This window comes from Budorcas taxicolor, chromosome 11 (assembly GCF_023091745.1).
Source record: "Budorcas taxicolor isolate Tak-1 chromosome 11, Takin1.1, whole genome shotgun sequence".
Classification (NCBI taxonomy): domain Eukaryota; kingdom Metazoa; phylum Chordata; class Mammalia; order Artiodactyla; family Bovidae; genus Budorcas; species Budorcas taxicolor.
In genome coordinates this window covers 139,593,408-139,665,496 of record NC_068920.1, presented here as the reverse complement: position 1 = coordinate 139,665,496, position 72,089 = coordinate 139,593,408, and the positions used below count along the sequence as shown (strand labels likewise).

The 72,089-nt window shown below is 41.1% G+C and overlaps 2 protein-coding genes across 2 annotated transcripts; both read right to left on the bottom strand.

The window, feature by feature from the left end:
* Window positions 1-28,422: 28,422 nt before the first annotated feature.
* RDH14 (retinol dehydrogenase 14) lies at window positions 28,423-33,314 on the bottom strand. Its single transcript, XM_052648410.1, has 2 exons — window positions 32,850-33,314; window positions 28,423-29,473 (listed from the first exon to the last, which is right to left on the bottom strand). The coding sequence occupies exons 1-2, from the start codon at window positions 33,240-33,242 to the stop codon at window positions 28,856-28,858; spliced, it is 1,011 nt and encodes a 336-aa protein (XP_052504370.1). The 5' UTR covers window positions 33,243-33,314; the 3' UTR covers window positions 28,423-28,855.
* Window positions 29,449-50,979, bottom strand: NT5C1B (5'-nucleotidase, cytosolic IB). Its single transcript, XM_052648409.1, has 11 exons — window positions 50,947-50,979; window positions 48,826-48,915; window positions 48,316-48,498; window positions 47,554-47,691; window positions 45,367-45,843; window positions 44,909-45,076; window positions 43,696-43,825; window positions 42,139-42,261; window positions 41,548-41,732; window positions 36,250-36,521; window positions 29,449-29,476 (listed from the first exon to the last, which is right to left on the bottom strand). The coding sequence occupies exons 1-11, from the start codon at window positions 50,977-50,979 to the stop codon at window positions 29,449-29,451; spliced, it is 1,827 nt and encodes a 608-aa protein (XP_052504369.1).
* Window positions 50,980-72,089: the final 21,110 nt, after the last annotated feature.

The following is a 72,089-nucleotide window of genomic DNA, read 5'->3' as shown; positions in this document are numbered from 1 at the left end:
AGCTGTAGCTCAAAGACAAAGCCAACAACAGTGCCCGAGACAACAGTAAGGAAACAAACCATGCTCTGCTGAAGTAATCCGTAGTTGGTAGACCCGGAGCAGAGACCCGAGATCCTTGACCTTGAATGCTCTGCTCCTAGGTCTCATCACATGTTTCCTCTGTGCTTCTTGCAATCCCTTTGTAGCCACAGAGTAACCTATAAAAAGTATCTGTAGCGACACAAGGCCATCAATGATAAATGCCAAAATAAATGCTTCACGCTGCAAGTATGCTAAAGACTCCACACAGGACTTATCCCCCGTGGCCTTATATACTCATGGCAGGGTTAACAGAAGGAGCAGGATTGACTGAAGCCCTGGAAGGAGAATTCTCAAGAAGGGAGAAAGGATCTGGGATGTGGGGGTGTGCGGGGGGGGAAGGGACCTTCTAAGCAGAGGGTCCCACAGAAACGCAGGAGTAGAAGCCAGACAGATTGAGGGAAATTCAGAACACAGTGAATTGACCAGCCTCGCCTGACCCAAGTTGGATATCAGGAAGAGATGTGAAGTAGAGCTAGCTAGGCGAGACAACTGGGACAATCTTTGCATGATGGAACAGTGGCTTTCATCTTGGGATGAACCATGGTATCACCATCTGAAAACGCATATCCCCGGTTGCAAAGAATTGAACACGACTTAGTGACTGAGCACGCACACATGCATCCCCAGTCCCTGGACCTGCAGAATCAGAATCTCCAGGGATGGGCTGGGATTAGTACTATTACTATCTTTTTAATCTTTCACAGATAACTCCGATACTGAGTAAGGCCTGAAAAACACTGAGAGAGGAAGGCCATGATGCAGACACAGAGCCTTGGCTTTGGATTCATGAGTCTGGGATCTGAGTTCTGGTCTTGGCATCAATACTGCTCTGAGTTAGGGCAAACCACTGTTTGGACCTCAATTTTATAATTTTCAAGGTTGGAGTGATCATAGGGGTGTCTATCTTGCTCGAAAGGTCATTATGATGGAAAAGCAGAATGTTGCATTTGAAAGCCTCGGTGCAGCAAAAGCGAGAGGAAAACAGAAGGAGAGCTGACTCTCTGAATTGAGGGGTAAATGGCAACCCACTCCAGTGTTCTTGCCTGGAGAATCCCAGGGATGGAGGTAACCCCAGTGGGCTGCCGTCTATGGGGTCGCACAGAGTTGGACACGACTGAAGCGACTTAGCAGCACAGGGTGCTTGGTGTTGGGAGCTGGCAGGGCACACAGGGAAGAATGAGTATTGAGGATCAGAGGCTCCTGAGAGGGGTTAATGCAATGATTCAGGTGTGAGTGGATATAGTACAGAGATGGTGAGGCCCTAAGGACATCTGTGTGGCCACAAGCCAAAAGGATTCCAGTTCTCCATGGGTGAAAGGCAAGGCAGTATCCGCATCTAAAAATAAAACAAACTTCTCCCAACATTGGTCTGGGTGCCCCGAAATGACTGGAGGGCAGTGAGATGCAATTCTGGCTTACAAAAGTTGGCTCTTTTAATGCAAACTCACCAGCAGCTTTACTGGGGGGAAATATCCACATATTGCGTCTTCCAAACTATCGCCATTGAGAAGACTGTCCAGGCAGGAGGCCCTGGGGGTCTCTGATTCTAGCATCTTCCATCAGGTGTGGGGAAAGACCGGGGACCAACCCCCTGGAGGTTTAACAAAAACTGAGCTGCCATTCCACACTTTTGATGCTCCCAACTTGATCCCCAGAGCAGTTCACTCTGACCCTGAAAGAGTTACTATACCTCAGGGTGGGGGTGCCTGCTCCCCTTCCACCTCTCCTGGCAGCTTCAGGACCCATTATCTCATGAACTTTCCCCATATCCCTTGGAGATAAGTATTTCCTTATGGTAATGATTGTTATTCTCATTTTACATCTGAGCACGTGGAGACAGAGAGATGGTCCTGAAAAGAGGGAGACATTTTCTTCCTTTTCTCTGGACTCTGTCAAGTTCAAATCATAAAATGGGAAGCACGGGGAAGATCTCTGAGTGTTTCCAAGCTTGAGGTAGCAGGGAGCAGTGCTAGAAGGAATGCTTATTGTGGATTTTGGTGTGCTGTAAAATTTATGTTCAATTTTTTGGGGGCGGTGGATAGCTCCTTTTTATTTTCCTGTGACCGTAAAGGAAAGTGGGGTTTCAGAAATAATCCCACGGGGCCTGCATTTTGCATGTGAGGAAATCAAGGCCAAAAGAGGGAAATTGTTCTGCAGGCTCTGAGGGGAAGGGCCGAGCCCCCAGCTCCTAGTTGCATTTGTGTCTCCCTGCCTCTCAGCCTGAACCATTTCACATGAGCTGTGGGCTGACTCTCCAAGCAAAGTCACGTCCAAGGGTAATGCTGCCTTTTCTCAAGGTCATCGTGAGCGCCTGGCTAGAGGCGGAATTCTCTGCAAAGTTTGAGAAACATATTGGAATTATCAGGGTTTGGAACACTGCCGTCCTTTGCACTGAGCTTTCACCGCCTCACAGAGCAAATCCTAGACTTGAACTGCTCAAGGTTTCTCCAGTTTTATTTGCCTCATCAGGAGCCCTGCAATCTTAGGTCCCCCAGGCTTGGGAGGTATGGGAATCATGCTGGCCTCACAGTCCCCCATGGACTGACCAGACTTGGAAGGATTTTGGAAATCTACCCAGCCTGAGAACAGGCTGGGCCTTGGACCTGGGTGCAGGGAAGGGCACAAATAGGGAAGCCGGGATGACTGCTTTCCAGGTGTCTTCCCAGGTGGAAGACAGGCCATCAACATAGAGCTGTGGGCCTGAGTTATAAAACCAACATGGCAGTCAGTAGATGGCACCCCTTTCTATGCAAATGATCTGTTACTGGAAAGTGAAAGTCCCTCAGTTGTGTCCCGAAGCTTTGCGACCCCATGGACTATAGAGTCCACAAAATTCTCTAGGCCAGAATACTGGAGTGGATAGCCTATCCCTTCTCCAGTGGATCTTCCCAACCCAGGAATCAAACTGGGGTCCCTTGCAGGTGGATTCTTAACCAGCTGAACTATCAGGGAGACTTCCCACAATTGCAAATGTGAATCACCCAAACTGATTCTCGTATAGCGCTTTCCAGGTGGTGCAGTGGTAAAGAATCTGTCTGCAGTGTAGGAGACCCAGGTTCGATCCCTGGATTGGGAAGATCCCCTGGAGAAGGAAATGGCAGCCTGCACCAGTATTCTTGCCTGGAGACTTCCATGGACAGAGGAGCCTCACGGGCTACAGTCCATGGGGCCGCAGAGTCAGATATGACTAAGCAACTGGCACACACAGTTTTCTTATGGGCATAAAAGGAGAAAAGTTGCACTTTTGAGACTTACAAATCTATCAGTACTGTAAAAAAAAAAAGAAAAACTAATTTTTTTTTGCTTTTGTATTTACTTTAAAACATTAAATTCATAATAAATATTTTTAGAAAACTAAAAGAAGTTTGTTAACTTTTTTTTCTTCAGGTCATCTCTGGTCTTTTCCTAAGTCAGGTCTCAATCAGCTGCTTGAGTTATCCTCGCAGATATTTGATCATCTTCATAGTTTTTTATCACACCTACATCTATTTCAAACATTTCTTCTCAGGAATGTTTGTCAGCCAAAGTGCCATCCTTACCACTTAATGTACATTTGGACAGAGCTGACAAAAGGTATAGAAGAAAATACTTACATTATAAAAACACTGAGTAATGAATGAAATGGCAGGAAGGGTGTTCCACCCCATGTGCTTGGATAAACAGCAGAATGGACAGGTGAGGAATTTGCGCATGCTGACGAACATAGCATTGACGTGGAACAACAGTGAAACAGTGTTTACAAGTAGTTCAGCACTATTGATCATTACAGTATTCTCAACTTTTATAAATTTTAGAGAGTGGAGTAATTTTGAATTTGTATCTTTTTGTGTACTATCAGTTCATTTAACTTTCTACTGTATTGTAAAATATACAAAATAACGGGGAAGTTTAGAGAAAGGAATAGAAGAAAAAGACTAGAATCAGGATTAAAACTCACAACTTTCACTTCTGGACGATTTTATATGTGATTTACTCAGCCATGTATCTTCTAAAGATTCACCATTCTTACATTCTTAGCACATTTGATATACCCCATTGTCTCTTTAGGGGAAAATCATTTCCAAAAAGTCATCACGTTAGGCACATTTATTTTATTCAGTTCCCATGACAATCCTGTAATGTCAGTTTCCTTATGGTCAAGTTCCCATTGAGTGCTGTGTCATTTCCCTATGTCTCTAGCCTCTCTAGAAACATGGCCCTTTGTATCCTGGCTGCTTTAGGAGTTCTGAACTTCAATGTTTATCTCCCCAGACTCTTAGCAACTACTCTCTGCCAGGCTTTGCAGACTGTCTTCTTGCCGCCACCCCCCCACCCCCGCAAATTGGCAATTGCATCAGATCAAAGCAGAGTCAAAAACTGTGCACACAACTTAGCCCCTTAAGTCTTGGCTTCTATAGTAGTTTTCTACTGCCTTTTATTTTATCTACTTGTCTTATTGTTCTCAGCTAGAACAATGGTTTGCTAGTGCTACTGTATATAACCAGAAGTGGAAGATAACATATGTTTTTGAGATTTGTATATATAGATGTGGGCCATTCTTTTTAGCAGATGAATGTAACTTACATATACAGCGCACTGTATTTATTTATAGATGGATATTTGAGTGTTTTCCAATTTTCACTGTTGAAAGCAATGCTGCAATGAATATTCTTGGATGTGTTTTCCTGTGTGTATCTTTCAAAATTCCTCTAGAATATACATCTGGGTGTGGAATTGCAGAGCCAGAAAGGATGCTCACTTGTAATTTCATTCCTTAATGCCAACTTTCTTTCCTCAGTAGAAGATCCCCCTTTACATTTCCCCCAGCGACGCATAACTGTTTCTGTTTCCCACTACTTTCAATAATTGTGAGACCATTTAATTTCCACTCATCAAATAGAAATGGATTTGTATCTTCTTATTTTATTGGTAGGGCTCTCAAGTTCATTCTGTTTCAGGGTTCTACTTCTGGAAATTCCTGTTCACATTCCTAGTCAGTTTTTCAAATGAGTTTTCTCTTCCTTATAAATCTATTTTTTCCCCTCCAGTTTTATAGACATATAGCATTGTATAAGTTTAAAGTGTACAGCATATTTATTTGACTTGCAATGGCAACCCACTCCAGTACTATTGCCTGGAAAATCCCATGGATGGAGGAGCCTGGTAGTCTATAGTCCACGGGGTCGCAAAGAGTGGGACACGACTGAGTGACTTCACTCACATCATAAAACAGTTGCCATGATAACTTTAGTGAACATCTACCAACTTATATAAACATGCAACTCAAGAAATATAACAAAATACTTTTCCTTGTGATGACAGCTCTTAGGATTTACTGTCTTCACAACTTTCGTATATAACATACAGCAGTGCTAATGATATTTGTCGTGCTGTATACCGCACCCTTAATCCTTACTTATAACTGACACTGTATCATCTGACTGCATTCATCTACTCCCCACCCAGCATACCCTCTCCCTCTGGTAACCATAAATCTGATCTCTTTTTGAGTTTGTCTGTTCATTTGTTTTTGAAGTCAAAGAGACAACCAAATAACAAAGGCTGACAAGGACATGGAGAAAAGACAACTTTCATGTTCTGTTGGTGTAAATTAAAACGGGTTTAATCACTATGTGAAACTGGATGAGAGTTCCTCAAAAAACCAGAAATAGAACTACCATACAATCTCTCTCACAATCCCTCTCCTTGATTTTTATCCAGTGCAACTTAAAATACTAATTAGAAAGGATATATGCCCTCCTATGGGTTTCTCTGGTGGCTCAGTGATAAAGAATCTGCCTGCAATGCAAGCGAACCAGGTTCGATCTCTGTGTCAGGAAGATCCCCTGGAGAAGGGAGTGGCTACCCACTCCAGTATTCTTGCCTGGAGAATCCCATGAACAGAGGAGCGTGGTGGGCTACTGTCCACGTGGTCGCAGAGTCGGGACATGACTGAGTGACTAATCACACAAACCACATGCTCTCCTATATTCATTGCAGCATTATTTACAATAGCTAAGATATGGAAGTAATCTAAGTGCCCGTCAAATGATGAATAGACAAGGAAGTGATATACATGCAAATATATATATATACACACATATTGACTTCCCTGGTGGCTCAGTCGGTAAAGCGTCTGTCTACAATGCAGGAGACCTGGGTTCGATCCCTGGGTTGGGAACTTCCCTGGAGAAGGAAAAGGCAACCCACTCCAGTATTCTTGCCTAGTAAATCCCATGGACAGAGGAGCCTAGTGTCCATGGGGTCGCAAAGAGTCGGACACGACTGAGCGACTTCACTTTCACTTTCATATATACATAAACACATACATATATGTATATACACAATGAAATATTACTCAGCCACAAAAATAATGAAATCTTAACATTTGCAACATCATGAAAGGATCTAGAGGGTATTATGCTAACTGAAGTATGACAGACAGAGAAAGACAAAGCTGTATGATTTTACTCATATGTGAAACCTAAAAAACAAAACAAATAAAGATACATAAGCAGAAACAGAGTCATAGATACAAAGAACAAATAGGTGTTAACAGTGGGGAGGAAAGAAACAGAAAGAGGTACAAACTTCCAGCTGCGAAATAAATGAGTCATGGGTTGAAATGTGGCGGGAATAGAGTCAATAATATCCTCGTATGGTGACAGAGCATAACTAGACTTATGCTGGTGATCATTTTGAAACGTATAGATATATCAAATCACTATGCTTTGTAGCATGAATGTATTTTTTATACAACCTGGGTACCAATTAATCCTCAGCTTGCTATATATGTGGCAAATTAATCTGAAAGCATTTTTAAGTTCCCTCTACATGAAGTGCTTTGAGACATTGCTTTGCCAACAAAGGTCTGTACAGTAAAAGCTATGGCTTTTCCAGTAGTTATGGAAGATGTGAAAACTGGGCCATAAAGAACGCTGAGCGCTGAAGAATTGATGCTTTTGAACTGTTGTGTTGGAGAAGACTCTTGAGAGTCCCTTGGACTGCAAGGAGATCAAACCGGTCAATCATAAAGGAAATCAACCCTGAATATTCACTGGCAGGACTGATGCTGAAGCTGAAGCTTCAGTACTTTGGCCACCTGATTCGAAGAGACGACTCACTGGAAAAGACCCCGCTGCTGGGAAAGATTTAAGGCAAGAGGAGGAGGGGAGGACAGAGGATGAGATAGTTAGATGGCATCATGCCATCACCAACTCGATGGACATGAGTTTGAGCAAGATCTGGGAGATGGTGAAGGACAGGGAAGCCTGGCGTGCTGCAGTCCATGGGGTCGCAAAAAGGCAGACACAACTGAGCAACTGAACAACAACATGAAATTCTAGGGACATGGGGGTGAATAAGACAGACTGTATTTCCTTTTCATGGGTCATATGTTCTGGAAGGGGGATCAGATTATCAACAAAATTAATCAATATTTATCTATTAAGCTAATAAAATAATTTTCAATCAGAAGAAATATTATAAAAATAAAACCTGAAAACGAGATGGAGAGTGATGGTGTGGAAAGTTTACTTCAGAATGGACAGGTCACAGAAAGCCTCAGACTAAGGCAGGTTGAAATGAAAGCACTCTGTAAAGCTGAGGGGAGAATGCTCACCCATAGGGTGAAAAATAATCCCAGGCCCTGAGACAGCCTCAACTGGGCATTTAGTGTTTTCTTTGCTATGCACCCATCCTCCAAAGGCCATCACCCTCTGCTCCAACAGGGCCACAAGTATTGCTCATCTGAGTCAGGTTGCAGCAAGCTCAGTTCAATTTAGTCACTTGGTCATGTCTGGCTCTTTGTGACCCCATGGACTGCAGCACGCCAGGCTTCCTTGTCCATCACCAACTCCTGGAGCTTGCTCAAACTCATGTCCATCGAGTTGGTGATGCCATCCAACTATCTCATCCTCTGTTGTCCCCTTCTTCTCCTGCCTTTGATCTTTCCCAGCATCAGGGTCTTTTCCAGTGAGTCAGTTCTTTGGATGAGGTGGCCAAAGTATTGGGGCTTCAGCTTCATTATCAGTCCTTCCAATGAATATTCAGGACTGATTTCCTTTAGGATGGACTGGTTGGATCTCCTTGCAGTCCAAGGGACTCTCAAGAGTCTTCTCCAACACCACAGTTCAAAAGCAGCAATTCTTTGGTGCTCAGTTTTCTTTATAGTCCAACTCTCACATCCATATACAACTACTGGAAAAGCTGTAACTTTGACTAGACAGACCGTTGTCAGCAAAGTAATGTCTCTGCTTTTTAATATGCTGTCTAGGTTGGTCATAGCAAACTAGAAGTTCAGATTACTCTCTGTTACAGTAAGATGAGTTTGGCTCAAGCCCCCTGGCAGTGATAATAACTGAAGAAGAAGGAAGTTTGTCTTTCCTGAAGCACAGGTTGTCACATCTGGACACTATCCTGACCAGCACAACGAGCATCCTGGCTTCAGATTGCCCAGGTTCATATCTTCCTTCCATCATCTTAATTGAGACCTTAAAGGGGGTTCTCTAAACACTGTGCTTCACTTTCCCCTCATACGGAATGAGGGTCATTAGTATTAGACAGGCCTCTCAGATGTCCCCTGTGATCTTCGTCTCTTGGGATCCATGTCCTTGTGTAATTCCTTCTGAAGAATGAAGGCTGGATCTAGTGACTCACTTCTAATGACGATGATAAAGTAATAGGTTTCCTGTTCTGAGATTAGGGTTTTTTGTTTTGTTTTAAAGATTAGACTTCCATTGAATTAAACTGTGATGTAAATTCTTGACTGATTTATATCCTGAAAAATAAGGATGGCTAAGTTGCATTAGAAGGACTGATAACAAACGACACACTGAAATGTTATATAAATCAAAAATTTTGCATTATCCAGAGCTGAGTATAACTATTTTTCCCAATATCCAATAGAATATAAGCCATCATTATAGAAACAACTTATATATTTTTATAGATTCCACATATAAGCTGTAGCATATGATATATATATTTTTCTGGTTTACTTCATTCAGTATGACAGTCCTTAGGTCCATCCATTTTGCTGCAGATAGGTTTATTTCAGTCTTTCTTATGGCTGAGTAAGATTCCATTGCATATCTGTACCACGTCTTCCTTATTCATTCATCTGTCAATGGACATTTAGGTTGCTCCCATGCCCTGGATATTATAAAGAGTGCTGCACTGAACACTGAGGTGTATGTGTCTTTTCAAATTGTGGTTTTCTCTGGATATGTGACCAAGAATGGGATTGTAGGTTATATGTACCACCATTTTTAGTTTTCTAAGGAACCTCCTTACTGTTCTCCACAATGGCTGCACCAATTTACAATCCCACCAAAAAAGTGGGAGGGTCCCTTTTTCTCTACACCCTCTCCAGAATCTATTATGTGTGGACTTTTTGATGATGTCCATCTGACCAGTGGGCAGTGATACCTCATTGTAATTTTGAGCCATATTTCTCTAATAATTAGTGAGGTTGAGGATCTTTTCATGTGCCTTTTGGCCATCGGTATGAGAAATTAGGTTTTCAAGGGCTGTGACTTCCATTTTGCTGACTCTCTCACTCTCTCTTGCTTCCTCTCTTTAGAAGCCAGATGCATGTCAAAGGGCCTAGAGGACAGGGAGTTAAGGATGCCTTCCAGCCAGGAGTCACCGAGGGATGGAATCTTACTAACACCCCCTGAGCAAGCCTGCACTGAGCCCTGCTCAACTGAATGACATGATGTGCCCATGCCTGAGAACTGGTGCTGTCCTGTGAGAAACTTTGAGCTGCAGGACCCAGCTGAGCTGGGCCTTGATTTTTAACCCCCAGACACTGAGATAATAAACTCTTATTATTTTAAGGCATGAAGATTTGGGGTAATTTGTTACACAGCAACAGATAACATGTAACAAATGGCCTTATCAGGTGGTACCTGTGAGGATGACATTATTTAACACAAGTAAAAGGCTTAAAGCTCAACATTCAGAAAACGAAGATCATGGCATCTGGTCCCATCACTTCATGGGAAATAGATGGGGAAACAGTGGAAACAGTGTCAGACTTTATTTTGGGGGGGCTCCAAAATCACTGCAGATGGTGATTGCAGCCGTGAAATTAAAAGACGCTTACTCCTTGGAAGAAAAGTTATGATCAACCTAGACAGCATATTCAAAAGCAGAGACATTACTTTGCCAACTAAGGTCCATCTAGTCAAGGCTATGGTTTTTCCAGTGGCCATGTGTGGATGTGAGAGTGGGACTGTGAAAAAGGCTGAGCGCTGAAGTGTTGATGCTTTTGAACTGTGGTGTTGGAGAAGACTCCTGAGAGTCCCTTGGACTGCAAGGAGATCCAACCAGTCCATTCTGAAGGAGATCAGCCCTGGGATTTCTTTGGAAGTAATGATGCTAATGCTGAAACTCCAGTACTTTGGCACAACCTCATGTGAAGAGTTGACTCATTGGAAAAGACTCTGATACTGGGAGGGATTAGGGGCAGGAGGAGAAGGGGATGACAGAGGATGAGATGGCTGGATGGCATCACTGACTCAATGGACGTGAATCTGAGTGAACTCCGGGAGTTGGTGATGGACAGGGAGGTCTGGCGTGCTGCGATTCATGGGGTCGCAAAGAGTCAGACATGACTGAGTGGCTGAACTGAACTGAACTGAACTGAACTGAAAGAGCTGTGAACACAGCATAATACTTAATAAGGACTCCTTAAATGTTGGGAGTGTAAGTCCTACTTATTGTCAAGGTTAAGCAACTTCTGCAATATGCAATATTAAGGCTGACAAAGAGTCTTGTCTCACATAAATCCCCCTTAAGCCCATTGGACCACAGTTCAGACCCAAGGAACAGCCTTGCAGTTATAATCTCAAGGCTCACATTTTTTTTTTCAAACTTTAGACTCTTTATTTTATATCTGGATATAACTGATTAACAATGTTGAGATAGTTTCAGTTGATCAGTGAAGGAACTCAGCCATACATATACATGTATCCATTCCCCTCCAAAACCCCCTCCCATCCAGAATGGCACATAACATTGAGTAGAGTTCCATGTGCTATATAGTAGGTCTTGTTGGTTATCCATTTTGAATACAGCAGTGTGTACATCTTATAACAGGTCAACTCTCCAGCCAACTCAGTTCTGACTTTCTCCAGGAAGGCTTTAGACACAAACCCCACTCACAAAGCCCTCGCCTTCCTCTGGAAAACTTCCCGCATTATTTTCAGTGTCCAACATACAGTATGGTCTGGAACTGTATTCTGTTTTCTCTTGGCCCTTCCTCCACCCCCAGATCAACTTGCAGCCCATTGAAGCCAAGTTGTGGAACATTACAGAAACAGATCGCATGTGTGTGATCTTGGACGAGCCACACAACCTCTCTGTGCCCATTTCTTCATTTGTAAAGTGAGAACAGAAATACAAGCCTCAGAGGTTAAGACCTTCACAGCTTTAGCAGAATGCCTGACCTAAAATTCACTGAAACATCTCAGCCATTTTCATTATTATCATGCCTTTGTATTTCCCTCCAACCCTGTGCAGCATGAGGTACTTGAAGGGGATTCCACTTATGCTGTTTTTTTTCCTATCACCATCTTAATATGCAACTGATTTCTTAATGTTACTGCACTGATGTCCTTGCTTAGTGGGATTCAAGCTTCAGTAGAGTGGAGTCTTTTCTTGTATTCTTCATGACTTGTTTCCAAGGACCTAGCACAGTGCTTAACATACAGTAAGAGTTCAGGAAGTGATGATTGAATTGACGAATGAATGATGATGCTTGCAAGGCACTTAACCTCTTTGAGTTGGCTTTCTCTGAATAGGAATAATACCACTACTTCAAAGAGCAGCTGCTGCTTTCAAATCCTTGCTGTTTCTTCTATTGCACTGGCCAAAAATTTAGTTCAGGTTTTCTGTTAATCAGTGGTCCCCGATCTTTATAGCACCAGAAACCAACTTCATGGAAGACAATTTTTCCAGGGACCAGGGTCAGGGGGCATGGTTTCAGGATGATTCAAGCACGTGACTCTTTTGGGGCACTTTCTTTCTAATATAATGCTGCGGCTGATCTGACAGGAGGCACCTGTCTGCAGCCCAGAGGTTGGAGACCTCTACAAGATGATATGGAAAAACCTGACCTATCTTTTTGGCCAACCCAGTATCTCTAATAGTACAGCTCACCCTTCCTGTGTGGAAGCTGTTTCATGTGGTTCTGCTGATACTTACCAGAGGGGTGGTACTGTCACCAAGCTGGCCTGACCAATAGAGAAATACCACTTCTCTGGCTATGGGGATGCACAGATGAGTATATGCTCTAAGCAGTTTCAATCCATAAGATTAGATCAGTGTGTTTTGCCTGAGGGGTAGCTAGGAAGGGCCAGGGATGTCTGGGTGAGCAGCCCCAAGAAGGAGTGGGCCTCATGCTCTTTTGTTCATAAGGATTGGCTGAGAATCAGCTGAGACAAATGAGATTTCAGGAGTGGACTGCTGAACTGGTTTGGACAGATGGATGAAAGAGCCAGAAAGAAGCAGTTCTCTGTCTGAGACGTCATCCTTCAATTTTTGTTTGTCAAACTCCTGCTCATCCTTCAAAATCTCATTTGAGGATGTTTTCCCTCCTCTAACTTGCCTAGACTGAACCGATCATGAAGGAAAAATAGAATGAGTGAGGGAATGGAAGACATGGTCTTGCCCTAGGTCAAGCCAGACATCTCACTTGTCCACAATGGCCATGTCTGTTTTTCTCCTCTGCTGGGTCTAGGAGAACTTCCTGAGCTGACCTAAGTCTACCAGAGGTTACTGCAGTTCCTTCAGTCACATTTCAGGGAAGACGGTGTACCAAGGGTATGCCTGTATTGAAGTGGGTATTACAATAATTATTTATCCACTATTAATTATTGTAATTTCTTAGGGTTTTCCTTTTGCTCCCTTCCCACATTTAATAAATCTCCCAGAGCTGTCAATTCTTCCAATGTAGCTGTCCCTCAATGAGGTCTTGCTTGGACTGGAAAACCAACTTCCCAAATGGCTTGCTTGCCACCACTGTCCCCGCTTTAATGTTAAAGTATTCACTGAAACACTGGCCTTACGATTGCAATCTATCAGGAATTCAGGGCTAATCTTGCCATTCATCTTCTAAAACCTCTGAAGAAATCTCACTAAAAGAGTAGGTCACTGCTACCCTGCCCTTCACACCCTTCTTGGCTGGCATGTCATCCATCCATCTGTCCTGTATGTTCTATCCTCTCCACTCTTCCGCCATACCAGGATCACATCACTGAGCCTTAACCTGTGCTCTTCCCATTGCAGAACCTATAGCACTCCCTTCTCCTCCAAGGAACTCAAGGCCAACTCAAGCCACATGCTCGGTTGAAGCCTTCCCACACATCACCACGAGTTGTCCTTTGAGCTCTTCATCATAGACTCATCATGTAGTATTATGGCTATTTGTATGCATGTATGATCTTCATCTGCTAGACTGGGAGCAACTTGATGGTCTTATTAATCAGGGTATCCCCAGCTCCTAATACAGTAACCAGAATATAAGTGAAAGTGAAAGTCACTGTGTCATGTCCAACTCTTTGTGACCCCATGGACTGTAGCCCACCAGGCTCTTCTGTTCAAGTAATTCTCCAGGCAAGAATACTAGAGTGGGTTGCCATTCCCTTCTTCAGGGAATCTTCCTGACCCAGGGATTGAACCCTGGTGTCCTGCATTGTAGGCAGATTCTTAACCATCTGAGCCACCAAGGAATCCCAACTAGAATATAATAGATATGCAAAAAAAGTTAGTAGAGTTTCTATGGATGCCAAGTATGTCCCAGGTATAAGGCACAATATGTATCTGACCTAGATCCAGACACGACTCATGGTAGTGTCTGAAAGTCTTGAATAGAGGTGGGGGTGGGAAAGGATTCCTGTAGACTGTGATCTGGAGCTCATCATATGGGTAGTGACTTCAGGAATGGAGTGCGAAACAATTTTTTGCCCACAGGGTAAAAACAAGGGGGAGAATTCCCAGTAGAAGTAAGTGGCCCAATTTGAGGAAAATTAGAAGCAGCCAAAAAACCTTCAAGAATATTGAGTGGCTGAAATTAGTGGAGAAGTAAGACTCATTTGCTGAAAGTCTTCATGCTGAAGTGATGGTCCTTGGCTTGCAACACCGGTCACCTGCTTTCATGAACTTCCAGAGAGCAGAAGAAAAGGCGAGAGCCCACATATGGGATGACTTAAATTGGTGCAAGGGAATGCGTGTGTCACTCGGATCGGGGGGTGGTACGTGCTGCCTTATTAGGTCCAGGCTGAGGCCACGGTACAGTCATAAATCAAGAAGCGGGTGTTTAAAAAACAGTGGAAGTGCTAAGGAAACGTAAAGTGGCTGACCTGTGGGGCTGGGCTGTTACTCCCGACAAGAATTTCGATGACTAATGATGTGGATACAGAAGTACTTAACTTTCTTATAACCGCACGTGTAATTTATTTAATTCCGGGGGTATCATGCGGTTCTGGAAACCCTTTAAGATGTTGGTGATCTGTTGAAAAAGGTTTCCCATGATTTAGAAGAGGCTGGAAACCTATGCTTCCAAAATCCACCCCCTGCCCCCCGCCGCCCCCCTGGTAACTGGGATTCAAGGGCAGAAAGGTGGGATTGACGAGAGGCCACCCACCTTTCTAGTTTAATGTATAGTTTGTGAAGTTTTACCAGTAGATGATCATCTACCTGGGTCTATGAGAGCTTTAAAAAGATAAAAATAACTGGGAAGGAGGTAGAGCTGACTTCAGATTTAGTGCAGTGATCCCCAACCTTTTGGGCACCAGGGACCAGTTTCATGGAAGACAGTTTTTCCTCAGACCAGGGGCAGGGGGATGGTTTCAGGATGTTTCAAGGGCATTACATTTATTGTGCACTTTGTTTCTAATCTAATGCTGCCCCTGATCTGACAGGAGGTACTGTCTGAGGCCCAGAGGTTGGGACCCCTGATTTAGTAGATCAGGTTCACAGAGATCCATGGCAATCTGCTGAGAGAAAGGCCTAGATGCTTAGGGGCTTTGAAGGATGATGAACCATGGAAGCCTGAGACATTCCCCTGCCTGCCTGCCTGCCTGTTGTCCTGTGTTCATATAAAATATGCTTCTTAGATGTATGTGAAAGACATATTTAAATTGAACAAGCATTATTAATTTATAGATGTATAATAAGAAAAGGCTGGTCTCAGCTAATTATCAACTACCACATAATCCTTAAATGGACCTTACTGGTTTGGTGCAATCTTAGAAATAATATTTTTAGTATGTTGTTTGTTTAAAATAGTTTCTTTTTCTTTTCTTTTTTACTTTATAGCTGAACATAGGTAATGAGCTTAAACCAAGTGACTGATACTGTTTATTTGTTTATTTTATGTCTTTTCTACAAGCAGGCCAGTTTTATAAATCTTCTCAAATAGTTAATATCATTGATCCTTTCTATTATATGTGTGCTTTCTATTTCATTAAAATTTGCTGTTATAGATTCCTTGTTTGTTTAAATTTTTTAACTTTCTTTGAATTAATGTTTCCTGTACTCTTTTTAACTTCTGAAGTGAATGTGTAGCTGATTGATTTCCAGTTATTCTCTATTTCTAACATGTTCATTCAAGGATATTATTTTATTATCATTTTCTAACAATATTTTAAAATTTCTATTTTGATTTCTTATTTGATCTATCATTAACCTAGAAGTATATTTCTTGATTTCTAAGCATAGGAGTTCCCCAATTATGTTTAGTTACTGACATTATTTCTCTAGTCTGTCAGGTTCAATCTGCAGCCAGATTTACACTCGGAGCTTTTAATTTCAGTTATAACATCCCTGGTGGCTCAGACGGTAAAGAAGCTGCCTGCAGTTGAGGAGACGGGTTTGATCCATGAGTCTGGAAGATCCTCTGGAGAAGGGAATAACTACCCACTCCAGTATTCTTGCCTGAAAAATTCCATGGATAGAGGAACCTGTTGTGTTACAGTCCATGGAGTCACAGAGTTGGACACAACTGACAGACTAACACTTCCACTTTTCACATAGTAACTTTCATTTCCAGAAGGCAAAGTTCCATATCAATCTAGAAAATATTGCTTCTATATTTTTGTGTTTCCTGCTGAAATTTTCAAACCCATCTTTATTTCTTTAATAGGCAGGAAGTATAGTGGTTTTTACCATCGAAGTCTGATAATTCCCATATCTATTTCCATAACTTGGGGTCGGTGCTGCTGACTCCAGTTCATGGTATCTGCACTAACAAGCTTAGTGCTAATCATTGTCCTTACAAAAATTATTTACGGAGGTTGTCCAAGCCCTTTCATGAAGGTACTTTCTTCTAAAGAGGATTTGAAGTTCTATTTTCTTGCTGGTCATCTAAGGCATTGTGTGTGTGTGTGTGTGTATGTTGTATTTACTAGTCCCTAAGTCCATGAGGTCGCTAAGTGTTAGACACAACTGAGCGACTTCACTTTCACTTTTCACTTTCATGCATTGGAGAAGGAAATGGCAACCCACTCCAGTGTTCTTGCCTGGAGAATCCCAGGGATGGGGGAGCCTGGTGGGCTGCCGTCTATGGGGTTGCACAGAGTCGGACACTACTGAAGCAACTTACCAGCAACTTAGGATGAATGCATAACAACTTTAGACCAAACCAATGGTTTGAGCTTTTTTTTGTATTGTCCTGGTGAAATCAGTTTTAACTTATTCATGGGGACCAGGCATTTGTTTAAAGCCTTGAAGGGTAGGTTTTCTCTTGTTTGATATGTTCCTTCTTCTCAGTGTTAAGACAACTCCCCTGTTCCATCAGACAGTTGGAAGTATAATATAAGATAAACTCTCGCTCACCCTTACTTTGAGTGTGTAGTAGATCATAATCTCAGATTATTGTGAATTTGTGTGTATGACCATCAATCCCAGATTTTGTTCAGGGTTTCACATCTATCCATCTTCAGGTTCTTGGTTTCTAGGTAGTCAAAAAACCTTCACACTCATTATTTCTTCCAGGGAGACAAATGTTCTTTGTGTCAAAGTAATTTTGCCTTCCTGCTTAACTTATAAGATTCTTACCTTCAGGTTTGATGATGTGGATCACTGATAGTCTTTATTGAATTTTTTTACAGTATTGCTTTTAATTTGTGTTTTGTTCTTTTGGCCATGAGGCAGGTGGGATCTTCGCTCCCTGATCTGACCAGGGATTGAACCTATGCCTCCTGCATTGGAAGGCGAAGTCTCAACCACTGGACCATCAAAGAAGTCCTAAGTCTGCACAATTTTGATCAAGAATTTCCACTAACTTGTCAGCATTTTGATGCTTTTAAGAAAATTTATTTTTTTTCCTATTTTCATCAGGATTATTAGATGTCATTAAATAAGAATTGGTCCAAATAGCTTAGCCTGCTGTTTCTGGGAGCCAATATTTGCTTTTATTTGGAAAAAGAAGCACACAAAAGATCTTTTCTCCATCACTTGTTATTTTATTTAGAAAATTTTACAGAAAATAATATTGTTGTATTAATGGTTACATACTGGAAAAACTATCCTAAGTATTGGGAATCTTTAATTAGTGGCTTTTTACAAATACGATATGAATAATCTCTCTGAATTCTCAACAGATGTTGGAGAGTGAAAACTGTTGTATTTCAAAAGAAATGGATGCATTTACATAAAGTACAGTAATATGGTTCTTTTGATCACTGTATTATGATTTAAGTCAGACATCGTCATTGTTTGTGCAATTTCTCCAAACCCATGAAAGATGATATATTTCCCTCTGGCAGAAAACCAACACTCTGGATTGGACACTGGGTTATTTAACCATCTCAATAAATAATTTACACTTGAGGATATTATGCAGAAACCTTTTCAATTAACTGGTGTTGACAGGGAAACTAAATATAGTAGTCAATGAAAATTTTTTCAACACATTCTTGACCTAACAGGCAGAAAAAATCTTATTTAAAAAATTATCTACTCTAGAAAACCAAGGCACTAAATGGAAAAATTGTGAATAATAATGGTTATAAATATGAGAATTAAATATCCACATTTTTATTTTAGAGAACAATTTTAAGTTTAAATGTGTACTTTATTTTAGTTCACTAAAAGAAGTGTCCACTGGAATAGTGGAAGGAGGCTCTAAAATCTGAAAAGTTTTGGTTCAAATTCTGAACCCATCAGGCTTCAGGCAAGTCACTAGGCTTAGGAATAGAAATACCTTCCAGTGTTGTTACAAGGATCGAGGATAATATATGTAAAATATCTCATATAAATAGCAGTTTTTATTATTCTAGAAAAGAACTGTCTCTTAATTTTCCTATGAATTGATGATGCAAATCTTAGGGATTTGCAAAAATGTGACATTATTTTAAAAAGAAAATAGGCTCTTTAATTTTTTTTTGTTTGTTTTTGTTTAGTCATATCTGACTCTTTTCAGTCCCATTGACTGTAGCCCACCAGGCTCCTCTGTCCATGGGATTTCCCAGGCAAGAATACCGGAGTAGCTTGTCATTTCCTTCTCCAGGGGATCTTCCCAACCCAGGAATCAAACCCATGTCTCCTGCTTGGCAGGCAGATTCTTTACTGCTGAGCCATCACGGAAGCACTTTTTTTTTTTTTTTTAAATACAGATGCACTTATTTGAAAATTAGTTACAGGGCAGAGTAAATACCTACTGGTTATGGCAAAATTAATTGTGTTGGCTTTGGAAAATCATATCTAATCAACTGAAGGCAGGCTACTTACTAGAATACACAGGACTCTGCAGAAAAAGACTGGACAGCAGTACTAGATAGAAGCGGTAAACTATAGAAGCTTCAGGGGAATTTGTGGCGATTCTTTTTAGCCTATGAGCCTTCTTTGTTGACAGTCTAGCTCCCCTCCTATTAATTTCAAATTACTACTGACTACAGTTGTCATAAAGGTGACACACTTACTAGAGTTTTCATGCTTGTCATGAGTTTTGCATAAGGTTATGTAGGAAAATCCAGCATTACTTTCGCAACTCAGAAAGGCCTTCTTTTCCTTGTGAAGGTTGAAGTCACTCTCTAAGGAAAACAAAGACACCATCTTCCAAACCAGTTAAGTCAGCTCCATCTACCCTGGCTATCAGCAGGGTAGTAGACCGCTTAGTTTTAGGTCATTAATTAATGAATTAAATAATCATCCTCATATCTTGTGAACAATACATATATTATAGCTCTGTACCAGATGTTAACAGGAAATAAGAATGTTCAAACATGTCCCTACTTTCTGCTTCTTGAAAACTGACATCTAGACTTCAAATCTTCTCTCACCTTTACTTCTCTGATTTGATTTGCAACAGATAAATAGAAATATTTAGTTCTAGGGTAGCCCAAGTTTCAGTTATGAATGTCTTTTCAATCTGTTCACACTACCCCAAACACTTATGTAGGATTATCCATTACAAGTCTTTCTACAATCTTAATCAAATTGCCTGCTAAAGGAAGCCTGGTATTTATTACATTTTTTCTTAAATGGAAAACAGCTGTGATAAATTAATTCACTCACCAGAAATCTCATATTAGAAATGATTCTCAGATATTTTCTTAACTGCCAGTCTTTCCAACTATGAATAATATATTCCTCCACCCCTGTGTCTTTGAGCATGGTTAATTCACTTGGCCCCTTTTCTACCTCTCTGTGAGGTATACTAGAGGCAAAATGTCTCCTGAGCCAGACTAACAATATTTAGATGATAAACAGATATTTCAAAGAAGAAGAAAAAAAGAATCACTCAGAAGGCAGCATAGTCAGCCACAACAGAATGCAGGATTACAAGGTCCACCTTAAGATCCAGATCCATCCAGAGCATCAACTCCCCTCCCCTACTTATGCAGGTATCACTGCTAATGTCATCAAACATGCCACCTCAGAATTAACTTCCTCTCTTCTGGTTCTATAATAACAAATCAAGATTCTGATTTCATTCCCCAAGTGAATTTCTTTATTTGAGTATAAAATGCTACCCAAAGGAAAGAGACTTCCCTCTCCTTTTGTGGGTTTTTTGTTATCAATGGATATTTGGACAAATTCAAATATCTGAAGCTGCTAAGCTAAGACCCAAACATTGTATACTGATATTCCCAAAGATTTGCCATGTTGGCTGCCTCTCATCATCAGCCCCCTCTCTTTCAAGCTGTAATATTAAATTTCTTCGTGTTTTCACTTGCTCCTTTGCAACGTGATTTTTATTTACAAATTTATGTTTCTTCCCTCTAGTCAGTAACTCCAGTGGTCTGTTTTCTCTATAGAAAACAAAATCTATCCCAGATATTTTAAGGAGGAAGAGATAGATTATAGTACAGTAGGTGCCTAGAGAATAATGGGAAGGGCTGGAAAAGTGGGATAGGTTATAGTCCCAGGAATGACTCCAGAAACACAACAGAACTGACCTGCAAGGGGGATTCTGGAGGGTGCCCATGGAAATACTGAGTCACAACTGGCAGCACCACAGCTAATAGTTGGGATCAAGAATCTGGGATCAGGAGCCCATCACAACTGCAGTCCCCTCTCAATAACCATTAAGAAGTGAATGGACAGAATTATTAAGTCTCTCCCAATTGCCTCTTGCTATCAAAGAATAAAATAAAATTTAGAAAAACAACCAAAACCCCCTACCAAACTAGACATAAAGAAATTACTCTGTACCCACAGCCTTTCTTGCCAGCAGAAAATAGCCAAAAACACCAGGAAGAAATATTTCTTTTAAATTATCTCTTCAAAATGTCACTCTAGGGGTATCTTCTTGCTGGAAACAGATTTTCATCCAGAACATAGACAATGTATGGTTTTTTGCTTCCAGTGTTACAACTCTCCAATCTATGCAAGCTAAGAAGCATGCTCCAGATGTGGGTGGCAAAGTAAACTGAATTGCAATTGGCCACATCCAGAATATTTTTGGTTCTATTCATCTTATGTTTCTATGAATTTAATATGTTATATTGGAGTTAACCTATCTTTCACATAACCTACTGCTTGCAGGTGATCACTTGATGCGTGTATATGCATTTGTGGGTAAGATTGAAGTCATCCACTGGAGTTCAGTTCAGTTCAGTTGCTCAGTCGTGCCTGACTCTTTGCGACCCCATGAACCGCAGCACGCCAGGCCTCCCTGTCCATCACCAACTCCTGGAGTCCACCCAAACCCATGTCCATCAAGTTGATGCCATCCAACCACCTCATCCTCTGTCGTCCCCTTCTCCTCCTGCCCCCAATCTTTCCAAGCCTCAGGGTCTTTTCCAATGAGTCAGCTCTTTGCATCAGGTGGCCAAGTATCGGAGTTTCAGCCTCAACGTCAGTCCTTTCAATGAACACCCACTGCTGATCTCCTTTAGGATGGACTGGTTGGATTTCCTTGCAGTCCAAGGGACTCTCAAGAGTCTTCTCCAACACCACAGTTCAAAAGCATCAATTCTTTGGCACTCAGCTTTCTTTATAGTCCCATCCATACATGACCAATGAAAAACCATAGCCTTGACTACATGGACCTTTGTTGGCAAAATAATGTCTCTGCTTTTTAATATGCTGTCTAGGTTGGTCATAACTTTCCTTCCAAGGAGTAAGCGTCTTTTAATTTCATGGCTGCAATCACCATCTGCAGTGATTTTGGAGCCCCCCAAAATAAAGTTTGACACTGTTTCCACTGTTTCCCCATCTATTTCCCATGAAGTGATGGGACCGGATGCCATGATCTTCATTTCCTGAATGTTGAGCTTTAAGCCAACGTTTTCATTCTCCTCTTTCACTTTCATCAAGAGGCTCTTTAGTTCTTCTTCACTTTCTGCTATAAGGGTGGTGTCATCTGCATATCTGAGGTTATTGAGATTTCTCCTGGCAATCTTGATTCCAGCTTGTGCTTCCTCCAGGCCAGTGTTTCTCATGATGTACTCTGTATACAAGTTAAATAAGCAGGGTGACAATATACAGCCTTGATGTACTCCTTTTCCTATTTGGAACCAGTCTGTTGTTCCATGTCCAGTTCTAACTGTTGCTTCCTGACCTGCATTCAGGTTTCTCAAGAGGAAGGTCAGGTGGTCTGGTATGCCCATTTCTTTCAGAATTTTCCACTGTTTGTTTTGATCCACACAGTCAAAGGCTTTGGCATAGTCAATAAAGCAGAAATAGATGTTAGGAGTTAGTTGCAAGTTATACTTAGTATGATGTCCTATGTGAGATCCTATATAGTTTCATTCCAATGGAGGCTATAACTAATGATTAACTATGTAACGTGTGTATCATTGAATGTCCCCATAGCACACATAAAGAGGAAAAGTAGAGAAATTCTCATTGGAAAGAATACTCTCATTTGATTTTTTACAACATTTACTTTAATGAGATGTTGTTGTTGTTCAGTTGCCAAGTCATGTCCAAGTCTTTGTGACCCCATGGACTGCGGCATGCCAGGCTTCCGTGTCCCTCACTATCTCCCGGAGTTTGCCCAAGTTCATGTCCGTTGAATTAGTGATGCCATCCAACCATCTCATCCTCTGTTGCCCTCTTCTCCTTCTGCCTTCAATCATTCCCTTCAATATAATGAGATACAGATCCCAACTCTGCTGTTCCTTTCCTTTCTACTTGGCCATAATTTTCTAATTTAAGTATATTTGCTTTTTTATAGCTTCCATTATTTTTTCAAAATATAGTTATCTTCTTTTCCAGTTCACAGGAAATTATAGAGCAAAAAACGTGTGCTCAGAGAAAAATGGAAAATACACAGTGACTTTTGCAACACCCTCAGCTTCATTTATCTATAGGATGGCTCGTGATAGCTTTGTGTGAGCTTTTCAAAGTTCAGCCAAGCCAGCTGCAGTGATCAGCACGGAGACAATAGCTCCCACACACGGGGCTACATGGATTAAAGAACCCGATCCATCAGTAAATCTGCCAGATGGCAGTGGAAGAAAGCTTGTAACTCTCTCACTTTCATTTCAACAGCAGCAAACAATGTTCCATGTTTAAAATAAACTCTTCCAGATGAGCTAAAGATAAACTCTGAGGTGGGTGGACTTGAGCTTGCTAGGCTGCAGCTCTGAAGTGTTTGATTACATTAACACAAAATCCCTGGGTAGAACCTGTTTCTGTCAACAGAATGCTTAGACTCGAACACCTACTACACAAAGCCATTTCCTGTGCTTTCATGGGTTGATGGCAGAAACTCACTTGGCTTTTTTCACTGAACTAATAATGATTGTGTGTGTGTGTGTATATATATATGTGTGTGTGTGTGTGTGTATACACATATATCCCTGTTGAACATTTCCTCAAAGCATGTATACAACTCCTGCTGCTGCTGCTGCTGCTAAGTCGCTTCAGTCGTGTCCGACTCTGTGCAACCCCATAGACGGCAGCCCACCAGCTCCGCCGTCCCTGGGATTCTCCAGGCAAGAACACTGGAGTGGGTTGCCATTTCCTTTTCCAATGCATGAAAGGGAAAAGTGAAAGGGAAGTCGCTCAGTCGTGTCTGACTCTTCGCAACCCCATGGACTGCAGCCCACCAGGCTCCTCCGTCCACGGGATTTTCCAGGCAAAAGTACTGGAGTGGGGTGCCATTGCCTTCTCCTAGATATACCTAAAATGGCAACACTGTGTGTAGGTCTGCACAGATAAAAGTGTTTTGAATATATTTACAACTGAAACTTCTATTTACTCACTCATTACTGCTCCCTTAGTAGCAAAAAAGATGGCATTAGGATTTAGTCTTTCTGCTAATGACTGGATAACTATTCAATCTATGGGCTATACAAAAAACAAAAACAGGAAGAAAAACAAAAATACAAGTATTTTCTTAAGTTAGAATTTACAAGGGAAGCTTGAAAACAGATTTTGAGACCTGCAACTTAAGACAAATCAAGCTGTGATGCATCATGTGTGACATGGCAACTTCTGAAGATACAATGACATAGTGAAAAATAATTCTATTAAAAGTGTTCAAGAATTTATTGGTTTAATGCAATCTGTAGGAGCTTTAAATGAGAGAGAGCAGCAAACAGTTGATGATGAAAATACGTATTCAATTGCTCAGTCATGTCCGACTCTTTGCGATCCCATGAACCGCAGCATGCCAGGCCTCCCTGTCCATCACCAACTCCTGGAGTCCACCCAAACCCATGTCTATTGAGTCGGTGATGCCATCCAATCATCTCATCCTCTGTCATCTCCTGCCCTCAATCTTTCCCAGCATCAGGGTCTTTTCAAATGAGTCAACTCTTCGCATCAGGTGGCCAAAGTATTGTAGTTTCAGCTTCAAAATCAGTCCTACCAATAAACACCCAGGACTGAGGCTACAAAAAATATTTAGGACCAAATATATCAAATAAATATATTGGGACATTAAAAAATAAAAAATATTCCCAAATTTAGATTAGAAGGCTTTGGGAAAATATGATACAGATACATTCATAACCAGTTCCTCCAAACTGAAATTTTTCTTATATGTCAGTGATAGCTCTATTTTATACAACAGAAGCCTTCTTATTTGAACTTGGTGGGTCACATGAAAAGTCAATTAAAGAAGGAAATTGTAAAAATGAATAATATGCACTGCAACATTATTATTTGAAGTAAAAACATTTAACATAGTCATTAATTTCCCAACTTCTGATATAAAGCTAAGGGTTTGTCTTCACTATTTTTCTGAGTATGAGCTCACTTAGAATTCTATCTTCTAATATTCACATAAATAGGGTAGTCTATGATTTCCAGCTTTTGTGTCTCTAGAATGGAGTGAAAGTTTAAAGCCACTTGCAAAGACTGAATATGGACAACTTTTAGATTTTTGTAATATTTATTTTTAAGTATTTGACATTTGTTTTGAGACTTTATCTGACAATAAGTTTCTATTGATTCACCTTCATTTAGCTTTTACAAAGCATTCAGCTTTGTTTTCATAAAATTTCATTATCTCTTTGTATTTATGTTTCATCAGTTTGCTTTATGATTAATAACTTCTTGTGTGATTAATAAGAGGAATAGTTAACATACACGTGTAGGTTTGGTTTGGTTTGGTTTCCTTTGCTGCCTCCTAGGTACCCCGAACCTTAGAATAATGCCTGACACATTCTAGGTATTCAATAAATATTTATTAAACAAGTAAATGAATGGTACAGAACTTACTCTTCCTAAATGTATCACAGAACAGGTTGGGGCAGAAGTTCCAGTGATATGCTAGAGGGAGGCTGCCAACCTAGTGCATCCCCAGCTGTGGGCATCAGTCACCGTGTTCTACAAAAAGAACAGAGAACTGGTTATTATAGCCAGTCTGTTAGACATGATCGCTGGCTAAGAGTGCTTCTACTGTACTTTGATTAAACATCTACCGTAGCAAAAACTCTTTGTATAACACTGAGTGCTCCCTCTAACTTTCCTTTAGGAATATTCTCTATTCCTCCATGTTAACCTGTAACTAACTTAACTCCCTGCTGTCCAGAGAAGGTTTGGGAAACATGTGAAGCTCCTTCTGTGGGGCCAAGCTCCTGAAGAGTGACTAGGAACATGTATTCACTGCAGTGTTCCTTAGCACATTTGGAATCAATTAAATATTTAAATACAGGTTCTCTCAGATCTCAGGCCAGGCCCAGCAGGTTTGTGAGAGAGGGAGCTGAAAGCAGATAACTGCTATTCCTCACTCCAGAATCTGGAGCTGCAGAGAGATTTGAAAAATACACTCTCTCCACTTCCTGGGTCTGCAAGCAAACAGTCAAATGAGATGAGAATGATTAAGAGAAACAACACGAGCCTTATTAAGAAAACGGGAGTAACAGTGTACTTGAGAGCTGCTGGCTTACACCGTGTCTTAAAAACAAATAGAATATATTTGGATGTTGCATAAGTACAACAGTATGGCCTGAGTGATCCAAGAATGTTTTTATATTTTTTAAGGATTGTCAAAAAAAGAATATGTAGCAGAAAAATAATATATACCTGTGGCTTAATAACCTTAAGTATTTACAATCTAGCCTTTTATAAAAATTGTTTTAAATTATGTTTTAAAATTATTTATGTTGACTGTGCTTAGTCTTTGTTGCAGCTTGGTCTTCTCTAGTTGCTGTGTGTGGGCTGAGTTGCTGTATGTGGGCTCTTAATTCCCCAAACGAGGATCAAACCCAGGACCCCTGCATTAGGAGTGTGGAATCTTATCCATTGGACCACCAGGGATGTACCCAATCTAGCATTTAAAAAAAAAAAGTTTGCTGAATCTTGATTTAGACCTTTTTTTTCCCATTACGTGTACTCAACTAATTACTATTAACAGTATGGGGACGACAGAGGATGAAATGGTTGGATGGTATCACCGACTTGATGGACATGAATTTGAACAAGCTTCAGGAGTTGGTGAACAGGGAAGCCTGGAGAGCTGCAGTCCATGGGGTCGCAAAGAGTCAGACCCAACTGAGCGACTGAACTGAACTGATTAACAGTACAGTGATAAGGTACGTTGGGAAGAGTAAATGAACATGTGGCAGGCATTTTGTTAAACTCTTTACTCTGTTGGTTTCTTCACTGAACAATCCTCCAAAATAGGCATTCATTGTCTCAATGACAGAGCCAAGAAAACAAAAGCTCAGAGAGGTTAAATAACTTGGCAAGGTCACAGAGTTGTTCATTAAACCCAGTATGGTGGTATATTTAAGTAGTGGGGTCACTGTCCTAATTAAATACTTAGAATCCCACTATATAAAATAGTTACTCTGAGCAAAGTTGAGGCAGAAGACCCAGAAGTCTCACCTTTTCAGAATAACCTGTTTGAAATAGACATCAGCATTTCAAAAGATTAAGTCAATAACCAATGGGTTTCCAAATCAATTATTCCATTGTATGGCATGTTACATGCTTATCTCAACAATAGTTTGCTAAGGGTAAGAGTAACACAGTAACAAAACTGCCTTTTTCTTATTTTCTTGTCCAGTGAAATAGAAGTAAGTCAACAGAAAGGGGAAAGGAAAGCAAAAGGTTTAAATACTCTTCAAAATCTAACTAGTTCTACTATAGTGATTAGGGTTCGAGTCCACTGAACACCATGTGGGAAGGACATCTTCCAAATGGCAGCTTATTTGACCTGAAGAGTTGGTGTTTCCAGATAAGTTTCTAGTTTTCCATGATAAGTTAATATATCCAATTTTATTATAGTGCCACAAATAAGAACTCTGAAAGGCTCAACTCTTACAAAAAAGTCCCAAATCCCCTGAAAAGCATCAGGTATCAAAATACAGCCAGAAAAGATGGTATTAAATGAAAAAAAAAAAAAGTTTCCTTTTTAATGAAGTCAAGGTGTAGGACAGATTTATTAGCTTCCATTTTTCCAGGTTGCATTCTGATGTATTTCCTGCCCGTATTTCTAAATTCAGCAGGTCTTCTTTAGGATTATTTTTTTTTAATACATTTCAAAGAACATGATACAGCTATAATGACTACACCTGCACAGACACACCTGTGATGATACAAACACTCAGTGCTTCTCATATTCACAGCCCAGTGCCCTAAGAGGAAACAGACCTTTTATACCCTCTGCCAAGATGCTGCCTTTCTTAAAAAGAACTGATACTGGTAACCAGATATTACAGTCAGGACTGCTTCTGGTCAAAATGGTCATTAAATTCTGTGTAGTTCAGTCTATTCTTAACTGTCATAATTCACTTTTCCAATATTGTGAGATGGTTGAAACAGATAGTTAAAATTATTTTGGATGCCTATAATATTCCTACTTAATTTTAATACTTATTTATTCATACATAATTCATTATTCAATATGTACTGTGTATCAGGTATGATACTTGGTTCTTGAGGAAATAAATCTAGTAAGAACATATTTCCTTGGATAATTCCTATCCCAACTGCCTAATTGGAGTTATGAACAAATAATTAGTGTACTAAATTGCTCGTTAAATTTCAAGTACTCAATAAGCTCATGTGTCTAGAGTCTGTCATATTGGACAGTGCAGACAGAATTATTTCTGTCACTACAGAAAATCCTACTGGACAGCACTGAGTGAAGAGTACAAGGTAAGCCTGTGGCCAGTTCAGGGAGAGTCTCAAAAGTATATTAAAAAGTTTAACTGGAAATCGCTTCTAAACTACTAAATTCCACAAATTTCTTTCAGGAAAAGCCTTTGAGAACTCCATTCTCAAAGCATTGCTATAATCTGGCTTACCCATGCAGCTTCTATATTTGAATAATACTTCAAATTTTAGAAATAATACTTCAAATTTTAATATCTTAGAAATATTACTTCTTAAAGCAGTGTGAAAATGTGTGGGAAGAAAATACACTGGGCACACCTTTGGTAGAGGCTAGTGATATGATAAAGGACTAAATTCAGTGAAGCGTCTAAAGAAACACACGATTAAGAATCTGTATCAGTAAATTTATTCCAAGTAAGAATTGTGCTTTCACACCAGGCATATTATTTCGCCACAAAAGCCAGTATCATCATTAAGATATTTAGCACTAAATATACCATAAAACTCACAGGTATGTGAAAAACTTCTCAAGGTATCTATTTCAAGTCATTAAATTCTTTAATATTTGTAATCCATGCATAAACATATCACTGATACTTGTTGATATGCTTATTATATAGATTTAAAACATCTTTTGGGAAATTTTATGCTCTCCAAATAATAACCTCTTAGTAACTTAAAAATACCTCTATGAATCTCTTAGCAGTACTATTGTAAAACCAAAACTGTATTTTCAAGCAGCAAGGATCCAAGACACACCATTCCTGATTAAAGAGAGGGCTGACATCCGGTTTTCCAAATAGCTCTCATCCATTCCTTGTCCCTATTTTAATATGCCAACCATTACTTCACTGATATCCCAAAGTTTTCTTGCCACAGACTCATCCATAGCTTTGGGCAACAGTTCTTCCTCTTTACAGTCCCCAAAGTACTTGCCTGAAACACCTTCCACCTCAGGTGAAGAGGCCAAATACACTGCAGTCTGGGCCCCCTCTTCTGGAGTTTTGAAGAAAGCCCATGACACCAAATTGAAAAGTGGTCTGACTAACAGTGGGATGTGTATGTGCCTCCCGAGGTTAGTCCGCACTATGCCAGGGTGTAACACATTCACAGTGACGCTGGTGCCTTCCAAGCGGCGGGCGAGTTCTCTGGTAAAAAGAATGTTCGCCAGTTTGCTCCGACTGTAACAGAAGCTTTTATTATAGCTCTGTTCACTGTTCAAGTCTTCAAAGTTGATGTCTCCGTATTTGTAAAGTGTAGAGGAAACGACCACAATTCTGCTGGGAGCTGAACTTTTCAGGAGTCCCAGGAGAAGGTTGGTGAGTAGGAAGTGTCCCAGATGGTTCACGCCAAACTGCATCTCAAATCCATCTTCAGTCTTCATATAAGGGCAATGGAAGACTCCAGCGTTATTGATCAAAACATCCAGTCTAGGCTCTTCCTTCAAATGGCAAAAAGAGAAGGGCAGAATTAGGAAGACAGGCCTTAAACGTGCCTATAACGAAATTAAAAAAAAAAAATTCCCACTAACTACTAAAATTCTAAAAAATGCCTCTATGAATTTTTAACAACCGAGAGAAAAAAAAGACGATGACAACTTGAACGTGTACGAGGCGCCTGACTTGTGCTTTTCATGTTATCACCATCTACTCTTAACAACTCTATAAGCAAACTGAAGCACTAAAGTTAGGTGATCTATCCAGTATCACAGGGCTCCTCAGTGGCAAACAAAAATCTGAAGGTGAGATTGACACCAATGGCCCTATTCTTAATTGGTAAGCTAGACTGATTTTCTAATTGAGATTTTTAAACCAAAGCAAGACAACCAATGTGAGCTCGAAAGTGGACCTACAGCAGAAGACAGGTCAGCACTGTTCACTCCCAGGGGTAAGTCAGGATTGCTTTACTCTGGTTTTCTAAAAGTAAAAGGCACCCTGCAGATAGAGCAACTTCAAGTTGTTTCCTTGCAACTGGGCCAAGCAATAGAGAGCATCAGGGATACAAATTAAGACTGGAGAGAACATCATGAATAAATCAAAGAAACATTAAGACAAAAATTATATTTATACAAGTATACAAATATCAGAAACACCACCATGAATCAGATATACCAAGTCTCACAAAAACAGCAAAGGAGACTAACAGGAGGTAGGCCCCAAAAGCACCTTTGACCTCTATTACGATTTTAGAATTCACAGTTCTTTTTTCCTATATGAAAGGCTTTCAAGCTTCAAAGGGCCCCCAGCTTCGGAGATCTATATAGTTAAGAGTTCTTCAGTTTGATCATATCCTTCTGCATCCCTCCAGATTAAAGTCCTAAAATTTAGACTGTCCTAAAAGGGAAGTCTTTTAATTCTTTACTTAATGTAAGGTGGCTTTCCCTCATCCTTTCCTGGTTCCTCTGTCTCTTTTGATAGGCAGAGGAAAAAAAAAAGAAACATACAACGTGTTCCAGGTGTAAAGAAACAGTGATGACCCACAATTATATAAATCTGAGGTCAAATTTCAAATATTACTGGTCCTTTGCCAAACATAAGTGAAAAGAAAAATGTGTTAAATTTCACAACTGTTATCAGAGCCTACCTGTCAGAGGATTAACTATTTCTCATTCTGTCTGTCTCAGCACCTTTTGCTTTTCCAATAGTCGACTTCAAAAAGAAGGCAAAAGTTCACCCGTGGGGGAAAGAAAGGAGTGTTCTTTTCAGTAATCCTTTGGAAGAGTTTCCTGTATTAATCATTTCTGAGCCATCATTCTTTGCTGGGCTTGTGTATTTTAAGACTTTATCATTTACTGTTTTTTAAGTTCTAGAAGATAAATGAGATAAATACCAAGAATACCAACTTGTGGGAAATTTACACTTCCTTTTTTTGAATTCTGATTATAGTCACTGAACTACTGAACTTCAGAGCCAGAAAGGAACTTAATACATACTTAGCAGGAAGGACAACAACTTTGTTATCTGTTTATCTCCTTAACTTTTAATTGGTTCTGTCAAGTGCCTTTACTTTTCAAAGTAATAAAAAACCACAGTATCAAGGAATAAGTATATACTGCTGCCCCATCTACACCTTTAATGAATAGGAAGGTCCACTTTTGATCTTTCCAACATCTCTTATAAACTATTACTTCTTATTTTCTAAACCTGTTTTACTTGATAATGAAATACTAGTCCTAAAAACAAAATGAAACAAACCTCTTTAGATCTGTAACAGCTTCCCAACTGTGCATTAAGGAACCCTGAGTCACAAGGAACTCTCAGGATGATCTGGAGTGTTTTAAATTTCAAGGCAAACAAAACAATATATTGCTCAACATCTCAAAAACTACAGTCTCCAAGTGGCGCACAGCTTCAACATTTTATACTGAATATATTCAACATAATATATTCTATATTCCTTCTGATGATGTCCTATCTTTGCAAAGGGGAGTGTTTAGCAGTTGTTGTAAGAAATCCAAGTATGATGTTAAAAATCAGCAGAGAACAGAAATGAGGGTGGCAAAGTCCAATCTGATTCCAACAAGCTGGTACAGTGAACAGATGCACATTTCCCAATAGTATACTGATGGTTATGATAATCATGGTTATTAAAAAATGAAATATCTTTTATTTCAGCTATGTGTATTTTTTTTTTCCCAACAGCTATTGTTATAGAAATAATTAATAGGTTGTTTGGACCTAGTTACTTAATGAATAAACTAGGTATTTGTTTTGACCCAAAGGCATCATGAAAAAATTAGAACTGTATGGAGCTTCTGTTTTAGACCCAGGAGACTTCTTTCCATATGGGCTCCTTTATTTTTATGCCAGCTAATTCTAGACATCACTCTTCTTAAGACCTCTGGCAAGTCATCTCTGCAGGAAACCCTTCTATCACAAATTCAGCAGAGGACATCCATTTCAGTATATTATTTACTATCTAAGTAAATCCTCTACCTCACTGGCACACAGCAGAAGTACAGGGGTTAAAAGCAAGGGCTTTAGAGAGATCCTGGGCCAATTACTTAGCCTACCTATGCCTTAGTAGCCTTATGATGCAAAATGGGGATAGTAATGCCTTCACAGGGTTACAGTGAGGACCAGATGACAATAGCAGCCAAAGTCACTTTAATTTCATTAAAAATTAGAAGCATATATATATATATATATATATATATATATCTGAAATGCTTAGAACAGCCCCTGGCACACAGGCATTTTCAATAAATACTAGGTATGATATTTTTATTTCGGTCCCTATTTAGAGCACATGACCACTGGCATTCCAAGCTCCAGTCTATTTGAAAATTAGGCCAAAGTCCCCGCTAAGGATACTACTCAAGAATTCACTGGTGGCAGAGAGCAACTTCCTACTCCAGCAGGGAAAAATTAAAAAAAAAAAGACTTGCTTCAGGGTCTCTGGCGAGCAACCTCCCCTATCTGCTCTCAGGCTCTTTGAGAGATGGCTTAGTGCAGAAGAGTCACTTGGGACACAGGAAAAAACAGAGAACTGGCGTGTCTCCTCCTGGGCTGTCCTCACATGGCAAGAGGAAACGTTCAGAAATTCGCTTATTTTCCTCTTGGGTCCACTTTTTTTCCCCCAACATTTTTGGAAGACAGAAGACTGCCCTACCAACTTTTCCAGCTTTCAATTCCCCAGCCGCCTCCATCACTCGATCATTTCTACTCCTGGCCTCGGTCATTCCCAAGGTCACACCCCCTCGACTGTGGGCGGTCCTTTCCTCGTTCAACCCATGGCCCTCCAGGGCCCGCCCTGTCCGCCGAGACCCCCCACAATGGCCGCTCGCGGATCTCCAGCAGGTGCCCCGAGCCCCACACCTGGAGCATCTCCTGACAGAAGGAGCGCACGGAGCTCAGCGAGGAAAGGTCCAACTCCTTGACGACGAGCTCGCCGGCACCGCCAGAGGTGGGCCCCGAGTCGGGGCCTCCCGTAGGGCAGACCTCGCGGCGGAGCTGACCCGCCGCCTCCTCGGCGCGCTCGCGGTCCCGGCAGCCCATGATCACTCGAGCCCCCAGGCGCAGCAGCTCGGCCGCTGTGGCGCGGCCCAGGCCGCTGTTCGCCCCTGTGATCAGCACGGTCTTCCCGCGCATGAGGCCGGAGTCCCCGCCTTGGTGCAGCCGCTGGACGCTGGACCCCACAAACCGCCGGGCGGCTAGCCACAGGATCCCACCTAGTGCAGCCAGTAACGCTGCCGCGGTACCCACTGCCATAGCCGCCGGGGCCGAGGGCCCACCGGCCCTTGCACGGGACTTCCGGCGTCGCGGCTTGCCAGGTCCAAACCCGGCCACCTGTACGCAAAGGACACTGGGCACGCGGCTCGTCGTCTCCTGAAGGCGGCGTGGGGCATGCTGGGACTTGTAGTCTCCTTTCCGAGGACACCTGATTGGCTAAGAATGTCCGCGTTTGCGGTGCCTCGGTGGAATGGGCTCGCATCGCTAGAGGAGGGTGACCACAGGTCCTTAGATTTTCAGGCTCCTGAGATCACTGCCCACGGAAATCCCAGAATGGTGGTGGCCTTGCCTGTGGGAATGCCTAATGACTACTTTGAATTTACGAATCTCTTTATAGGCTGCTTTACAAATCCCACAATTCAGAGCTAGTTTACTGTGTTTTCCGTTTAGATCACCTGGGACTTGTTAACCCTCAGTTCAGTTTACCTTCATTCTCTGAAGGATGGTCCCTGTGGAACTGAAGTCTGAGGAAACGCTCCCCCCCACACACACACCCCCACCCCCATAGCTGATGCTAAGAACTTAAGCAGCATGAATCAGTTAGAATAGATCTGCCCGCAGGACACGTAAAAACAGAAATTTCAGGGTCCAGGCACTAGCGTTTCGAATTCATTAGAAGTCAAGATGGAACCTGAGACTTTGCATTTCTAACAGGTTCCCAGGTGATTCTGATGCGGCTGATCTGGGGACCACGATCTGGGAACGGAAGACTATTGTAGCACTGATCACTGTATAAAAAGTCATCCTCAGATGGTATAATGGGACACTGTGAGAGATACACTGTCGAAAGCTTGGACTTACTGTACATATAGACTTACAAACAGGCTCATCCACAAGTGTCTTCTTTCCTGTTTGCAAAGGATATTAAATGTAACAAGGAAGTGAAAGTGTTTTTTACATTGTAAAATCCTTCAGAAATGAGGGAGGTGGGGGTGGCTATTGCCATAGAGATACATCTTTAAGCTGCAAACTTCAAACTTTAGGCCAAGTTACTCTTAAGCTGGAATACATTTATCTACTCACCCTTCTAGTGTGTGCCAGGCCCAGTGCCCTGTGAGAGTCACAAGGAAATAGGGTACTATTTCTGCCCTCAGGGTGCCTACTGTCTGGTACAGAGACCTCCCTGCTTGCTTCCATTCTAAAATCTTCAGGACAAAAGAAGAGACACACAACTTTTATAATTTGAACTACACTCCACAGATGATTTTGATAATCCCTCCTCCATTTCCTTATATTTGGGAAGGATCTAAAATGCAACCCAAGGCATTATATTAATACAAAGAGCAAACGGGTAGGATGCCAGAAGGTAGTTTCTTATGAGTGCTGAGAATGGAGCTCAGAGATGGGACGAGCACCGGGAACAACAGTCTTGAAAGGGAAGCCTTTATTCCACCATACCTGTAACTTGAAGCTGCCTCTCCAACTCACTGAGACAGGAGCACATGTTTCCTCTCTCTCTTCCTTTCTCTCCTTCCACATCTTCCCATCCTTCAAAGCCCACCTTCATTTCCTGACAACTTCCAGCCCATATAGATCTCTGCTTCAACCTCATGTGTGATCCTCAGTTGGCACTGAAGACTTAACCCTCTGGTGTTGGGTATTTGAACTTGTACATTTGATTTCTTCTAAGGGATTGTTAAATAGGATGGGATGGGATAATATCTGAGTCTGTCTTGTGGCCTTATTATTGGGGAATGCATAGAAAAGAGTAGGTACTCAGAAAGCATAATGACTGATATTATTTTAGACTGGCTTACATCCAGTTAGGAAGCAGATCAAAAAGTCTGTGTCAGCAGCGGTCTGGTTTACTAGAACTAGGGATGGAATATGTGGGTGGGGTAGAGAAGAAATGGAGTAGAAGGAGCAAGAGAGGGTATGAGGAAGAGAAATAGCATATAGCTTTTGAAGTGAGATCTGAATTTGAATCTTAGTCCTACCATTTATTACCTGCACATCGCTGGTCAAACTATTTAATCCTTTTGAGTGTTAGGTTCTTCATTGATTAAAAAAAAAAAAGGGAAGGTAATAATGTCATGAAGTTTGCTTTGATGAAAAATAAAGTAACCATTGAAAATAACTAGCTCATTGTTTCTAACATTGTAGTAGATTACGATTACTAACCAATCAATGCTGCTGCTTCTTTTTTTTTTTTTTGTAAACGAAAATCACAATAGAATGACAACAATGAACCTAGGAAACTACACTTACTGTCACATTTTGAAGTGGTAGCCAAGACTTCTTTCCTCATACAAACATTGGACCTACCTGCCAGAACCAAAGCCAGAGACTTCAGATATGAAGCCGTGTAGTCCAGAGGCAATGAACCCACCGAATAAGCTTCAAAGAATTCTAGGATGCTCTGTCTGGAACTTATCTTGGATGAAAGTAACTTGTATGAATAACTAGCTTCTTTATTTCTGAATGAGCAATATCAAAATTGGTATACTCAGGCAGGTAGAGTGGTATTTTCATTTTTGCATTGATAGAAAGGCAGGGACCACAGACTAAAAAGCTCCAGTTTTCAAGAATGTACTTAACCCCTCTCTTTCCATTTGTGAAGACCCACTCTTCTGTAACAATGATGGGTAATGATTCATTCTAGCTACCAACACCCAAAAATGAGAAATGCTATGTAAAACTAAGTAGGCTTCTGACATAGCCCTTTTGCAAGTTCTAAACTTACTCTAGAGTCATCACTATGACTTATACACGGAGGTAGTTGCAATGTTATCAATAGCATTGACAGCTCGAACGGAAGTAGCTTAAAGGTAACTTGAGAGTTCAAAATGTTTTTAAAAACTCAAGAGAAAACCTTTCCAAATGAACAAAGTTGTGAGGTCTAGTCTACTGAAATACCTAATTACCCTCGGGATCCAAGGGTGTTTCCATAATACCAGATTCGATGCTTTATTTCTCCTCCCCAGCCCTGATTGTTCACTTTTGACTAATTCCATAAGGTACATGAGCTGTGGTGGTGCCATATTTCTGTGCCCCTTCAATGTGGAACATATGATCGTCAAAGAAGAGATGGGGCCTTATCTTTGCCAAAATGGGACCTTTGGGGGCTCCAGCAAGGAAAAGAGCTTCGTCTATCTCCAGACCCCAGCGGCGAAGGGTTTTCAACACGCGGGCGCCTGAACTGGCTGCACTCCTGGCTGTAACCAGGTAGGTCCGGATAGGGCAACATAACCGTTCGTCTTTGGCATAAAACTTCTTTTGCAGTCTGCCTAAATCTTCCATAAAGCCTTTCAAGGGACCCTGCAAAAGGAACATATATCACAGCTGTCATCCAGGGAGCAAAAGGAAGTGAATGCTAAAAAAGCAGATATTTATAAGAAACTTGTAATACTGCATGAAGCATGCAGTATAGACCAGTAATACAGTGCTGAAACTCCTTCGTTTATTGTGATTATATTTCCTTGTATGGAACCATCCTTGCATTCTTAGAATACAAAATAGGATGGCCATATAATTTATCATTTGAACACACATATTTTAAGAGTGAAAGAAGCTTCTGTAAAAAGTTGAACCAGGGCAACAGACATAAACCATCCATGGGAAAATGGGGTTACTCTAAAGTTTAGCTTAGAACTGAACCAAAAGCACTACTTTTAAAATTTATTTATTTTTGTAGAATTGTACATTTTAATATTTATATAAAGTGTACTTTTCTATCTTGTTCAATTTCTTCAGGGTTTGAATCCAATCTTGTCTATATTTACTGTACTTTATATATATCCTACTTCACACTTACTTTTATCTTCAACCTTTCTGAACACTTACTTTTAGCTGTACCTCTGGCACAGGACAGAGAATTGGATTTTGCTATGTGATACAATCATAAAGTCTTAATTTTAAAAAACAAAACTTGAGTTTATAGTATAGGTGAAATTAAACTGTATGACAGTATCACAAAACATGGGAGGGAGGAATTAAGCGTATACTATTGTAAGATTCTTCCATTATACATGATGTGGCATAATATTATTTGAAAGTAGACTGTTATTAATTAAGGTTGTATATTATATATCTGATGCTAACTACTATAAAATCTAACATAGGTAATAAATCATTAATCGTTATGCAACTTTAGGAATCCAAAAACATACAATATATACAACAAGTGCTAAGTCACTTCAGTCGTGTCTGACCCTTTGTGACCCCATGGACCATAGCCCTCCAGGCTACCCTGTCCGTGGGATTCTCCAGGCAAGAATACTGGCATGGGTTGCCATTTCCTCCTCCAGGGGATTGTCCCAACCCAGGGATTGAACCTGTGTCTCTTATATATCCTGCATTGGCAGGCAGATTCTTTACCACTGGTGTCACCTGGGAAGCCCCCATGTACGATAAGTTAAAAAGCAAAAATAATAAAAGGAAAAACAAATTAAAGTTACTAAAGATGAAACAAATCAAAAAAATAGGAAGATGGTAGATTTTAATCCGAGGCTTCCCTGGTGGCTCAGATGGTAAAGAATTTGCCTACAGTGCAGGAGACCCAGGTTTGACCCCTGAATCAGGAAGATCCTCTGAAGAAGGAAATGGCAACCCACTCCAGTATTCTCGCTTGGGAAATCTCATGAACAGACAGACGGGCAGGCTACAGTCCATGGGGTCTCAAAGAGTTGGACACCACTGAGTGACTTAACAACAGCAACAAATAAGTTTCTGCTAATTGAAGGACACTGAATAATATTTAAAGAATTAAAAACAAGCACAGACTGAGAGAAAATATGTGCAAAGAAATATATGATAAAGGACTTGTACCCAGAATATATAAAGAACTCTCAGATCTCAATAATAAAATGAAAAACAACCCAATTCACATGAGCAAGAGATCTGAACAGAAATTTTTGCCAAAGAATACATATAATGGCAAATAACCACTTAATAAAATGTTCAATATCATTTGTCATTCAGTTCAGTTCAGTTCAGTCACTCAGTCATGTCCGAGTCTTTGCGACCCCATGAATCACAGCATGCCAGGCCTTGCTGTCCATCACCAACCCCCAGAGTTCACTCAGACTCACGTCCATCGAGTCGGTGATGCCATCCAGCCATCTCATCCTCTGTTGCCCCCTTCTCCTCCTGCCCCCAATCCCTCCCAGCATCAGAGTCTTTTCCAATGAGTCAACTCTTCACATGAGGTGGCCAAAGTACTGGAGTTTCAGCTTTAGCATCATTCCTTCCAAAGAACACCCAGGGCTGATCTCCTTCAGAATGGACTGGTTGGATCTCCTTGCAGTCCAAGGGATTCTCAAGAGTCTTCTCGAACACCACAGTTCAAAAGCATCAACTCTTCAGTGCTCAGCTTTCTTCACAGTCCAACTCTCACATGTATACATGACCACAGGAAAAACCATAGCCTTGACTAGATGGACCTTTGTTGGCAAAGTAATGTCTCTGCTTTTCAACATGCTGTCTAGGTTGGTCATAACTTTTCTTCCAAGGAGTTAGTGTCTTTTAATTTCATGGCTGCAGTCACCATCAGCAGTGATTTTGGAGCCCCCCAAATATAAAGTCTGACACTGTTTCCCCATCTATTTCCCATGAAGTGATGGGACCAGATGCCATGGTCTTTGTTTTTTGAATGTTCAGCTTTAAGCCAACTTTTTCACTCTCCACTTTCTGATCAAGTGTAGTATCATTTGTCATTAGAATAATGCAAATTAAAATCACAATGAGGTACTATTATGTAACCACCAAACAGCTTAAAACAAATAGATGAAAAACAACTGACATCACCAAATACTGGCAAGGATGCAGAAAAAAAGATCTCTCATGGAAATGCAAAGTGGTATGACCACTTTGGAAAATAGTTTCCTTAAAGTTAAACATAGATTTATCCTGTGACCTAGAAATCTTACTCCAAGGCATTTACCTATGAGAAATGAGATTTTATGTTACACAGAATCCTGTGTGAAAATGCTTAAAGTAGCTTTATTTATAAATGTCCCAAAGTGGAAATGACCTAAATATTCTCCAGTAGGTAAACTGCTAAAAACATATGGTCCATCCATAGAACAGGCTGCCTCTGCTGCTGCTAAGTCACTTTAGTCGTGTCTGACTCTGTGAGACCCCATAAACAGCAGCCCACTGGGCTCCCCAGTCCCTGGGATTCTCCAGGCAAGAAAACTGGAGTGGGTTGCCATTTCCTTCCCCAATGCAGGAAAGTGAAAAGTGAAAGCAAAGTCGCACAGTCATGTCCGATTCTTAGTGACACCATGAACTACAGCCTACCAGGCTTCTCCGTCCCTGGGATTTTCCAGGCAAGAGTACTGGAGTGGGTTGCCATTGCTTTCTCCGTAGAACAGGCTAGTACTCAGCCCAAAAAGGAATGCGCTACTGATACATGAATGACATAAATGAATCTTAAATGCACGATTTGAAGTAAAATAAGTCAAATTCAAAAGACTGCATCCTTTGGGGGCTCCATTTGTATGATACCTGAAGAGGCAAAACATTAGGGACAGAAATCAGATTAGTGGTTGACAGATCCTAAAGAGAGGGAGTACAATGACTTACAAAGAAACACAAGTGAATTTTGTTAGTATTTTGAGTTTGATCATGGTTTTGTGTCTGTACACGTATGTTTGCCAAAACTCTCAGAGCCATGCACTAAAAATGATGAATTATACTATATATGAAGTACACCTCAACAACTCTGATTAAAACACACATAGACACATACACACCCATGTGCGCATGCACACACATACACGGAGATCACAATTCTAGAATGGCGAAATGAGACATATCAAATCGGGAGACAATGAGAGTGGATAAATTAATCCTGTCCAGCTGTCCCATTTGCTGGTGACTCTCAGATCTCCATTTGAGACAATTGGATGTTGTTATGACCAAACCACAAGCCCCATGGCCAACATCATTGAAAGTCATGGCTAGGAATCATACCTCAAAACTTCTTTCCCATCAGTGGAAACATCTGGCAAAGTCTGGTCTTCACAGAAGAGCTACCCTTTCTTTATGAAAAGTAGCATATTTTTCCACCATCAGAAGGACCATATTATGGAAACAAGTATGCTTAATAAAATTAATTGGGTATTTCTCCAATAACTAGTGTTGAGCTTCACAATTGTTTAATGGGAAAAATGATTTAAAATATGGAAAAAAGGAACTGATAAGTACAGAATCTAAAAGAAAGTTTGATTATTTCCCTGAGATGAGAAAAATGGTGTTTTAAGATTATCTTGAAATAATTATTTTCAGAATTTTTAAATGCTATCTTTTAGAGATCTTGTACATTTTAATAATATTTAAAGGCTAATATACAATTGGCTCTAAATTTCAGCAAAGCAGGCATATCAATTATAACAAAGGGTATTCCTCTTATTAGTAAACTTTGTTAACACTGAACAACTTCTTGACATGAGCTCAAGACTTCTAAACAAGCTATTTAGGAAGAGACTATGAAGTTAAACACACACATGAACACATAGAATTTAAATAGCACTTGAGCTGTAATGTGCGGTAAATTAGTAAAACATTCAGCTTTCAACTAGTCTCTTGATAGTTTTATAAATGTAAGAAAACTAACAATATTTAAGTATATCTTAAGTTCAAGAAGAGCTGAGAAAAAAATGCCAATAAAAAAAAGGTCTTGGTAAGATTCACAGCTTAAACCTGAATGATCTATTGTTTCCTATTCAGTTTGGAGAAAATTCTGATATTCAGATCTCCTTTGGTTCCAAAGTTGTAGGTTTTGTTTATTTTGGACCACAACTTTAACACTTCAATTCATGGATTGATTTCCGCAAATCTAACATTTTAATTTCAGTTTGATTCATTGTTCATAGTTTGCACTTGTTTGAGGCTCATTATTTGACTGGATTCAAACTCTCAGTTTTGCAGATTTTTCCCAATCATGTTATGCCTTCATGGAGTTTGAGGTCATGGATGAGAGGTTCAACAAGTTTACCGACTGGCTGGAAATGATCTTACTCTTTTGAGAACTTATTATGTAGAATTGGCTAATTGGTAAGCTGTATTACCTCTCTTTACTTATAATTTGGAGGAGATGAACTCTTTATCATGAGAAGAGGATAGAAATATTTCCAAAAGGATAAAAGAACACTAAAATCAAAAAAAAGTTGGCAGCAGATACTTTAAAATGAGGAGTTCATGAAGGAAAGAGAGAAGGCTACAAAGGATAAGAAGTGAAAAGTGCCTAAAAAAATTTATAAATCATCACAGTGAATAAATAATTATATCTATATGTTGGAAAATAAGTAGATCAGAATTAAGTAGCTTTCACTGAACCTACCTGACCAAGAGGCTTATTGTCTGCTACAGCTTCGTGTTGGAAGCATTTGTCTGGCCCATGATCCTTGGTACCATGTTCAGGCTCCTCACAAAAGAGGACGGCGTCCCCATCAAAGACCACACGGAGCTGTGTGTCACAGTAAGCCACGTCCTTGGCGCTGTCATACATTGTTGCAGAGGCGATCCCTGGCAGACCATTGAAATGAATAAATAGTCTTCTTAGGACCATGAGTTTTGGTATCTACTATTTAAAACAAAACAAAGAACAGTCCTCCCAGACCTTGAATTTCCTCTCTGGCTATAACCTGACAACTCAACTCCTCTTCACAACCACACATCTCAAACGAGCTGTCTTTGAGCTGCCTCTGTTGCTATAAGGGATGGGAGAGTGTAAAATCGGTATAGGACGATCACTGAAGATGTCCACCTCAAGGAAGGTCAAAGCTCTAAAAGACAAACTTAAGGGCTGCCACTTGTGGAAACATCTTAGCAGAAAATCCAATGACAATGATGTAAACAACCTAATCATTGAAGCCCAGTGAAACACTAGTGAGACTTCTTTATTAATGAGAAAGAAAAAAACAAGGAATACCTTCTTGTATTGCTTCTAGTACTTTTTCAGAATCCGCAGAAACATACAAGTTGGTAAGATATGCCTTCAAATAGCCAATGGGGCTTTTTCCTCCAGTCAGACAGAAGCGGTCAATTAGTAATCCTATTATCAGGCAAGAAAGACTTTGTTATGGCAGAGACTAAAGACGGCATGCTTACTGGAAATGCAAATGAAAGCTGCCTTCAGAATAACTGAGTGCCTAAAGAAATTTTAGAATTACCTTCAGAGTACCAATATTGAAAAATGTCTCAGCTATTTTATATAACAGTAGGTGTGTCTGGCGCATGATTATTTATGAAGTATATCCAGATAGGCCATGCCAGTTTACTGTCAAAACAGCTGTTATGGCAGGCATTATTATCCTCATTATAGAAAAGGAGACTGAGACATAAATACTTGTTTAAGCCCACTAGAGAACATTGACTCTTGTCTAGGCTAGAACAGTGCACCTTTACTTCAGCTATAGCATCCTCACTTGATGAGAGGGCCAATTGAGATGTGGCTCTATTTTTAAATACCATTTCTGTATTTTCTTAGTAACCATACAGTGCAATAGCCAGTAGTGATAGGATTTAAACTATTTCCCTAAAACTGAAGAACAAAAGGTCTGAAATTATCTCTCTTGACTTGAAATTTTAAATGAGGTCATTATCAGACTAAAAATTAATAGACCTTTAAATGCCTTCTGAATCAACAACAGTTTTTAAAAAAACACTAGATGCTGGTGAGAAGTCTGTAAAATAGGCACTTACATACACTATGGATGAAAGCATGAATTGGTACAGACTGTCTAGAAAGTAATTTTATATTTAGTGATAAAAGTATTTTTAAATTAAACTTATTTATTTTTAATTGAAGGATAACCGCTTTACCAAATTTAAATCTTATTTTCGCTTGGACATATCCGTAAGACTGGATATGTCACTTAGCAAATAGGCTAAAGGTCTCCACATAAGTCAGATAAATTCATAAGAGGAAAAATGGGGACCTCCCTTGAAACTCTCTAACACACTGATGGAGATGTCACGAAGAGAATAGTGTCAAACAAATTTTCCCCGTAAAGGAATAAAGACAGTTTTGCTGGCATAGGTATGAATTTGATGTATGGGGCAAGCAGCTGGGGAGAGTCAGATGTTAAGCGTGGAAAGGAAAGGTAAAAACCTTAAAACCTTTAACATGCATCTGTGGTGAGCAAGAAGTCTGATCACACAGAGAAAGCCCTAGGTTGACGGCTCCTTGAAGTCAAGTTCAGAAGTGAAAAACATAAAACAGAGAAATATATTGCAGGACCTGGGATTAAGACTTTGAAATTCACACTTGACAAGTTAAGTCCAGAGCTTTGGGCCCGACTCTGGGCTGAAGTTAAAAATGAACATGGCCTCTCTTGTTCTGACATAGGCAAATAAACATTCTCACGCAGAAGGGGGTGTCAGTATCAAAGAGGCTGCATTAGTTAGGCCATGGCGAGCAAAATAACATGGCTTCTCTCTTCCAGAGCAGCAAGCTGTTCCTCCACACGGTATTTATTTTACTTACCGTAGTGATTGACGCTGTTTATAAGCCGCACTCCCACTTGGGCATGGTTATTAGTCATCAGTACAATATCAAATAAGTCCTGTTCGTCAGGATACAGCTCACGGAGTCTACAGTTGACATGCTGCAGTGCCTGCAGGTTACAAACATGAACGTAAGTGAGGAGGGCCAGGCAAGGTGGGCATCGGGGGTCTGGAGGGAACGGGTGCCTTAGGTGTCCAATTCAAGCTCCAAAGGCTCTTCTCTGAGAGACTGTGGTTCCTTTAAGGCAGGGTTATGCCATTCATTTCAGTATTTTCAGCCTCTCCTACAAAGGACCTCAGCGAATGTTTATTGAAAGATGGGTGATGTTTTGGTTTGCTAGAATTATTTCTGTGAGGTAGACATAGGATCAGGCTAACCCTTTTAGGGTTTGTCTATTTTTGTTTTTGATTCATAAAACCTGCCTTTTTTGGTCATCTGATGATTATTTTTTATTGTGAAACATACAGGCTGCTTCAAGAGTTCTCATGCTATCCTTGCACAGGGGCCATGTTAATGGTCATTCCAATGTTAGCACAAGTGCCTTCAAAGTGAGCATTTTGTCTGTTTTTTAAATGTGAGTCTTTAGAATAGGATTGTGGTTTCCTGCAGTGATTCCACTATGCTCTATAACTACTTTCTACTTACAACTAGTGGAGGTGTCATTTGTTTCTGCCTGGTTATGATGTTATTGTATCATATTTGTATAAGCTGTATAGGGGATCAGAGCTAGAAGTGCTATACATTTCAGTGTAAATTCCAAGATTACTTTCTCTATTAAAACCATGCCCCTATGTGCCAAGAGCATCTTGACTTTTTTAACGTGCTGTGTTTGGGCAGGAGAAGCTAATGTGAATTTCAGCTTATTTGAATGGGGTGTTTCATTTCGACTACCTGGAATTGTAAACTCATTATTGCTTCTGGTTATTGCTCCTTCTGTGGAGGGAATGATCCTTTCTGTTACAAATCTCAGGATTTGGACTCACAGTTCCAAATCCCGGGCTGCAGTCCCTCCCTCAACAGTGCTGAAGTTTCTTTGAAAATAAAAAGTGCCCTAGGGTCAACTTGAAAATGGCAAGAATGACAAGGGTGGACTAGGAATGATAGGGAAAACTGGATGAGATCCTGAGGGTTGGCATGGGTCCTTGCCTGCCCTCTAGAGTCCTGGAGGGCCAGAGACAGCTTTGCTGAGTACCTTGACAAAGCGGAAGGCCGGCCCTGGGGTCAGGACGACATTCTCGTGGGTAAGCTGATACTCCATGTATTTCTCCAGACCCTCCTCATCGTGGATTTTCCTGCTGTCCATCATGTTGAAGAGTGCCCCGGATGACACAGCAACGGTGATGGCATGCTTCGGTTTGGGCTGCAGAGAGGGGCACCAACAGGAGGACAGTCACACAGATACAAAGGGGTCAGGAATAGGGCTCATGCTAGGGTAGGGTGGGAAGCAAATAGGTGGTCCTGGCTTGGAGGACTGGGATGCTTGAGACAGCCAAGAATGGGACCCTGGAGTCTACAGTGCAGAGGGGGAGGTTTAGGGAGGAGAAGCAATGGCCTTCGTGAGCTTCCGTGCACCACGGAGAGGAGCCAGGCCTCAGGGCTGGGCTGTGTGGGGGTAAACCCGGGTGCCCAGGGGAGGTGGGCCCTGCTCACCGGCCTGGGGCGCGAGCAGTTGGGTGTCTGCTCGTACAGTGTTCTCACAGACGCCCAGTAGGCCTCGTCCTCGTCCTCCTCTTCCTCTCGTTTTCTGGCCAGGTCGGACACACAGTCGTGGTCCATCTGAGAGGGGTAGAGCATCCTTCGCTGAGTATAGGATTTCCATTCGGAGGGAGGCGTGCGCGAGTATTCCCGCTGGTGCGTGTCCCTGGAGTCGCGCGAGTCCCGGGACTCTCTCTTATCCCGGCTCTCGCGCATCTCCCGCCCAGTGCTGTGAGACCAGGTGTCAGGATTCTCAGTCTTGGTGGTGCGCCGGGACGTGGTCTGCAGCTGGGCCTCCGGGGACATGGAAGACCGTGAGTCGAGCGGCATGTTTTGCGTGGGTGGCGAGGGCTGTGCCGACAGCTGCTTCTGCGACTCTCGATGGCTAGGGGAGGTGGATGAAGTCCGGGAGGTCGTGGAGCTACTGGGGAGCTGCAACAAGAAAGTGGGCCTCTGGGTTCCATGTTTGCTTAGGGTCCCTGTACTCCTCTCTGTCCAGCTGGCGTCAAGGAGCTGCACCTTCTTTCTGTTCCATTCCTAGCTCTTACATGGACCCTGGTTCATCTCGGCGCCTTTTAAATAGGGCTTAGGAGAAAGAAATGGCAACCCACTCCAGCGTTCTTGCCTGGAGAATCCCAGGGATGGGGGAGATTGGTGGGTTGTCGTCTAGGGGGTCGCACAGAGTCGGACACTACTGAAGCGACTTAGCAGCAGCAGCAGCAGCAGCAGTAGTAGTAATTTAGTTGCCAAGTCATGTCCGATTCTTGCGACCCTATGGACTGTAGCCTGCCAGGCTCCTCTAGGGATTCTCCAGGCAAGAATACTGGAGTGGGCTGCCATTTCCTTCTCCAGGGGATCTTCCTGACCCAGGAATCAAACCTGGGTCTTCTGCATTGCAGGCAGATTCTTTACCAACTGAGCTATGAGGGAAGCCCTTAAATAGGGCTTAAGGGGCTCCAAATATTAGACATTTCTGTTATGTGAACACAAAGACAGCTCTCATTTTCCCCAGCTGCCCGGTCAGCACCTCTCACTTTCTTTGTTCATTTCCTTTTGTGATAGACAGGGTGGAGGTCCTTTACCTTGCTCCTACATAGTTGGCACACACTTTGCAATGTTCTGTCACTTTGTTGACATACACCTGCTTAGTCAGAGACCTCCAGGTAGGACAGAGGGCTTGAGTAAGGGACCTTGCGTGGCCCTGTCTCCACCTGCCACCTCCAGTTAACTCAGCGAGTGGCTGGACTGGAAGTCCCTACCACTGAAGGCACTATAAAGCATCTCAGGGCATGTGTCTCCACCTTTGCCCTCTGTGGTTAAAGCAGTGAATGCTGGGAAGGTCGGCAGGCTAGAGAATCAAGTGACTCCCCTTCAGAGTTTCTTGTGCCAGGGAAGTTCAACTGGAGAGAATCATCTTCCTAAACTGGAAGCAATCTTTCTAGAGAAAGGACTCTTACACTAAGGTGTACGAGAGATTATTAAGCATCCATATATCATTCCAGCGTTTGTGACTGTTTCACAAGTTTCCAAAGGCATGAGTGAGTGAAGTCACCCAGTCGTGTCCGACTGTTTGTGATCCCACAGACAGTAGCCTACCAGGCTCCTCCGTCAATGGGGTTTTCTTGGTTAAATTATTGAGCCAGTCCTCACAGAGACAGACAGATTGTTTCTCCCAGTGCCTGGGACCGGGTCACCCTCTGCATTCAAAAACTTAATCTCATGACAGACTTTTTCTTTTGTGTGACTAGGCCTAGTTAAGGGCTCACAGCGTCACACAACCTAGTATTCTTCAACAATTTATCTCCTTTGTTGACCTTTTCACCCCCTCTTCTGAGTCTTGAGTACTCAATTAGTTTTTAAATGTGTGAAGTAAGGAAGGAGAAACCATGGAGTTTAATCATTCAGGGAGCCGTTTAGAGACTTTGAGACTAGGTTTTGATCTAGTTCTGTGGGCATTACTAGTGAGAAATCTTCAGTTTCCTTACGCTGGGGATTAGTGGGGGTGGGAGTTTGTGACACTAATTAGCTGAAAGATAGAAGATACACAGAACAGGGCCTGGCACATAGGAAGTATCAATGCACATTATTGTTATTATTACTATTATTCTGCAATGTGCTCTTCCCTTTCATGCCCATCTCTACCTTAAGACTGGTGTTCTTGCTTCTGGACTCCTCTGCTGATGGAGGTCTGGTGGATGGGCTCCGTGAAGTTCGAGACCACTGATTTCGCACTACGTACCCTCGAGAGTCTGACTTCGGCAAAGTTAATTCTTGTGATCCCTTTTGAGGAGAGAAGAGACCCAGAAGTGTAATACCCCACCTCCCCACCCCCTGTCTTTCCACACATGTGCTGATGAAATAGCCATGTCAAGCTAAATATGGCAGTGCTCAGTGAGAAGGTCTCTGCCCTCTATAACCTGTAATTCAGCCTTATCCCTTGTGTATTTTTCTAGCTCTGATTGAATCCTAACTTCTGTGAGGATCCATGAAGTGGGAATCTACCTGGAAGGGCATCCAAAACCAAGAAGCAAATCTGATACCTCATGTTTTTTCACCTGTGACTCTAAGAGTCTTATCCGAAGCTTAGTAGAGTTGAGCATTCTTCCTTCCTTTTCCCCACTTCTTTCCTTAAGGATAAGCCTCTTATTTAGCAGATGCTGAAAAGACATCTCCAGCATTTTTGACCAGACTGCAAAGATGAAAGCAGCTGATACCTGGTCAAGGCTGCAGCAGGGCTCCAGGCAGCTGCAGGGGAAGGAATAGCGCCCTCTAACACTCCCTTTGGGAGGAACAGGATGGAGGAGACCATGGAGAGTCAAGTGGACATTGCTATTCCCGTATCCTTCCCCTCACCCAGGTTGCCTGTGGCTCCCCTCCAAAATCAATAGTTTGATCTCTGCTCACCCTGATCATCGTGATCTGCCGGCCCTGCTCCCACAACAGGCACATGTGAATATAAATACGTATTGTGCGGCAGGGGCTAAGAAGTACTTTTCCCTCAGCTGCACAAAGGCAGCGTCTACACGATGGGTGACCCCGCATGGAGCAACATCTCAGCAAGTGATTCGGTATGACTGCACGCCTCATCTGAAAGATGGTGCAGAAAATGGTCAATGTGATGGCCAGACTCCCCTGCCCTCCCTGATTTGAACGTAGACCAGTCTCTTCCCTTAGGCTGAGCAGAGGTTTCTATACCACTTGTTCTGCATGAACACTGGGATGTGGGCTAGATTGGGAGGCAGGGACCAGCTAGTTTCTCTTAGGTTTTTCTTGACCTCTCCACAAGGGCATTAAGTATCCCTTAATGCGCATCTTGATAGCTCAGTCTTTTCTCCCCAAACTCAACTGCCCCCTAATATTTTTTGTTCTGTCTACTCTTTAATTCTCTCACCATCTCTAAAGAGGTCAGCTCACCTGAGTGGTCAGACGAACTGATTTCTCAGAATCCTTTCTAGATTTGTCTCCTTCTAGGCTGTCTTTTGAGTACCTCGATCCAGTCTCATTCTTAATATGGAAACAAAGAATGTTTATTAATTTTTTACCTCAGGGACATTAGAAACCTTGGGTATGGGGAATGAAAGGATAAATAATAATTAGAATTTGTCTCTTTGCCATTATCAAAAAATATAAATTTTAGATATTTTTTCCCCTGTTCTAACAAGCATGAGTAAAAAGAATACATATCAGAGAACTATACGAACAAATTTTTAATATAGAAATTTGTTGATGTATAGATTTGAGGTGGTGGTAGTTTAGGTGCTAAGTTGTGTCTGACTCTTGTGACCCCATGGACTGTAGCCCACCAGGCTTCTCTGTCCATGGGATTTCCCAGGCAAGAAATACTGGAGTGAGTTGCCATTTCCTTCTCCAGGGCATCTTCCTGACCCAGAGGTTGAACCTGGGGCTCCTGCTTTACAGGTGTTCTCCTGCATTTCAGATGGATTCTTTACCGACTGAGCCCCCAAGAAAGCCCAATAGATTTTGAGACATGAAGTGTTTATCATTTGAGAAATGATAGTGGGGGAAATGCTTTGGGTGAATTTCCCAGAGGTCAGTACCACTTGGAATTAAATGTGGAGTTGCTCACACAGAACAGTTTTTTCCCCATTACTCAGAAGTTTGCTGCTTATGGAACTTTTTCATTTGCCGTGTAGAATTGAAACTTCTCTTTTTTTTCCCCCATAAACCAATTTTCTGTAGATCTGAGCCTCATCAATAATATATTTTTAAAATCAAAGACCTTAATCCTGTAGAAATCAATCAACAGGCATGTATTCTATCCATATCATCTAACTATTCATAGCATCAAGAGTGAAAAGAGGTTTCTTATGAATAAACTAATAGGGAAGGCCATGCAGGGAAACACAAGAAGATAACTCATTTCATGGACACCTATTCAATTTTTTTTTCATTTTCAGTGGAAGAAAATACTATTTTACTAGACCAGTATTTCTATTGCTTCCTGCCAATTCAGTAACTATAATGCAGTCAAGATTAATATTATTTATCTGTTTAAGGAGCTCAACTTCCAGCATAAATTGAGGTGTTCAAGGGCAGTCTGTTAGTCTCTTTATGCTCTGCGTCTTGCACTCATGAAAATTTCAGGTTGAGTGATTGAGTCTGTGTCTGAAGAGAATGGCATAGCTGTGCAGTCCTAGAACTAATCCTAAAATCTTTTTGTCACTGTGCCCCCAAACACACACACCCCACCACCACCACCACCACCATAAAATCCTGCCACTTCTAACTCCAAAAGATATTTTAATCCAGTCCCTCTTCTCCATTTCTTTTACCATTGCCTTGTTCTAGGCCTTTAGATCATTATGGACATGTAATCTTAAAATACAGCTCTTAACCAGATTTCATGGCCTCAAATCCTCTCAACTTCTAGGTCTCTCTACTCGATTTATTCATGATATTTACAAAATATAAATCTACTGATGCTTTATTTTCAAATGCACTCTTCATTCGTTTAGAGAGACAAGAGACTCATGCTGTATCCTGTCTACCTCTAACTTGTATACCCTCCACTCTACATTTTATCTCTATTTTATTTATGCCAAATGACTTGTATTTCTCTGTATACCACCCTTATTTTCTTAAAACCGCCTTTTCCCCTCAGTGTTCTTCAAAGCTAAGCTCAGCATGACCTGGGAGAAGTTCCCAGTGTTAAACATTCCTCCCTGTTGCCTGTGTCTTTTGTACATACTTAACTGAGCACCAAATTGTACTTTGTTTATGTATGCTCTTTCCTACTAGGCTGCGCATTCTTCAAAGATAGCAACTGTGTTTCACCTCTTACCACTAGCATATGAGCATCTGCTCAATGAATGCTGATTATTGGATGGACTTATACCACATGCTTTCATCTCCTTTTCCTCCACTCTCCATGTTCTTTACTTCTCCTTTTGTCTCTATGTGTGGTCATCCTCTGAAATTTGATTGCTGCAAAGCATTGCCCCAGAGCAAATGATGGGCTGACATCTATGTTTCCTCAGTTCTTTGGCAAGATTCTAGGATATTCAATTCACTGACCTTCTTTTTCTGTTTCAGAGATGTTTGACTCATTTCTCTAACTACTGATATTCTTTTGTTGTTATGTAGGTTTTCTTCTCCCCAGCTCCATTTCCTGTTGTTTCTGTTGCTCAGTTTAGGTTTGCATTTAGAATGTCAAATTTATGACATCACATGTGATTCCATAGTAACCAGCTGACTCTGTGAATATGTGACGTTTTTAAAAAAAGAAATAGTATTTATTTGAGTGCATCCATTCATAACCATTGTCTGGGTTTTTATGAATCAACGCCTAACCAATGTTCAAATGTTTAATATGTAGCATCATCAGCGTTACTGTTTCCTTCTTTTCAAGCCTAATATTTCTAAGTTACTCATCTTATCAATCCCATTTATGGCTGTACATTTTCTGGTACTTCCAAAATGAATGGCAGACTCATTTGTGGGCCTGATCATTTCTTATTATTTATCCTGACAGACTTTGGAGAACTTTCTGAAAATCTGGAGGCTATTTTTAATAGCTGAGACCTGTTCTGCGCTTGAGTATAGCTTCAGTGTTTGGTGTATCTTTCACAATGGCAAGGCCATGTCCATTCATTAAGTTAAAGTACTTAATGTGGATAGACATAGTGTGGCAGAATGACATTTGCACTGTTTTGCCTGGTGTTTGCCCCATCCCGAAACATCTAAACATACATCTGTCCCTCTTGTGTACACAAAGAGAAAAAAACGTAAAATCCAGTCCCTGACTCTGGTGTATAAGGTCCAATAATGTTCTTCACTTATGGTTCTGGTTTTAGGTCAGAGACATGTGCCATGCCAATCTGATATTGACAAGCCATCATGGACTGAGACAGGAGAAGTTTTGACAGCTTTAATCAAAGTTCTCCAGAGGTCTTCTAGATAGTTGGTTATGTACACTCCAGGTTAGACTGCCTGGTTTTGCATCCTTAAATTCCGTCCCCTTCCATCCTCCATATCTCACTGTGATTTCTGACAAGTTGTTTAATTGTTCCAAATCTCAATATCCTCATTTAGAAAATGAAGATAATGATGGTATCAGCACCAAATGGCAGTTGTGATAGTTGAAATATTATAAAGTTTTGAAGACAGTGGCATTTATGAGTTAGCAGTGGACACTGTCCATGTCACAAAACGGATAGCTTGGGGCATTTGGGCCTCATATTAGTCAACATAGCTGCACCTTTCCTGAGACAACAGAATGGCTTATGGAAGGAAAGAAAACTTAGATTTTCCTGTTGTCTCCATCTGCCACTTGAATTGGTTTGCTGTGTCCATTTTCTCCTGGTGTGTAACAAATCACCATTTACTTATCAGCTTAAACAAGTCTGTTTATTATCTCATAGTTCCTCAAACTAGAAGTCTAAGTGGGCTTAACTGAGTTCACTGCTCAGGATCACCTAAGGCTGAAACCAAGGTGTACGCCAGGATGGGTTGGAAGCTCTGAGGAAGAATCTGCTTCCAAGTCTGTTCATGTTCAAGGAATCTAGTTTCCTGCAACTGTAGGACTGAAGTCCAAGTTGCTGGGTGTTGGCCAGGGTTTACTCTCAGCTCCCAGAGGTCATTCTCAGGTCCTTGCCCCAAACTCTCCTTCTCATTAATGGGGAACCTCCCTCATGTTGAATTCCTCTCTTGTCTTGAAACTCTCTGCCTTTCTCTTCTGTTAAGAGACAGAGACAATGCTTTGTTCTTAAAGAAATCAAATGATTAGGTTATGCCTACTTGGAAAAAATCTCCTTTTAATGTAACCAGGTCAGCTGATGAGTAAGCTAAATGATAGCTACAAAATCTCTTTGTAGAACATATTATGGAGGTGATGTCCCACTGCATACAGGGGGAAGGAATCATTTAAGGATAAGGGTCTTTTGTGGGGCCATCATCTTAAACTGTGTCCGCCACACTCACTTAACTTACTTTACCTTAGTGACCTGTCAAATCAGGAGCTAAAAGAGTAAAACCCAGGCTTGCAAATTATTGACCACCATCTTCTACCTCAAGGAATATAGGCTAACTAGGACTTCTTTAGGCACTTGATTTAAATACCTTTTCTATTTTTTGAAAGTATGGGCTGGGAAAGTTAATAGATGGAGAGGTGTCTGAGCTTATTCTTAAGTCTTTTGGATTCAAGTGTTTGGATATTTTTGGAGGAAAATAGCCCTCTGATAGTCTGTGACTGTTGAAGCAGTCGTGGAACAGACCTGGGAGCACCTTGACACCTATTGAGTGTTTGTTGTTGTTTAGCTGCTCAGTCATGTCCTGCTCTTTGCGACCCCATAGACTGTAGCCCACCAGCCCCCTCTGTCCATGGGGTTTCCCAAGTAAGAAAGAATACTGTGGGTTGTGATTTCCTCCACCAGGGAATCTTCTCAACCCAAGGACTGAACCTGCATCTCCTGCACTGGGAGATGGCTTCTTTACCACTGAACCACTGCTGCTGCTGCTGCTAAGTTGCTTCAGTCGTGTCCGACTCTGTGTGACCCCACAGATGGCAGCCCACCAGGCTCCCCCATCCCTGGGATTCTCCAAGCAAGAACACTGGAGTGGGTTGCCATTTCCTTCTCCAATGCATAAAAATGAAAAGTGAAAGTGAAGTTGCTCAGTCGTATCAACTCTTCGCGACCCCATGGACTGCAGTCCACCAGGCTCCTCCATCCATGGGATTCTCCAGGGAAGAGTACTGAAGTGGGTTGCCATAGGGAAGTCCAATGATTTTATTTTTCCTAAAAATAAACTCAGCAGTGGCCACAGCACTGGAAAAGGTTAGATTTCATTCCAGTCCCAAAGAAAGGCAATGCCAAAGAATGCTCAAACTACCACACGATTGCACTCATCTCACACATGCTAGTAAAGTAATACTCAAAATTCTCCAAGCCAGGCTTTAGCAGTATGTGAACCATGAACTTCCAGATGTTCAAGCTGGTTTTAGAAAAGGCAGAGGAACCAAAGATCAAATTGCCAACATCCGCTGGATCATTGAAAAAGCAAGAGAGTTCCAGAAAAACATCTATTTCTGCTTTATTGACTATACCAAAGCCTTTGACTGTGTGGATCACAACAAACCGTGGAAAATTATGAAAGAAATGGGCATACCAGACCACTTGACCTGCCTCTTGAGAAACCTGTATGCAGGTCAGGAAGCAACAGTTAGAACTGGACATGAAACAACAGACTGGTTCCAAATAGGAAAAGGAGTACATCAGGGCTGTATTTTGTCACCCTGCTTATTTAACTTTTATGCAGAGTGCATCATGAGAAACACTGGGCTGGAAGGAACACAAGCTGGAATCAAGATTGCTGGGAGAAATGTCAACAACTTTAGATATGCAGATAATAACACCCTGATGGCAGAAAGTGAAGAACTGAAGAGCCTCTTGATGAAAGTGAAAGAGGAAAGTGAAAAAGTGGGCTTAAAGCTCAACATTCAGGAAAGTGAGAACATGGCATCCAGTCCTGTCACTTCATGGCAAATAGATGGGGAAACAGTGGAAACAGTGGCTGACTTTATTTTTGGGGGGCTCCAAAATCACTGCAGATGGTGATTGCAGCCATGAAATTAAAAGACGCTTACTCCTTGGAAGGAAAGTTATGACCAACCTAGACAGCATATTAAAAAGCAGAGACATTACTTTGTCAGCAAAGGTCCATCTAGTCAAGGCTATGCTTTTTCCAGTGGTCATGTATGGATGTGAGAGCTGGACTATAAAGAAAGCTGAGCGCCAAAGAATTGATGCTTTTGAACTGTGGTGTTGGAGAAAACTCTTGAGAGTCCCTTGGACTGCAAGCAGATCCAACCAATCCATCCTAAAGGAGATCAGCAGTGGTTGTTCATTGGAAGGACTGAAGTTGAAGGTGAAACTCCATTCCTTTGGCCACCTGATGTGAAGAGCTGACTCATTTGAGAAGACCCTGATGCTGGGAAGGATTGAGGGCCGGAGGAGAAGGGGACGACAGAGGATAAGATGGTTGGATGGCATCACCGACTCAATGGACATGAGTTTGGGTAAACTCCGGGAGTTGGTGATGGACAGGGAGGCCTTGCGTGCTGTGGTTCTTGGGGTCACAAAGAGTCGGATATGACTAAGCAACTGAACTGAACTGAAAAATAAATGTGAAGATAAAGTGATTTATCCTTTTTACTCCTTTCTATAGAAATGAAGTCATCACTCATGATTGACCTTCAAAATATATACCTGAGGTATCAATGTGGGGTTTCAAGTCAAATAAACCTGCATTTAAAAGCTAGCCCTGCTACTAATTGTTTGGTAAACCTCTCAACACCTCAGTAAATCCCCCAACATCTCTGAACCTTGTTTTTTTATCTCTATAAGATGGATATTATAATATATAGTTTGAGGCTATCCTAGGGAGAAAATTATGTGTAATGCTTTTAATTTGTTTGGCCCAGAATTCCTGGTTTTGTGGTCAACTAGATCACACACATTATTTTGCAGTCCCTCTCATCAGGAAGTAGGGATTTCCCACCTCTTGAATCAGGCCTGCCTGTGACTTGTTTTATCTACGGTGGTGCTGGGAAGTAGCATTGTGTGAGTTTTAAAACCTGGGCCCTCAAAAGCTTGCAGTAGCTCATTTTCCCTTCTGAAACGCATAAGGATGGTCTGAAATCTTTATGAATGAAAAAAATATGGACCAGGAGAGCTCATGATTTTGATGAGGCAAGTTGTCCAAAGTCACAAAATTGGCAGCAGATAGAATCAAGTTTCTAACTCAGTCATATCTGCATCTGAAACTTAACAATGATTGCTTTTTTTGTTTGTTTGTTTAATCACACTTCCTCATCTGGGAGCTTCTCCAGTGGCCCATCCCCAGCTTAACAACAGGTCAGTTGGAAACCCTATGCAGTTAATTGAATAGTCTAAATAATTAGATCAGGCAAGCCTTGCAAGTTTCTAAATATGAGCCTTATCCAATGAGACCATGTCTCTACAAGTCACAGAGCATGAATAAGGAGAAACTTCTCATATCAATCCTGCTGATGGTGTGTGTGAATAGTATTCTTGCTATGAGCTGATAAGTGGAAATTCCTCATCCAGAATATTGATTGAAGGGCAGCATGCATATACCAGGCCCTGCCCACATGGCAGTTATGTGAGTGTTCTGTTTACATGGGTCAAGTCTGCAAAGTACAAGTTCTGGGATGGTTATCCAGAGAAGAGAGTATGCTGCTCAGCATTCACCAGTGAAGAATAAGTTGTTTTTGAAGTTCATATTTCTTGAGTGTGTCCATCTTGATTATCCATATGAATCAGGAGAAACTGAATTTAGGTAGCCAGAGAACTCTGTGGCACAGGCTAATGTGATGTGATTGATGGATTGGGAAAAAATGAAAAAGTGTAAAACACTTGTAATTTATTATTTTTTTTTAGATTTTTTTTTGATGTGGACCATTTTTAAAGTCTTTATTGAATTTGTTACAGTATTGTTTCTGTTTTATGTTTTGGTTTATTGGCCTCAAGGTATGTGGAATCTTATTTCACTGACCAGGGATTGAACCTGTGACCCCTGCATTGGAAGGCAGAGTCCTAACCATTGGACAACTATGGAAGTCCTTAGAAAATATATATTTTTAAAGTTATCTGGAGGGGAATCATAAAGTTAAAGATGCTCTTTTAAAGTATAAGTCCTTTAAAAAAAGAACTGTTACTTAATTGCTATGTAGATTAGCATTCTGAACTTCAATCTTCCCATCTGTAAAACAGGAATTAAGTGTTTATATGCATCTCACAATTTTGTCATAAAACTTGAATGAAATCATGCAAGCATGTAGCACAGTTCACAGTGAGTTCTTAATAACACATACCTCCAAGACAACTTCCATTTATATATATATATATATATATATATATATATATATATATATATATATATGCATGTTTGAACAGGGAGAAAAGGTCAATTGGAAGATGGCCAAAGGGCTTAAAAATTGGGCAGGCTAAGTAGAAATTGGTGACCACTTTCTCATAAAGGTGAGAGAACTTGGTGCCAGTGTGAAATCAGGGTCTTGATCTTTTTAAAAAAATCATGAGGAATTTTTTCCACTTCTCATTTGGCTAAGCCAAAATGGTCCATGTTCACCTTTTTTCCTCCATCCTGCCTTCAACACTTACTTTCATAAGTAAAGTTAACAAATGATCCCATTTCTCCCATTAGTAACAGCCATTAGCAGGAATGTTCAACACTCACCAACATTAACCAAACCCTAATTAGCCAAACACAGCCTTCCATCCCTTACAATGCACACCTTTCTTTTCCCATGCCTGCTATGACTCTCCTAAAAGAAACATTTATAGAACTCCCCTCCTTAGCCCACTCTCCCTCACATCATTAATCAGCTTGCTGTGCCTCATCCAAAGGGGGAAAAAAAAAAAGTATTCAGTTTCCTGTTGCATGCCGGCCAGATGAGCAAGTGCTAAGCAGAACTTCAGTATGTACCCTGATGTTCACGGCACATACGCAGCTGCACCTGGGACTACAGTGTGTTAAGGAGGACGTGTCCTGGATTTCACAGAGGCCGCCTTTTGACTGTCTGGTTCTGTATGATTCTGTGGTGCTTCCACTTTCCAGAGTCAAGTCTTGAGCAGAACAAAGCAGGGGAATACTGTCTAGCCTGAGACCTGGAGGCCTCTATCAGCTTGCTCAGAGAACCCATTATCTGAGAGGGGCTCTGAGGACTCAGAGCTTTAAAAAAAGTAAAAAAGAGAAGGTTGAGATGTCTACACGTATGCGTGTTCATCACACTGCCCCTGCATTGTCACCAAGTTATTTCCTGTGTGGAGGTGACAGTGGTAGGAACTTCACTTCTGGGCTCCAGGAACTCCCAGGCAGCATGTCTGCCTCCTTGGCCAGGTGGTATCTTGTGGAGATAAGTGAAGGGTTTGTGGTCTGCAGACTTGGCTTTGAGCATTAATGCTGCCACTTCCTATAGGTCTCTGCAAGTTCCTTAAGCTCACAGCCTGTTTCCTCATTTGTAAGATAGGAATGATAATAATACTGACCTCATAGAGAGAAAAGAAACAAGAAATGTGAAGGACGAAGCACAGTGCCTGGCACAGAACAGGCACTCAGTAACCATCATTGTCCCAGGTCCCCTGCCTCCTGATTCACCTGCAAAAACAAATTTCAGGGACTCTGGGGAGGATTTTAACTGGACCCTGTGACCACCTAGGGAGGGCCTTGCCCTGAACTTTAGTGCCCCATGAACAGGAGACTAGGAGTCTTTTCTCTTTGTTTTACTTTGGCCTGTTTTTTATTTGGGGTCTGTGTGATTTCCTGGCAACAGCCCTGTTGGTGGTGAGAAAATATGCGTGTTTGCTATTTGAGGAGCAAGCAGCTTGTTTCTAGAGGTTCCTCCCCCACAACATGGTTGTAAAATGTAGGTCAGCAATGAATGTCTCTTAGCCCAGCCCAGCTCAAAGTAGAATCTCAAGTCTAGTCTACCTTGGATTCTGTATTCCTGAGGATGCATATGGGCCAAATTGACTTTCATTGAAGAATCTAAGCTACTCCATTTTGTAAGGTTCCAGGAAAAGAGCCTTTGGAAATCCCCTGACCTCACCCCACCACCTGCGAACCAATCAGAACCCTTGGCCAGCCTGGGAAATTTGAATCAAGCCCAGGAAATGGGAACCAATCAGCACCTGTGGCCAGCCCAGGAAACGAGAACCAATCAGAACTCAACACCTAACCCTTCACCAGAAGGTGACCAATCAGACCCGGAGACTCCTGTTTTTCGAATTTTTCGCGCGAGAATACCCTATATAAGCAATGTAACCCAGAGCTCAGGGCTCCTCCCTATAGCTGCTATGTCGGTATCGCTGGGAGCCCCAGCTCGAGTTTGGTAATAAAAACTCTCTTGCTTTTGCATCAGATATCGGCTCCCTGGTGGTCATTGGGAGATTTCACGACTTGGGCATAACATTTGAGGGGCTCGTCCGGGATCTCCCACCGGCTCCACGGGAAGCCCGATCCAGAGAGTCATCTGCAGTCGGTAAGCTTTTTTCTGTCTTTCTTTTCCTTTCTGGCAGGGCCTGGTATCTGAGACTGGTATACGACTCAGGAAGACGTGCCAGAGAGTCACCAATGGGGGTCATTGGGAGACGTCCCTGACCCCGGCGGCGGGGTACGGAGTGCCCCTGTTCTCTGTAAACAATAGCGGGTCACTCCTGCTGAATGGCCGGAGGCCGCCGTCGTTCGGTTTTACCTCCGGACTCTCAGAGGTGTATTTCTCCTGTCTGTCTGTCTGTGTGGCTGTTCTTATTGTCTGTGTTAATTTACCAACATCTGACTGATCCAGGGACGATGGGGCAATGCCATTCTAGCCCCACACCTCTATCCTTGGTTACTGATAATTTTAAGGAGGTCAAGATGCATGCTCATGACCTCAGTGTAGAAATTAAAAGGAATAAATTAATCACTTTTTGCAGCGCAGAATGGCCGACCTTCCATGTAGGCTGGCCCTCAGAAGCCACCTTTGACTTGGGAACTGTACACCGAGTCTGAGATATCATATTCTGACTGCGGATCGGACACCCTGACCAAGTTCCCTTTTGTCAGCACGTGTGTCTCCTCGGACAATTCATTTCCGAGTGTTAGACAAGAGCCCAGTTTTGGGCTCTGGAAGGGGTCCCTCTTCCTGCAACAAATGGTGACTCTGGCGGGGACTCTTCTTCGCCAAGACTGACATCCTAACCACTCGGGGTACTCAGGGGCCAGCTTGCCTGCCAATGGACCAGACCCAGCAGCTGCAACTGGGACTCTTTGGTCCCTGGTCTCCTCCTGACATGGACAACTGGCCAGAGTGCCCTGACCGGTAAGGAACAAGAGACTTTATTGATCTCTCTCCCCTTCCCTCTCTGTCTCCTCTCCTTAACCCTTCCTACCCTTCCCTGTTTTTCTAGTCCCCTGGTCCTGGATGCAGGAATCTGGTCAAAGGGCCCTCAGCCTGAGCTGAGGATTGGAGACTGATCACCACCTCTTGGCAGAGAACTCGAATTCTGGTTCTGATTTTCAGTAGGGCCGAGTTCCAGTCCTCCCTTCTCTGGAGGCCCAGGGAAAAGTCCTGTAATGCCTGGGTATCTGTAGGTGGCAGGAGACGTCTGTAAGGCCACCCCTTTTGCCCCCCTCTCCTGCCTCCTCCCCCTTCTTCTTTCAACCTGGCTTCCTTTCCTCCCTTGAAATCTTTGATGTTAGTACTTAGATCTGAAGTTCTGTGTCTCTATAGGAGGTTTTCTGAGAGACTGTATTTTTGTATTTAAGGGCTTCCCTGGTGGAGCCGAGGTTAAAGCATCTGCCTGCAATATGGGAGACCTGGGTTCGATCCCTGGGTTGAGAAGATCCCCTGGAGAAGGAAATTTTGCTTTGTCTGGCCACCGTGTGGTTTAGACCTGCTGCCATTTTGTTAGAACTTGATTTTCTTTCCCTGTGCCTTGAGACCAGGGCTCTCAGGAACACTCATCTAGACCATCTCCAACTCCTGACACTGAGGAAAAAGGGAAAAAAGACTTGAAGCTAGATCTTGCACTGTGCCTGTCTAAATATGTTTTGGTATGTCTTTGTCTCTGGGTAATATTTTTTAGGTTAATTTGTATATGAGCTCTATTTATTTGGCTTAAAAAAAGGTAAGCACTTACAAATCAAGTAATTCTAAATTAAACAATAAATTCCAGGTTCATGCGAACTGGGAAATATTCAATGTTAAATACCTGATATTAATGTTTGTTTGTTGACCTATCTAATATAAACATGTCTTAGAGTAATTAATGTTAAGTAGAATATTTTCATTGTACCTAGGTTTAATATAAATTAAATATTATATCTGTTACAAGTTTGTCAACAAGGAAATTACCTCAAGTGATGAAACTTCTAAAAAATGTAAATGAGATATGAGCTTGTATATCTCTAGCTAACTTTGGGGTGCTTCAGAGGGCCCCTGAAGCATCCCAAGGAGAGATATTAAACTGTGTTTATTTGGTTGGTTAAATTACATGGAAAAGATTATCAGATGAGTAATAAATCTGCTCATGTTATAATGTATGGTAAAATTACTAATACAGATATCCTAAAAATTATATGAAATTTTTAACATTCTGATATGTCCTGGTATTTTAATGGAAAACCTGATGACTTCACAAAAATTAGCAAAAGGACTGAATGAACCAGTGAATATGCTTGTAACTTTTATGGTTTCTATCTGAAAAATTATGGGGTTGAATCTTATGTTTTCAGGGAGTAGGGAAAATCTTCCTCTCAAACTAATTATGACAATACTTGGTAAAATTAAACGTTATAAACAAAACAATTATATTTTCTATCTGACTCCTCCAAAAATTGGAAGTTCTTAGGTTTCCAGTAAGTTTATCAAATGAGTTAGGAAGGTTATCTCATGGATACAAAAATCTCAAGAAATTTTTGAGACCTTAAAAAGGGAAGAATTCACCTAGATTTGTTAGGCAAAATCTGTGATAAGCCTTTGGTGTGAGTTTCCCAGCCCTGTTTTATTTTAAAAGTTCAGTCTGAGACTCTATAAATGTTTCAGCAAAATAAAAAGCCTATAACCAATTATGGTTATAAAAATCATCAGACCAAAATTAGTGAGAACAGACCTATTTTGCAAACAAACTAGCCTTAATTTTGGTTATATTTAATAAAAATAAGGGTAACTTTAAGGAGAAAAAGATATTTCGAAATGTTAAATACCAGTTTGTTAATGGAGGTCTGCATCTAGTAAGACTCATCTCTTAGATAGTTCTTTGCTGTTATGTGATGTTAATGTAAAATTTAATTGAATTCTTGAAGAACACCCTAAGTTTGTTTCTGAAGCTTATCTCAGTAATCTATCTTTGGATGAAGATCCGATGCCTCATGACCTGCAACCAGGACTGGAAAAAGACATAATTTAAGGGACTGTCTCCAACATGGATGGAAGGACTTTTTTATCAGGAGAAACTACACTACACCAGGATGAGAAGATATCAGAGGTAGACAGCCTCCCCGAGATGCTGGACCTGATTCGTATGATCATTTATGTTTTCTTGACTTCTTAGACCTTTGCATATACGTCAAATGCTTTTCTATCATAGGCCTGATCCTATGCTAGTTTTAAAAATCAATCCAATTGTTGGGTTTGTGGCCAATTACCTGCGTCTAGTTCTGGGTTACCTTGGTAAATTTCTCTATTACCAGACTCTAACTGGTTGGCCCTGAGAAAATTTACTTAAAAAATTAAATCATACTAAAGATAATCAGTCTAGTGATACTAGAAAACTGGGCTATGTGCCTTATAGATGGTGCCAATATATAATTACCCTGGAAGATAAAGATTCTATAGGGCAGACTAAGTCAGATGACCTGAAGATATACTGGGCTACATCTAATGGAAGTTCTTAACATAAGTCTTACTTGTGGCTTTACTAATACTGCTGGCTATGTTATTTGTATTTCCCCTGTTTTACAAAATTGCTGTTTCTTACACTGTCCAATATGTGTGTGAGGCCTCTAATAGAATAATATATAGTCCCATATGAGATCGATGATGGTAACAGTGTAACTCTAGATATGGCAAGAAGCAACAAGAGGGAATATTTTCCTGGACCAAAAAGCTAGTAAGACAGGTGGTCCAGAGAATTTTAGATACTGTTTTATGGCCTAGTCTAGTAACAGCACATTGAGTGGCCTGTTTACCTGAGAATAGACACTCTCAGCACCATGGGATAAAATAGTCATGAAGTGCTCCCCTCATAATCATGGTCAAGTTTATGAGCAAAAAGGGGCTCTGCCAACTGAAGACTGACACTCGCCATCTGCATCTACGAAGATTAAATCATGGCCACTGCAACTGCTGACTTTCAACGCCCCTGAAAGGAGTTCAGTGTGAAAATCAGGAATGAGGCACTCTGTGCTCTGAGAAAAACTGGCAGAACAGGCCTTCAGATAGTTAGATCTTCTCAGGAAAAGATTTTATGAGTCCCAATTCTTGCATCTTCTCATACCTAGAGAAACACTGATGTCATTAACGGTGAAATCTGCTTTGGCCATTAAGGAAAAGTTTACAATTAAAAGTCAAAATAGAGTAGCTATGGTTCAGATATCTTAGGAAATAACTAGGTGATGCTATGGGTGTACTTTCAGATTAGACTTTGTATTGCTAAACACTTGAGTTTTCTGAGTCGTGTCAGGCTTGGATGCCACCATTTTCAAAACAATGTCTCCTGGAAGCTACTAACCTTTTTATAAAACTAGGCAACTGGCTACATGGCTACAAGTCTCCCTGAAGTGCCAGGTCCAGACTGGGTTTCAGGCCTATTCTTCTAAAAAGAAATGAGATTTATTTTGTCTACTAAATTCCAGTTATCACTGCTCCAACTACTTCTAATTGGGTCTGTTACACCAAAATGGCAAACCAAGGGATTAGGATTTTAATCATACAAGACTCAGATCTAGAACTTGGAACTCAGAAATACTTCAGATTCAGTGTCTATACTCCAAGCTGGGGCAGTCTTATGCCCCATTTTGACAGGAAGTTATCACAGTCATAGTTGCCTAGTTCCCTAAAATTAAAACTGAGTGGGACTCTGTGGGGCTCTGGAGTACAGATCTGTTCTGTGTTCTCCTTTTCTTATCTATAGGATATAGACTTTGTTTAGCCTCCTTGGCCTTCCCTGAATTCCAAAGCATGGATTCAAACAATTGCTAATCAGGGAAGGGAGGGGATACAAAAGCAAACAATCAAAGGTTGGTACAGCCTCCAGACAGAGTCCTGGTTCCTACTCAAAGAAATATGCATAACAATGTCTTTGAGCCCCCACCCAGTTTGGAAGATGGTAACTTCAGACTGAACACAAGATTCCTGGAGCACAGCTTTGTTGCCTCACCACCAACCCATCAGAAGGGGTCACAAAGCCTGTAACCCTCACCCAAATGTTGCCTTCTGTTTCCGGGGACCAGATATGACCATCTTGTTAGGTCTCCTGTTTGACCCTTGTCTATTTCATCTCTGAGAGGGGCCAACTAAATTGCTGTTACTACAAAGGTAGAAGCTGGTTTCAGATGTGGAAAACCCCAACTTAGATCAGGTAGAGAGAGACTTCTGCTCTATTAGGCAGGCCTACGCCCATGCACAGGAGGAAGAAGTTAGAGAAGAAAGAGACCTCCGCCCCAATTCCCAAGAAGTATCTTGAGTATGAAGTCTCTCAAGGGGGCCTATGTGCTGCGTTAGGGGAAGAATGTTTTTATGTGAATCACTCGGGGGTAGTCAGGGAGTCCCTGGCCAAGATAAGAGAAGGGCTGAGTCAGAGAAAAAGAGAAAGAGAAATGTCTCAAACCTGGTTTGAATCCTGGTTCAATTCATCCCCCTGGTTCGCAACTCTCATATCCTCCTTGGTGGGGCCCCTGATTATCTTGTTACTGCTACTCACCCTCAGGCCATGCTTACTAAACTAACTAGTGGCCTTCATTAAAAGCCTCATCAACACAGTGCAGCTCATGGTACTCAGATCCCAATATGTGGCCCTACCAACGGTCCCCTTAGCAGGAGACAATATAGAGCTGACCTCAGACCCATGATTGGGTCTGTCCTGGATCCTAGAGAAGGAGGGAGTGAAGAATCAAAGCTACTCCATTTTGTAAGGTTCCGGGAAAAGAGCCTTTGGAAATCCCCTGACCTCACCCCACCACCTGTGAACCAATCAGAACCCTTGGCCAGCCCAGGAAATTCGAATCAAGCCCGGGAAATGGGAATCAATCAGAACCCTTGGCCAGCCTGGGAAACGAGAACCAATCAGAACTCAACACCTAACCCTTCACCAGAAGGTGACCAGTCAGACCCGGAGACTCCTGTTTTTCGAATTTTTCGCGCGAGAATATCCTATATAAGCAATGTAACCCAGAGCTCAGGGCTCCTCCCTATAGCTGCTGCGTTGGTATCGGTGGGAGCCCCAGCTTGAGTTTGGTAACAAAAACTCTGTTGCTTTTGCATCAGATATCGGCTCCCTGGTGGTCATTGGGAGATTTTGTGACTTGGGCATAACATCATAACACTTTTCAGTCTTGAAGTTTGACTTCAAGATTGATAACCTTTTTTCTTTTCTGGCTAGTCTACTTGGCTGCCTACTTTCTCCTTTCCAGTAAAATCACAAAGCTTACTTCTACTCTTGTGTTCCTATTTCATGCATGGCACTACCATCCTCATGGTAGTTCAGGTAAAATCCTGGGTTTATCCTAGACCCCTGCGTCTTCCTCCCTATCACATCCTGTTGCTCATTAGAATCTTTTGGCTTGAGATCATTAACGTTCTTCAAGATCAGCCACGTCCTCCCATCACACATCCTTTTACTGTGTGTTTCCTTTCTTCTAAAAGTAGTCTCTAGTAAGCAGCATATGGATGGGTCTCTCTCTCTTTTTTTAAATCAATTCACTCACTCTGTCTTTTGATTGGCAAATTTAGTCCATTTACATTTAAATTAACTGTTAATAGATATGTACTTATTGCCATTTTGTTAGTTGTTTTCTGGGTCTTTTGTTTGTTTTGCAGTTTTTCTCTGTTTATTTCTTGTATGTATCTAGAAAGAACAACCCTTAGACTACCCAAGGAAAAAAGAGGACTCAAATAGTTAAAGTTATAAATTAAAGAGGAGAAGTTATAAGTGATATTGCTGCTGCTGCTAAGTCACTTCAGTTGTGTCCGACTCTGTGCGACCCATAGACGGCAGCCCACCAGGCTCCACCATCCCTGGGATTCTCCAGGCAAAAACACTGGAGTGGGTTGCCATTTCCTTCTCCAATGCATGAAAGTGAAAAGTGACAGTGAAGTCGCTCAGTCAGAAATACAAAAGATCATAAGCGACTACTACAGACAATTGTTGCTTAGTTGCTAAGTTGTGTCAGACTCTTTTGCAACTCCATGGGCCATAGGCTCCTCCGTCCATGGGATTCTCCCAGGCAAGAATACTGGAGTGGGTTGCCATTTCCTTCTCCAGGGGATCTTTCTGACCTTGGAATTTAACTCACGTCTCTTGTATTACAGATACATTTCCTGCATTACAGGCAGATTCTTTAACACTGAGCCACCAAGGAAGCCTATACAATTGTATATCAACAAATTGTGTGATCTGGAAGCTCCTAAAACATACAATTTTCCAAGACCAATGAGAAGAAAACATAAAATCTGAAATGGGTTAGTAAGGGATTTGAAACATTAATGCAAATTCTTCCAATAAACAACACACCAGGACCAGACTACTTGACTGCCAATTCTAAAAACCTGCAAAGATTTAATACCTGCCCTGAGATTCTCCCTAAAAATCAAGAAGGGAAACCTTCCAAACATACTTGATGAATATGAATATCAGCATTGCCCTGATACCAAAATCAGACAAAGACATCACAAAAAAAAAAAAAAAAAAGAAAGAAAGAAAACTGTAGGCCAATATCCTTGATGAGCATAGATGCAAAAATCCTCAATAAAATATTAGAAAACCAAATCCAAAAATATATTAAAATGATCATACACCACAGTCAAGTGGGATTTATTCTAGGGACATAAGGATGATTCAACATCTGCAAATCAGTCATGGTGATACATTTATATTAACAAACTGAAGAATGAAAACCATATGATCTTCTCAATAGATGGATGAAGCACTTTTGACAAAATTCACCATCCATTTATGATAAAATTCTCAACAAAGTGGATGTAGAGGGAATGTCCCTCAACATAATAAAGGCCATATACAATAAACTCATGAATAATATCATACACAATATTGAAAAGCTGGAAGATTTTCCTTTAAGATTTGGAACAGGACAAGGATGCCCCTATTACCACTTCAGCATAGAATTGGAAGTCCTAGCCACAGAAATTAGGCAAGAAAAAGAAATAAAATGCATCTGAATTGGAAAGGAAAAAGTAAAATTGTTACCATTTGCAGATGACATGATGCAATATATGGCGAACCCTAAAGACTCCACTAAAAAGCTGTTAGAATTAATAAATGAATTTGGTAAAATCACAGGATACAGAACAAGTATACAGAAATCTGTGCTGTTTCTATATACTAAGCTGTCAGAAAGAGAAATGAAGAAAATAATTTACAATTGCATCAAAATGAATAAAATACCTGGGAATAAATTTAACCGAGGAGAAAGACCTGCACACTGAAAACTATAAGACACAAATGAAAGAAATCAAAGAAAACACAAATAAATTGAAAGATATTTCATGTTCAAAGATTGGAAGAGATGATGTTAAAATGGCCATGTTACCTAAGGCAATCTACAGATTCAGTGCAATCCCTACCAAAATGACAATGACGTTTCACAGAACTAGAGCAAAAAATTCCAAAATTTTTATGGAACTACAGATGATGCTGAATAGCCAAAACAATCTTGAAAGACAGCAAAGCTGGAGGACTTATGCACCTTGATTTCAAGCTACCACAAAACCCTAGTAATCAAAACAGTATATTTCTGGCACAAAATTGGACACATATCAATGGAACATCATTGATAGCTCAGGAATAAAGCCACACGTATATGGACAGTAAATTTATGACAAAGGAATGAAGAACATACAGTGGAGAAAGAATAATAAATTTTCAATAAGTGCTGTTGAGAAAACTGAACAGATACAAGCAAAAGAATGAAACTAAACCACTATTTTACACTATATACAAAAATGAATTTGAAATCAACTAAAGACTTAAACGTAAAGTCTGAAACCATAAAATTTCTAGAAGAAAATATGGGGAGTGATTTCACTGGCATTGGTCTTAGCAATGTTTTTGTGGATCTAACTCTAAAAGCAAGGGCTGCTGCTGCTAAGTCGCTTCAGTCGTGTCCGACTCTGTGCAACCCCATAGACGGCAGCCCATCAGGCTCCTCCATCCCTGGGATTCTCCAGGCAAGAATACTAGACTGGGTTGCCATTTCCTTCTCCAAGGGTAGCAAAGGCAAAAATAAGTATCTAAGTAAGAAAATGTGTTTATAAAGTATATTTCTTCATGCTTTTATGCATTTCTATAAGATTATTATTTTATACATTTCATAGATTTCTGTTTTATTCAATGGGTAAAAACTCACTAATATCATCATTTATTTAGATGCACAAATTTTTTCCAGATTTGGCCAGTAAGAGCTCTTCCAAGTAACTCTTATGTGTCTTTGATTTGCCCCCATAATTCTTTCAGTTCTTTTCTACTTTCTGAAATAACAGAGCTCTAAGGACTTATCTTACACTTTCTCCCTTCCACTTCTGGAATTAGCTATTAATATTTCTTGAGAGCTCTGTTTTGTTTTAGTATTTAGAAACCAGTATATAGGCATTAAGTGGCTTGTCGCTTCTAGTATATCACAGCTTCTAGTTTCTTCCAGTGGGTGGAGCTTTGTAATAGAGTCTCTCTCACACACACACACACAGACACACACACATACACACACACCCCTATGTTTATTTCCATATCTGTTTATCTACCTACATGTCTATAGTATTAAAACTCATGAATTTATTCTAATATCCTCAAATGCAATCAGCTCTATATGATTCACTTTAATGTCTTTTTCTGTATTTGTAATTCCCTTATTTGGGCTTCCATCAACATATTTTTTCACTTAGTTCTAGTGTAAAGATGGGATAGTTTTGGAATTGCTAACCCATAACACTCTAGTAGTTTTTAAAATAGATTAAGAGCCTTTTTCCTTGTTGTCCTGCCTCCAAAGTTTCTTGCCCCAGTTTCTTACATACACATAGCTATCAGACCAAATTTTAAACATTTGACACTAGAAACACTCCTTTATACTCAAGAGATAATGAAAGATAAAATGCAAAAGATTCAAAAAGAACCTAGGTCATTTTGAGAAAAATATTTGAAATCAGAGTAAGTACCATGTTTATGGGCTTCCCTGGTGGCTCAGATAATAAAGCGTCTGCCTGCAATGTGGGAGACCTGGGTTCGATCCCTGGGTTGGGAAGATGCTCTGGAGAAGGAAATGGCAACCCACTCTAGTATTCTTGCCTGGAAAAGTCCATGGACGGAGGAGCCTGGTAGGCTACAGTCCATGGGGTCACAAAGAGTTGGCCACGACTGAGCAACTTTTCTTTCACCATGTTTATGAAAAGGATTAGATTAGAGTCCTAATTTTGTTAAGTTATGTAGCATCTAGGTCATTGAAGATACTTATCCTATCCAGCAGGGCTTCCTGGGTGGCTCAGACGGTAAAGTGTCTGCCCGCAGTGTGGCAGACCTGGGTTCGATCCCTGGGTTGGGAAGATCCCCTGGAGAAGGAAATGGCAACCTGAATAATATTCTAATGTGAGAAACTCCTTAGCTACCCATATTGACTTTGACTATATAAAGACCTTGTGAACATTTGAGTTATTTGTGTGCATGGACTTTTTCATAGTGATGAGAAAAAAATGTAAGCATGATATGTTTCAAAGTACAAATAGACTCGTTTATCATATGTGTTGGTAAAGAGTCTGCCTGCGATGCAGAAGACCCAGGTTTGATCCCTGGGTCCAACCATCTCATCCTCTGTCATCACCTTCTCCTGTTCTCATTCTTTCCAAGCATCAGAGTCTTCTCAAATGAGTCAGCTCTTCGCATCAGGTGGCCAAAGTTTTGGAGTTTCAGTCAATATCAGTCCCACCCAGGACTGATCTCCTTTAGGACGGACTGGTTGGATCTGCTTGCAGTCCAAGGGACTCTCAAGAGTCTTCTTCAACACCACAGTTCAAAAGCATCAATTCTTCAGCACTCAGCTTTCTTTATAGTCCAACTCTCACATCCATACATGACCACTGGAAAAACCATAGCCTTGACTAGACCGACCTTTGTTGGCAAAGTAAAGTCTCTGCTTTTCAATATGCTGTCTAGGTTGGTCTTAACTTTCCTTCCAAGGAGTAAGCGTCTTTTAATTTCATAGCTGCAATCACCATATGCAGTGATTTTGGAGCCCCCCAAAATAAAGTCAGCCACTGTTTCTACTGTTTCCCCATCTTTTTGCCATGAAGTGACAGGACTGGATGCCGTAATCTTAGTTTCCTGAATGTTGAGCTTTAAGCCCACTTTTTCACTTTCCTCTTTCACTTTCATCAAGAGGCTGTTTAGTTCTTCTTCACTTTCTGCCATAAGGGTGGTGTCATCTGCATATCTGAGGTTCTTGATATTTCTCCCAGCAATCTTGATTCCAGCTTGTGCTTCCAGCCAGCGTTTCTCCTCTGCATAGAAGTTAAATAAGCAGGGTGACAATATACAGCCTTGACATAGTCCTTTTCCTATTTGGAACTAGTCTGTTTTTCCATGTCCAGTTCTAACTGTTGCTTCCTGGCCTGCATACAGGTTTCTCAAGAGGCAGGTCACGTGGTCTGGTATGCCCATCTCTTGAAGAATTTTCCACAGTTTGTTGTGATCCACACAGTCAAAGGCTTTGGCATAGTCAATAAAGCAGAAGTAGATGTTTTTCTGGAACTCTCTTGCTTTTTTGATGATCCAGCAGATGTTGGCAATTTGATCTTTGGTTCCTCTGCTTTTTCTAAAACCGGCTTGAACATCTGGAAGTTCACGGTTCATGTACTGCTGAAGCCTGGCTTGGAGAATTTTAAGCATTTTTTTACTAGTGTGTGAGATGAGTGCAATTGTGCAGTAGTTTGAGCATTCTTTGGCATTGCCTTTCTTTGGAATTGGATGTGATGAACTTAGAGCCTGTTATACAGAGTGAATTAAGGCAGAAAGAGAAAAGCAAATATTATATATTAATGCACGTATATGGCATCTAGAAAAATGGTACTGATGGACTTTTTGCAGGAAAGGATTGGAGACACAGACATAGAAAATGGACTTGGGGACACAGCAGAGAAAAGTGAGATTTGGACGAATTGAGAAAGTGGCATTGACACATATCCTCTATCATGTGCGAAATGGATAGTGGGAAGCTGCTATATAATACAGGGAAGCCAGCCTAGCCCTCTGTGATGACCTAGAAGTGTGGAATGGGGGAGAGGAGGGAGACTCACAAGGGAGGGGATATATTATATGTAATTATGACTGCTTCACATTGTTGTATGGCAAAAGCCAACACAACACTGTAAAGCAATGTTCCTCCAGTTAAAAAAAAAAAAAAAAAAAAAGCTAATGCAAGCAAGAGAATTTTGAAACTACTAAGTTAGTGGCAAATCTTATCAGATTTACATGCTCCATGATGCTCCTCTAACATTATATAACCCTCTATTATCAAACATATTACATATCATTTGTATGTCTGTCCCTTCTGCCATGACCTTGATTATACTTTGTACTCTAGTGCATAAATTGGCCTGCTTCATCACAGGCCTCAATAAATATTTCTGAAGGAATGAAGGAAGGAAGTCACCTTTTGAAATGAATGGCCTTCTCTTTCTCTAAGATCTCTTTAACCCATTCATTTCCAAGCTTGATCTTACAACGTGAAACTGATATAGGAAAGGAAGAGCATACCTACATTTTCACAATAGGATCTGCACGGCCATAGATGGATTATAAGCAAACACATATACTGAGAAACTGCTAGATACCAGATGATTACTCTATGTGTTTATTTGTTTTCAGTCTTACAGCAACTCAATGATGAAGGAAATAAGAATCTCACTTTGCAGATAAGTGTTGTGGGAACTGAGTAACTTTCTGGGGAAATGAAGGAACCCCAACTAAACTCTGTTTATCTGACTTTGAAACAATTTTTTTGCTATGTGACTGCCCACCAAAGTTTGGATGATATCAGAGCTGTGCCAAGTAGGAACATCAAGAGGAAGCACAATGAAAAAATTAAGTAATGTATGAAATTATGTTGAGGAGCATCACCAAAATAAGTGAACTTATCAAGTAAATACACTGGCTAGTACAAGCAGCTGGTTGTATTGGGGAGGAAGTGTGACACTTTTGGTGGGACAATAGGTTTTTATAAATTATGGGTTAATGGAGTACATGATATTTCGGATACCATCAAGAAAAATGGACTTATTTTACAAATGAAGAAACCAAAGTCTAGAAAGAGGAACGGACTTAACCTAAGGTCACAAAGCAGATCGATGATGGAACCAGGAAGAGAAACCAGGGCTTTGCAGTCTATCTCTCCTTACTCTATCTAGCTGCTTTATT

What these genes read in the sequence shown, in the direction of transcription:
- RDH14 (XM_052648410.1), bottom strand. Translation starts at nt 33,242, where the DNA reads ATGGCAGTGGGTACCGCGGCAGCGTTACTGGCTGCACTAGGTGGGATC. An exon ending in TCTGTCAGGAGATGCTCCAG is followed by an intron (nt 29,474 to 32,849) that starts GTGTGGGGCTCG and finishes TGCCATTTGAAG; the next exon opens with GAAGAGCCTAGACTGGATGT.
- NT5C1B (XM_052648409.1), bottom strand. Translation starts at nt 50,979, where the DNA reads ATGAGTCAAACATCTCTGAAACAGAAAAAGAAG. An exon ending in ACTGCTCGCGCCCCAGGCCG is followed by an intron (nt 45,077 to 45,366) that starts GTGAGCAGGGCC and finishes CCCTCTCTGCAG; the next exon opens with CCCAAACCGAAGCATGCCAT. An exon ending in AAACAGCGTCAATCACTACG is followed by an intron (nt 42,262 to 43,695) that starts GTAAGTAAAATA and finishes GCCTGATAATAG; the next exon opens with GATTACTAATTGACCGCTTC.